A 72089-nucleotide genomic window follows, 5' to 3' on the forward strand; every position below is an offset into this window, starting at 1 on the left:
TACTCATGTAGTAGAATAAATAAGCATATATGACACTACAGAACTCAGAAAAGGAAATTGTTTCCATTAACATAATGGAAAAGATGCTTAAATGCTATTTAAATTTCAAATATTTAAAATTCAAATTAATTTTATAGGCAGAAAGAAGTCTTTAAGAGCTTTTCAATATGAAAGTCATGAAATCTTCATTGTGGTATCATAAGACCATTCTAACAATGTTGTCTGGAATAGCCTGAGTGAGAAGCAGTTATCAACAAATTAACAGGCTAAGAGCAAAGTACACAGTAGACCCAATGAATGAGACGCAAGACAATGCTAAATTACTTGATGCTGGTGTTAATGGGAATAGAAAGCAGAGGTTATAGTTAAATACATGTAAAACCAATGTGGGCTTCCTAGGCCGTGCAGTTGTAAAGAATCATCTGCTGATACAGGAGACTCAGGAGCCACAGGTTCAATCTCTGGGTCGGGAAGATCCCCTGGAGTAGGAAATGGCAACCCACTCTGGTATTCTTGTCTGGAAAATTCCATGGATAGAGGAGCCTGGCAGTTTACAATCCATGGAGTCACAAAGAGTTGGACATGACTGAATAACTGAGCCTGCATGCAAGGCTAATATCTCCAGTATATTGCAGTGAGGGGAAAAATAAATTTGGTTATTATCAAAAATTCATTAAATAAATTCTTTCCAAAAGCATCTGGAAGCAAGGAGGAGGAACTGGATATTTTTTTCATAAATTGTTGTGGATGGGCCTAATGACCATCCTGTTGGAAATGCCCATAAAATTTTTAAAAATTTCCCAGAAGTTATTGGTATTTTTCATGAGAACAATTTTTTAGAATCATGAGCACAGATACTATCACCAACGGAGAGGGATGACACTGTATCTAATGAGAGTGATGGGAAAGTGGTAGCAGAAAAACTGCTGGCACAGGAACTGAAGAACAGAATGTATGTTCCAAAGGAGTTAAATTGGAGAGGCTGGCATTTTTATAGTCTAGAGAAAAGGCTTCCCAAGGGAAAATAGTCAACAGCAGCAAATGCTGCAAGGTTGGAAAAAAATGCAGAGTCTGCAGATACCTTTTTGTTTGGGCATAAGATATGGGATATTTTATAAAATTTTCTTTAGGGTATTTTTCTTCCATATTTTTAGCTTAATTTCTCTTTTCTTTTTTTTTTAAACTAATCTTTATTTCACTCTTAAAAATTGAGACAAGGTGAAGGGTTGGAGGAAATAGGTGAAGGGGATTAAGATGAATAAAATTTGTTTATAAAATAATTAGGTCACAGGGAGGTAAAATATAGTATAAAGGAATAGAGTCAATATCACTGGAATGACTTTGTATGGTGACAGATGGTTTACTAGGCTTGTCGGGTAATCATTTCACAATATATTTTAAATGTTGAATCACTAAGTTGTACATGTGAAACTAACATAATATTGTATGTTAACTAAACTTCAATTTTTAAAATTGAGATGCATTCTATCAAAGATGTTTTGGGATTCAACTTTACCATATTTAACCTGCATGCCAGAAGAATTCTAAGTATTAAGAAAACATTTGTTGGTTTGATTTTATTTTCTTCTTCACGTTCTCTAGCTTCTTTCATTTTCCTCCAAATTAGATCACTAAAATAAGGTGATTTACTGATCACATTCTCTAAATGATAGGATTAATCTTCTTATGAGTCAGCAGCTGCCATGTATGTGTTAATTTTTAACCAATTTTCTGTGATAATGAGAAAAGAGTTGGGTTAGCTTTGAAATTTTTGGTCCATGTAGTTTCAACATTTGTTAAATTTTCCAAAGTTGCATATGTAGTCCATTTTTTTTTTGTTATATAAATACTTAATGTTTTCAAAGTACAGGTATAATAAAACATGATCCTTACATTACTCTTTTCAGAGAATAAGGCAAAAAATAATCACATCAATGTTTATGAAAACAGTATTTCAAAATGAAGGATTATTTACAGTTAAAATCTAAAGATCACTAGCATAATGTATTTTTAGGATTTGCTGATCATCTCTTTTTTAATTTTTTTATGGAAGAATAGTTTATTTATAATGTTGCATTAATTTCAGATGTACAGCAAAGTGAATCAGCTATACACACACATATATCCACTTTTTTAAAGATTTTTTTTTTTTCTTTCTCATAGAGGCCATTACAGAGTATTGAGTTCCTGATGCTATCCAGTAGGCTCTTATTAGTGATCTATTTTCACACCATCTTCATACGCTGCCCTCAAGTCTCAGTTTTTCTTGAGTTGGGTTTAGGACACGGAAAGTAATGGGATTCTTCAGTGATCCTTTTCAATTATTTACAAAATGGAATTTTTTTTAAAAAATCTGTTCTAAAAATGCAGTCTTATAATACATAACATTGTGTTCCTCAATACTTTAAACGTATAAAACATGTGTTTTCCCAGATTCTGGAGAGGACATAAATTTTATCCTCTTTCAATCATTTTTATTGTAGCCCCAAGTTTGTGAGATGATTGAAGTTTATACACTTAATTATGCTGTTTACTTGAACATGAAGACACTTTATCTTGAAAACATTTATACTTTTCTACTTCCAAAAGCAGAACATGTTTATTGCACATTGTTGGTAGTGTCCTGGTATACAAATATTTATACATCAATTAGATTATTGATTTGGCTGCTTTAGCACAGGCTGAAATAACTGAGATTTTAAACAAGATAGGTATTTTATTTCTTTTCCTAATAAAAGGCAGAGATGGTTAACAGTGAATTCATTAAAATTTTGCTTATTTAAGGCCACTTTAAAAATTGAAGAGGCAAGCTTCATATACAGAAAAATATTACACAAAGCCATTATAATCTGTAGCTATGGCCTTATTTATCTACCTGCCTATCATCTATCTATGGCATGCATCATATACATTTAATATAAATATATATTTATATATACATATATGTCCTATGATCCATGGCTCAGATCATGAACTCCTTATTGCAAAATTAAGACTTAAATTGAAGAAAGTAGGGAAAGCCACTGGACAATTCAGTTCACTTCAGTTCAGTTCAGTTCAGTTGCTCAGTCGTGGCCGACTCTTTGCAACCCCATGAACCAGAGCATGCCAGGCCTCCCTGTCCATCACCAACTCCTGGAGTTTACTCAAACTCATGTCTGTTGAGTCAGTGATGCCATCTAACCATCTCATCCTTTTTCATCCCCTTCTCTTCCTGCCTTCATTCTTTCCCAGCATCAGGGTCTTTTCCAAAGAGATGGTACTTTGCATCAAGTGGTCAAAGTATTGGGTTTCAGCTTCACCATCAGTCCTTCCAGTGAATATTCAGGACTGATTTCCTTTAGGATGGACTGGTTGGATCTCCTTGCCAAAGGACTCTCGAGTATTCTCCAACACCACAGTTCAAAAGCATTAATTCTTCAGCTCTCAGATTTCTTTACAGTCCAACTCTCACATCCATACATGACTACTGGAAAAACCATAGCCTTGACTAAACAGACCTTTGTTGACAAAGTAATGTCTCTGCTTTTGAATATGCTATCTAGGTTGGTTATGACTTTCCTTCCAAGGAGTAAGCATCTTTTAATTTCATGGCTGGGTCAACATCTGCAGTGATTTTGGAGTCCCCCAAAATAAAGTCAGCCACTGTTTCCACATCTATTTGCCATGAAGTGATGGGACCAGATGCCATGATCTTAGTTTTCTGAATGTTGAGCTTTAAGCCAACTTTTTCACTCTCCTCTTTCACTTTCATCAAGAGGCTTTTTAGTTCCTCTTCACTTTCTGACATAAGGGTGGTGTCATCTGCATAACTGAGGTTATTGATATTTCTCCCGGCAAGCTTGATTCCATCTTGTGATTCCTCCAGCCCAGCGTTTCTCATGATGTACTCTGCATATAAGTTAAATAAGCAGGGTGACAATATACAGCCTTGACATACTCCTTTTCCTATTTGGGACCAGTCTGTTGTTCCATGTCCAGTTCTAACTGTTGCTTCCTGGCCTGCATACAGGTTTCTCAAGAGACAGGTCAGGTGGTCTGGTATACCCATCTCTTTCAGAATTTTCCACAGTTTATTGTGATCCACACAATCAAAGGCTTTGGCATAGTCAATAAAGCAGAAATAGATGTTTTTCTGGAACTCTTTTGTTTTTTCAATGATCCAGCGAATGTTGACAATTTGATCTCTGATTCCTCTGCCTTTTCTAAAACCAGCTTGAACATCTGAAAGTTCACAGTTGACATATTACTGAAGCCCCACTTGAAGAATTTTTAGTATTACTTTGCTAACGTGTGAGATGAGTATAATTGTGCGGTAGTTTGAGCATTCTTTGGCATTGCCTTTCTTTGGGATTGGAATGAAAACTGACATGTGGCCACTGCTGAGTTTTCCAAATTTGCTGACATATTGAGTGCGACACTTTCATAGCATCATCTTTTAGGATTTGAAATAACTTAACAGGAATTCCATCACCTCCAATAGCTTTGTCTGTAATGATACTTCCTAAGGCGCACTTGACTTAACATTTCAGAATGTCTGGCTCTAGGTGAATGATCACACCATTGTGATTGACCTAAACCAAATCCTTTATGATTTTACAGTGGAAATAGCAAATAGATTCAAGGGAGTAGATCTGATAGACAGAGTGCCTGAAGAACTATGGATGGAGATTCATGACATTGTACAGGAGGCAGGAATCAAGACCATCCACAGGAAAACAAATGCAAAAAGGCAAAATAGTTGTCTGAGGAGGCCTTACAAATAGCTGAGAGAAGAAGAGAAGCTAAAGGCAAAGGAGAAAAGGAAAGTATACCCATTTGAATACAGAATTCCAAAGAATAGCAAGGAGAGATAAGAAAGCCTTCCTAAGTGATCAATGTAAGAAATAAAGGAAAACAATAGAATGGGAAAGACTAGAGATCTCTGCCAGAAAATTAGAGACACCAAGTTAACATTTCATGCCAAGATGGGCACAATAAAGGACACAAATGGTATGGACTTAACAGAAGCAGAAGATAGTAAGAGTGGCGAAAATACACAGAAGAACTGTACAAAAAAGTTCTTCAAGACCCAGATAACCACGATGGTGTGATAACTCACCTAGAGCCACACATCTTGGGATGTGAAGTCAAGCAGGCTTTGGGAAGCATCATTATGAACAAAGTTAGTGGAGGTGAAGGAATTCCAGTTGAACTCTTTCAAATCCTTAAAGATGATGCTGTGAAAGTGCTACACTCAATACACCAGCAGATATGGAAAACTCAGGAGTGTCCACAGCACTGGAAAATGTCAGTTTTCATTCCAATCCCAAAGAAAGGCAATGCCAAAGAATGCTCAAACTACCGCACAATCCCATGCATCTCACACCGTAGCAAAGTAACGATCACAATTCTCCAAGACAGGCTTCAACATTAGGTGAATGGAGAACTTTCAGATGTTCAAACTGGATTTAGAAAAGTCAGAAGAACCAGAGACCAACTGCCAACATCCGTTGGACCATAGAAAAAGCAAGAAAGTTTCAGAAAAATATCTACTTCTGCTTTATTGACTGTGCCAAAGCCTTTGATTATGTGGATCACAATAAACTGTGGGAAATTCTTCAAAAGATGGGAATACCATACCACCTTACCTGCCTCCTGAGAAATCTGAATGCGGGTCAAGAAACAACAGTTAGAACTGGACATGGAACAACAGACTGGTTCCAAATTGGGAAAGGAGTACATCAAGGCCATATATTGTCATCCTGCTTATTTAACTTATATGCAGAGTATATCATGCAAAATGCTCAGCTGGATGAAACACAAGCTGGAATCAGGCTTGCCAGGAGAAACATCTATAACTTCAGATATGCAGGTGACACCACCCTTATGGCAGAAAGTGAAGAGGAACTAAAAAAGCCTCTTGATGAAAGTGAAAGAGGAGAGTGAAAAAGTTGGCTTAAAACTCAACGTTCAAGAAATTAAGATCATGGAATCCAGTCCCATCACTTCAAAGCAAATAGTTGGGGAAGCAATGAAAACAGTGACAGACTTTATTTTGGGGGGCTCCAAAATCACTGCAGATGGTGACTGCCACCATTAAATCAAAAGCCATTGGCTCCTTGAAAGAAAAGCTATGACCAACCTAGACAGCATATTAAAAAGCAGAGACATTACCAACAAATGTCCATCTAGTCAAAGCTATGGTTTTTCCAGTAGTCATGTATGAATGTGAGAGTTGGACTATAAATAAGGCTGAGTGCCAAAGACTGATGCTTTTGAGCTGTGGTGTTGGAGAAGACACTTGAGAGTCCCTTGGGCTCCAAGGAGATCCATCCAGTCAATCCTAAAGGAAACAGGTCCTGAATATTTATTGGAGGGACTGATACTCCAATATTTTGGCCACCTGATGCAAAGAACTGACTCTTTGTAAAAGATCCTGATGCTGGTAAGGATTGAAGTGAGAAGGACAAGGGGATAACAGAGGATGAGATGGTTGGATGGCATCACCAACTCAAGGGACGTGAGTCTGAGCAAGCTCCAGGAATTGGTGATGGACAGGGAGATCTGGCCTGCTACAGTTGGGTCACAAGGAGTCAGACAGGACTGAGAGACTGTTCTGAACTTATGTCTTTACATTACAATCAATTTGTCTTTTATGTAAGGAACACTTATTATCAATAGGAAGACAAATACATTTAAAAAAGTGACAAACTATTTGAAGGACATTTCATAAATGAAATTATTAAAATGGCAACAAACATTAAATTGCTCAGAATCATTAATCAACAATAAGAATAGCTTAAAAGAATGCTGGAAACATTGGCAATATCAAATACAGGTAAAGATGTAGAAAAACTGAAGCTTCTTTGCCACAATTTGTTAAAAAGTAAACATGGGGGTTTTCTGGTGGCTCAGATGGTGAAGAATCTGCTTAGGGCAGGAGACTCAGATTCCATCCCAGGGTTGGGAAGATCCCCTGTTTAAGGGAATGACTATCCATTCCAATAGTCTTGCCTGTAGAATCCATGGACAGAGGAGCCTGGTAGGCTCCAGTCTATGGGGTGGCAAAAAGTCAGAGACTACTAAATGACTAACATGTTTAACACTTTCACACTTACAGTATGACCTTGAAATTTACCCTAGTTATTTATCAAAAAGAAATGGAGCATTTTCCCATACAAAGACTTGCTTACAAGTGTTCATAGAAGCATTATTCATAATAGTTCTTATATGGACAAAATCCAGTATCTTTCAAGTGATGAATGAATTAAAAAAAAAGTGGTAGACTCACAAAATGTAATCTACTCAGCAATGAAAGGGAACACACTATCAGAAAACAATGTGGGCAAATCTCAAAAACACCATGTTACATAATACGTAATTATTTTGTTGTTCAGTTGCTGGGTCATGTTCAACCCTTTATGACCCCATGAACTGCAGCAGGCCAGGATTCCCTGTCTTTCACTATCTCCCGAAGTTTGTTCAAACTCATGTCCATTTAATCATTGATGTCATCCAATCATCTCACCCTCTGTTGCCCTCTTCTCTTCTTGCCCTCAATCTTTCCCAATATCAGGGTCTTTTCCAATGAGTTGGCTCTTATCAGGTGGCCAAACTGTTGGGAACTTCAGCTTTATCATCAGTCCTTCCAGTGGATTTTCAGGATTGATTTCCTTTAGGATAGACTGGTTTGATCTCCTCTCTGTCCAAGGCACTCTCAAAAGTCTCCTCCAGTACCACAGTTTGAAAATATCAAATCTTCGGTTCTTAGCTTTCTTTATGCATATATAATTATAGTCATATAAAATACTGTAAAGGTCAAACTGTAGTGATAATCCAGATCAGTTGTTCCCAGGGGTTGAAAATAAGGGTGAAAAGTGACTGCAGAAGAACCTCAGGGAGCTTTCTGGGGTGAGGAGGGTGTTCTAAATCTTGACTCTGAGGGTGGCTGCACAGCTGTGTGCATTTATCAAAGCTTACCAAACTGAACAAGCAAAAGGGTGAATTTCATTTTATATTTATTTCAATTTGTGAGGAAAAAAAGAAACAAACTGCTGAGCTGTTCTAGGAAGAGAAGCACTCAGCTTCTCCAGGTCTTCATTCAGGTCCGTCTCTTCTACTGTGTTGTTGCAGCCTAGCCTCGTGTGCCTGGTTAGAGCCAGCTGCCCACTGCCATTCCCGCATCTCAGCCAGAAAGACAAGGAAGAATACGAAAATGGAGAGTCAGTGTCCTGGCTTACACTGCCCTGAGCTTGGGCATGTGGTTGTATACAGCTGGAAGAAGACTGAAAAATATAGTCTCTTGATGGGTGACATGTGTCCTTCTAAATCTCAGGAGATTTTATTATGAAAGCATGAAAAAGAAATGTGATATTAATAGATATTTAGTAGTTTCTACTAGCTGGATATTTATACATGTATATTTACATGTACATCTATCTAGCTATTTATCTAAACTTGAAGGTGTATTATACATACTCTACTATAATTTGAAGCAGTTTCATTAAGATTGTATAATTATCATGGAAAACTTGACAAATATATAGAAGTTCACAAATAAGGTCAAACTACATGTAATGACACATTGGTTTCTATTTACTGCAATATATTAATATCGACCTGGAGAACCCCTTGGACTGAGGAGCCTGGCAGGTATGTGTTCCCACAGAGTCAGATACAAACAACTGAGTGACTAACACTTTTCTATTAACATTAATATTTGAGATGCCAAATGGTATTCTTATCTTTTGTTAGCCCAATGAGAATAAATATACTAGTAATGATTTCTCTGTATTGTAAGAAAAAGCTATTAAAATGGATGATCCTCTAAAACTTGAATTTGGGGCTTATTTCTGTAGTTAAGATGATGATTTGCCATAATTGCCATAGTCAGTTGAAGCCCATAAGTTATAAAGCAATGTCAGACTTGATATTCCTGAATATTTTTGCTCCAATACCAGATGGAAAATTACTTATAACGACTACTTTATAACAGACAAGAAATATATATTTGTTTGAAGAATAAAGGGAGAAAATGACAAATATATAGATGCTTCTAAGAAATTTGCATGAGTACATCTTTTTAACCTCACAGTAAGAATCTTATTAATATATGGCACTTGAAAAGTAAGATGAATTAAAAATGTCAGTAGTAATAAAATGCTGTAACCAAAATTAAACCAAAATAAAGATTTCCTGGGTTTCCCAGGTGGTGCTAGTGGTAAAGAATCTGCCTGCCAGTGCAGGAGATCCAAGTAATAAGAGTTTGATCCCTGGGTCTGGAAGATCCCCTGGAGGAGAAACTGGAAACCCACTCTCGTATTAGTACCTGGAAAATCCATGGGCAGAGGAATCTGGTGGGCTACATTCCATGGGGTTGTAAAGAGTTGGACATGACAGCACACACACATAACAGTTTCCTACAGAATTCTCTAGCATCTTCTTGCAGCTGACAAAATATTTTCTAGTTAAAAAATATTTGTAATTTGCCCATGACTAATGTTGATTTACATGCATGCCCTTCAGTGATAGTCTCTCTGCTTAGAACACCTTCCAATGTTTTGCATGTGTCAAATATCTATTAAACATGTACTATTTATAATTGTGTAGTCTTTCTCCACTTTTTGAACTGAACACAGTGTTTCTTCTCTCTCTTCCTCCTTCCTACCTTGTATATTTCTACCAAGCCTCCCGTTACAGCTTGTGAACCTTACATTCAGATTTGTATAGCTAGGGAACAGGTATCATGTCTAAAACACTCTTGGGATGCAAGGAATGTCTTATAAATTAATGAATGAAGAGCATTTCTATTGAAAAACTTTAAAAATGACGGAGCATTTACAAAAGCAAAGTGGACAGTGCTGATAACTTTGGGCAATATCAAATTTTGCAAAGAGCTTCCTGAGAACAAAGTCAATTGGCTACAGGCACTGGATCTGGGTGTTCAATTTCGTTTTTCTTAGAGTAAAGGGCACATTTCTATCTCTCAAACAAATTGGTGCAATTACTGGAACCAGATAGAATTACACTGCTTACTATTGTATGTGTTCAGTTTCCCAGAATAAGGAGTATACCTTCAGGGATTTATTAGCAACTTTCTGTAGTCAAGACTATTTTAATGTTATGAATGCCCTGGACACTGAATCCTCAAGATATAAAAATAGTTTTTTTCCAGAAGTTTTTGCATAGTACTCCTATAATTTGATAGGAATAATACAAAATTTAACACATAAGAGTTCACTGGTCTCTTTTTTTTTTCTCCCATTCTTCAAATCCTCTTAATAGTATACTGACTTTAATTGGCTTTCCAATCCTTATTCTGGCACATTTGGATAGTAAATTATGGGTGGGGAATGCTAACGGGGAATAGATGAATTAGAGAATTGGAGATATAGAAGGAGTTTATATTTTGGGGTGGAACATAACTGGCAGGAGAGAGCATAATAGAAGGAAAAGGAAAGAGAGAGGGGAGAAGTAGAGGATAAATGCAGATAGAATACAGATGAAGTTGTAGAGTTTAAGAGTGGAGCTGTTAATAGACTTTTGGTCATCTGTATATTGTGAGAGAATGCGGGAGAGAGGTAGAAAGTGCAACAATGAAAAAGATGATTTGAAGATATTTCTGAGACCAATTCACAGTCAAGGGTAGTATATTCAACCCATGTACATTGAGTCGGTGATGCTATCCAAACATCTCATCCTCTGTCGTCCCCTTCTCCTCCTGCTCTCAATCTTTTCCAGCATCAGGGTCTTTTCGAATGAGTCAGCTCTTCGCATTAGGTGGCTGAAGTATTGGAGTTTCAGCTTCAATATCAGTCCTTCCAATGAACACCCAGCATTAATCTCCTTTAGGATGGACTGGTTGGATCTCCTTGCAGTCCAAGGGACACTCAAGAGTCTTCTCCAACACCACAGTTCAAAAGCATCAATTCTTCGGTGCCCAGCTTTGTTTATAGTCCAACTCTCACATCCATACATGACCACTGGAAAAACCACAGCTTTGACAAGATGGGCCTTTGTTGACAAAGTGATGTCTCTGCTTTTTAATATGCTGTCTATGGATTAAGAGGTACAACCTTCCAGTTGTAAAATAAATAAGTCATTGTTATGTAATGTACCCATAAGTAATATAGTCAATGATACTTTAACAGCTTTGCATTATAAGAATAACAAATCTTATTGCAGTGATAATTTCATAATGTATGAAAATATCAAATCAATATATTTTATACCTGAAACTAATATATCATGCTAATTGTATATCAGTAGCATTTTTTAATTATAGAAAAATATTGCTGAACACAATATGTTTCTCTTTTAGCAACACTTTCAGATTACATATTTCAACTGTGCAATTGTGTATTTGTCTACAAACAGTGGTTCAAAAATTTGGTCTTATGAGATAATCTTATGAAATACACCTTTACTGATCTTTCTTCTTTCCCTCCTTCATTGCATTTTTCTTTTTCAAATGAGTGAATACACATGAAGTTATCATAACAGGATCTGCAACAAAGTAAGCATTCAATAAAAGGTATACATTATTACTGCCTAAAATGCAAGGAATATTTCATGATCATAATTAAATTAGAAAAAACAACAGTTTTATCTTTATAATCTTTGGTGATGATTCACACCATGAAAAATACCATGCCAAATCTTAAAATAAATATAAACCTGTCACTTCTATTAATAAATTTAACATTTTTAACCTACAAAGTTAATAAAACATGTGAATCAGAAAACTTAGAGATGGAATGTGTGTGTGGTGGGGAGGGTATCAGAACAGCATTTTCTTTAAGTTTATCGAACTATTCAAAAATAGCTCATGGATTGACAAATGGACAATCTCTATATCAGATTAAATACAGATTTTCAATTTGGGGCTTTCTGTGTAGCTAATATTATCCACTAGCAATAGGGCTAGTTTATCTTTTCCATCTGCTTTATTTCCTATCTTTTTTGATTCATCATTGTAGGACTAGCTTAAGTTGAACATTCTTTATAAAGTCCTCCTAATAAAAGTTTCTATGCTGAATAGAATTACGGACATGGGGAGAGGGGAAGAGAGGGTGAGATGTATGGAGAGAGTAACATGGAAACTTACATTACCGTATGTAAATTAGATAGCCAACGGGAATTTGCGGTAGGGCTCAGGAAATTCAAACAGGAGCTCTGTATCAACCTAGAGGGGTGGGATGGGGAGGGAGATGGGAGGGGGGTTCAGAAGGGAGGAGACATATGTATACCTATGGCTGATTCAGGTTGAGGTTTGACAGAAGGTAGCAAAATTACACAAAGCAATTATCCTTCAATAAAAAAATAATTTAAAAAAAAAGTTTCTCTGCTGAAAGCTCACAGTCTGTATAGACTTTCATGCTTTATCTAAACTCATACTGCCTCAATTTTTTTCATAAGTGTCAGCTTTTTTTTTTCTTATCTTGTAAACAAAATTGTGAATTTTTTCAGTAAATAATACTTTATAAACAGCAAATACCCAAGTGCCAGGCATATGACAGGTATTTACTGAAGATTTTTGGTGTCACCTAAAACTTCATTCCTCAACTTCTACCTTTAATTAGCTGAACATGTCTGGTGACTTTCACTTCTCTAATATCAACCAAAGAAAGTTTCATTGCTATTGTCATTGTGTCATATCTTTAAGCTATCATTTCTCACAAGGGCTATCACTAGGCATTTAATTGAAATCTCTATCTCCCCCCAGTCTGTCATCCAGTCCAAAAAAATAGGTAGAATCTTGAATTGTAAATCTCATATTTGTCCTTTACAGAATTAGAAAAGGATGCTACAGCCTAACATATCTGTGTTCAGAATATCAAACAAAAAGGAGGTCTCAAACCTCAATGATTCAAGTAAGATAAATACTCATTTCTCTCTCAAATAATATGATGAGTAGGCTTTCTTCTCACAAGATAATCTAGCCATTTAGGTAGGACCTTTTATCATTCATTAAGATGTCACCTCACACCACCAAGTCTGTGTTTCTGAAATCAGGAAAAGAGAAAAAGAAAGGAGAGCAAGTAGCTTTAAGATATGACCTATAATTTGTACACATAGCATTTATTTACCTTCCATTGACCAGAAATATTTTACATTCGAATGCAGTCTCTAGATGGTGAGCATTCTATTTCAAAAAGGAAAAAATTCCACAACACAACCCCTTTTCATACATGAAACATAGTCTTCAATACACGCACACACACACACACACACACACACACACACACACAAAGAAACACATTCTGGGAAGACCTCTCAATCTCCTATCAAGGGTCTCTACCTAGCTCCAGGTCTGCCCAAGATATCTGGATGAAAAATAGCCCGTCCAACGGGTCCAAATATGGCTCCTTACATTATGTCGGCCTATGTAACACACGGATTCCTTTGCTCCTTCCTGCTCAGTTTATGGCAGTGGAGTCTGAGTAGATTTATTACATTAAATTCTTCATTTAAAAAAAAAAAAAAAACTGAAATAATGAGGATCATGTGACATTCACCATTCCAAGTTAGTTATAAAATTCTGGTTGGCAAAAATTGTGAAGAGTCATTCTTTGGTAGCTAGGAAGACCACCTGTTACCTCAGTTGCTGTCTCTTGCTCATTATTATTTTCTGTGGCCTCCTTTATAGTTGGCATTAGAGAGTGTGCCCTACTAAGGACTGCTCAGCTTTATGCTGGTACTATTTGCTGTCCCCAACTGTTTTTTGAAATTGAAGAGACATGAACTTGTACAGGTTAGGGTTGTAGTTTATTTGGCAAAATATTTCAACTGTAAAAGTGAAAGTCACTCAGTCATGTCCAACTCTTTGGGACCCCCCAGGGACTATAGAGTCCATGGAATTCTCCAGATCAGAATACTGGAGTGGGTAGCCTTTCCCTTCTCCAGGGGATCTTCCCAACCCAGGGATTGAACCCAGGTCTCCAATGTTGCAGATGGATTCTTTAATAGCTGAGCCACAAGGGAAACCCAAGAATACTGGAGTGGGTAGCCTATCCCTTCTTCAACAGATCCTCCGTACCCAGGAATCAAACTGGGGTGTCCTGCTTTGCAGGAGGATTCTTTACCAACTGAGCTATCAGGGAAGCCCATTTCAACTGTATTAGCTTCCAAATATATGATTTCAATTAGTTCCATTTACAAGTGCCTTCAGCCAAATAGTTCATCTATACGTATTTCCTAAGCCTTACATGTCTGTGTTCAAAATATCCTCTTTCCCCTCAGGTTATGTGTGATTGCCTTAATGACATTTGAAATAAGATGTCTTGTGAAACTGGAACAACATGAATCTAATATTTGCTACTGAGCTAATGTCCACTAGGTAGCAAAGAACATTTAAATAAAAACTCTGAGACAAACTTGAGGTCACAAGTATAAATTCTGCTGTCTGAGGTTAAGAAGTAGTTGGCCATGATATCATGGCAAAACTTCAAATAACTGAACTCCAAGTCACTTTAGACTGCAGGATGTGGTCAGAAAAAAATCTTCCATATAACTACATCCCTTTACTTTTCTGCTTCAAGCAGTCTAATTATAGTAAAAGTTCATATTTTTGATGATCTCTTGACAAGGGCTACATGATAGGAACCATAAAAGGGATATTCTAACATTTGTTACCATATTCTAGCATTTTATAACCAGAGTTCCAGATTATGTAGAGATGTCAACAGCTTTCTGAATTGTCAAAGACAACTATTTTTAAAATGTTTCCACAGCTGAAGAGGATCAAAAGCTTTCCAGCGTGTTGGGTCTGTATCCTCACTGTTCAGCTTGTGGTTATTAAGCCAATGTTACATGCTTTACAAATTTTATTGCAGACACACCTTATTGTCATGTACCATTTTTTTTCCCATTGATTAGGATGAAATTTCTACAACTAATAGACCCCCAAATATAGTGGGTTAAATAAAATAAATCTTAATACATTTCTTGATATAATAGTTTTCGGGTTGATGAATGATCTTGAAAGAGTTTGGCTGCTCCTCTGTATATTTTCTGGGGATGCAGATTCTTTCTATCTTTACGGTCTGATTTCTTCTCAGGTATAGTTCTCATGCACATGATTATATCCGGCTCATGTGACCAGAATAACATTTCAGTCCTCAGGAAGGGAGAAAAAGGGTGGAGGAAAGCAGCTTTTTTTTTTTTTTTTTTTCAGTTCTACATGAAAAAAGAAATGTTATTGGAGCATAGTTGGTTTACAACGTTGTGTTATGATCAGGAATACAGCAAAGTTCCTCAGTTATACCTATACATACATTCACTCTTTGTTAGATTATTTTTCCATAACTTAAGGCCACTACTTAGAGTTTACATTATTTTGCTTGTATCCCACTGTCAAGAACTGAATTTCATAGGTATCTCTGTTCGAAGGGAGACAATGAAAGAGTTCTAGCTTTTCAAACATTAGTCCAGTTAAAATTGGAAGAAGGAGTCTATTTTTTTTAACTTCAAAAAGTTCACTTTTATTTACTGTCAAACCATGTTAAATGTTGGGTATTAGTGATGGTCTGATTATTAACAGGCTTACACAAAGGGATGAAAAGAAAATAGAATTTTGCTGAAACAGTTTGCATGTCATTAGATCTTTATCAAAAACTAAATTAATTTCTAAATATAGACAGAAGGAATATGGAAGAGCAATATTTCTGTTTCTGTTTTATTTTATTTTTTTAAAAAGAATTGGTACCTTTAGTTCACTAGAAAGTATTGAGAAGTACTTAATGCTCTTTGTCCCAGTTCATGAACAGAAGAGTGATGCACCATCTTTGCTAGATTTCACCACATTTGTGCAAGGCATGGCATAACTGGCTTCAAAGAAGTTTCCCTGCCCACTCCCAATAGGGATTCTACTAATTAAGGGGAAAAGGGGAAAACAGACATTTGAGAGACATAATAAAACCCTTAGTCCTGGGACTTCCCTGGTAGTCCAATGGCTACCACTTGCCGATGCAGGGGACACAGGGTTCGATCCCTGGTCCGGGAAGACCCAGCACACCGTGGGGCGACTAAGCCTGAGAGCCGCAACTACTGAGCCTGTGCACCCTAGAGCACCGTGCTCCACACTAACATCGTAGTCCTCACTCACCGCAACTGGGGAAAGGGAGTGTGCAGCAATGAGGACCCAGAGCAGCCAAACAAAAATAAAACAGTACTTCCCATTCCATTAGCTGCTGACAAGGTACAAGGATAAAGTACAAGCTATTTTGTATGTTATACAGTTTTCTCCATGCAAATCTTTTTAAATAATAAAGTTGAGATGGTGAAATACATAGTATATAGTATATTTCTTTATATCAAATCACATTATAGCTACTTTGTCTTCTGATATAACAATAAAAACTCAATCATAATATCTTAAGGTTCTCTAAAGTCCACAAACAATCCTTAAATACAAAGTTTTGATTAGTTTTGATTAGTGAAAAGTGAAAGTGAAATCGCTCAGTCGTGTCCAAGTCTTAGCGACCCCATGGACCACAGCCTACCAGGCTCCTCCATCCATGGGATTTTCCAGGCAAGAGTACTGGAGTGGGGTGCAATTGCCTTCTCCAGTAATAACTGCCAATTGAACTGAAATTTCTCCAAGTTTGTGGGAGAATTATGGTGGGAAAATATAGCAAAAACCATTGTCTTAAGTAGGGTGACTTCTATGAAATCTATTATTCTGAGCCATTTATTAAAGCAATTTGCCATTCAGAATCATCTTTTTCCCTTGTCACATATATGAGGAAACCAGCTTTATTTTAGTCAGTAGTGCTGAAGCATTAGAAGACACTTCCAATAATAACAATATTTTTCCCTAGGAACAGAGTCCTGAATTGCAAGGGTGAAGCAGGAGAAAGAAGGTTGAAACTATTCTTTAAAAATGCAGTTGATTCACTGAGCAAAGTCTAAAATTCTTTTGGTTTAAGTGAACTTGTCTCAAGATACTGGACATGTTACATTCAAATTTCAATCAAAGAATCCAGAAATGGATAAAGCATAGTTCTGTTATAGAAAAGCTCTTTTCTGTGAAAGAAGAGATCATTTGCCTTTTTGTTAAGAATATTGTTAAATGACTCTCAAGGAGTTGAAAAAAGTGCTGCTCAAAATTTATCTTTGCTCAAGACAGATAATTGGTGTCTCTGATTTATAGCTTTGTTTGTATTTTAAAATCCTCTTCATTGTACTTTGGTATACTTACTGAGCAAAGTACAATGGAGAGAATTATATATATATTATATATATATATATATACTATATATATATATATATATATATAAACCAAAGTTAATTGTAAACAAAAAAGCCCTTCTTAAGTCATTGAAATTAGTGTGAAATATTATATTTCATGCACAATGTACAGATGAAATTTCAAAATTTTGCTAAGTTTAAAACCTACTCAAAATGTGATTTTGATCTTGAATCAAATTTAAATCTTTCCTGAATTCAGGGGAATTGATACTATACTTGTATCAAAAGTGTCATACTTGATTCAAAGAACATTTTATGGATAAGTTAAATAAAAAAAAATCATAAACTTTATCAATCAACCACTACATCATAGAAAACACCATTCTGGAAAACTTCACTTCTGTCATTTGTTAACATGCTATGTTTTCAAGGTATGGTGTATTTGGACTTAAATTACTTACATGGATTTTTAGGTTTTCTTTAGAAAGTGTCCTAGCCTTCAGTCACTTCTGACTTATTTGAAAAAATGACAAGGATAATCTTCTGTAATTGATTTTTATATTTTGAATTAACATGTACATATTTCAACACAAACTTATGTCTAACAATATATATTCTATATATTCTGTCTTGAATTTACTATTTTCAACATTAAAAAATGTTTATTTTATAATGAAGCATAGTTTATTAACAATGCTGTGTTAGTTTCAGTTGTACATCAAAGTGATTCAGTTATACAGATACATGTATCTACTCTTTTTTGAATTATTTGCTCATTTAGGTTATTACAGAATATTAATCACAATTCCCTGTGGTATACAGTAGGTCTTTCCTGGTTATTTATTTTGAATATAACAGTGTGTACATGTCAATCCCAAACTCCCAATCTATCCATCCCATACACTTCCCTTCAAGTAATTCCATTAATAACTTCATTCTCTAAGTCTGGGAGTCTGTTTTCAGCTAAATGACGTACTCAGTGGTGAAAAGCTAAAAGCATTTCTTCTAAGATCAGGAACAAGACAAAATGTCCACTCTTGCTACTTTTATTCAACACATATTGGGAAGTCCTAGGGATAGCAATCAGAGAAGAAAAAGAAATAAAAACAATCCAATTGGAAAAGAAGTAAAACTGTCACTATTCACAGATGGCACGATACTATACATAGGAAATCCTAAAGGTGTTATCAGAAGACTACCAGGGCTCGCCAGTGAATTCAGTAAAGTTACAGGCTATTCAGTTAATGTAGAGAAACCTGTTGAATTTCTATACATTAACAACAAAACATTAGAAAGATAAATTAAGGGAACAGTCCCACTTACCATCACATCAAAAAGAATAAAAATAACAAGTAATAAACCTACTTAAGGAAACAAAAGATATTTATTTTGAACAATGTGAGACACTGATGAAAGAAATTAAAGATGACACAAACAGATGGAAAGATATAACATGTTCTTGGATTGGAAGACTCAATACTGCCAAAATGACTGTACTACCCAAGGAAATCTACAGATTCAATGCAATCCCTTTCATGCTACCAATCGTATTTTTCATGGAAGTAGAAGAAAAAATCTTAAAACTTGTATCAAGACACAAAAGACCACGAATAGCCAAAGCAACCTTGAGAAAGAAAACTGAGATGGAGGGATTAAGCTCACTGACTTCAGACTATAGGTTCAAATTTATAAAAATTATGTGTATAAAGGCTGGCATTTATTTCCTTATTTATTCACATTTTAAAACCGCTGAAAACTATTCACTTATATTTTTATGTTATCTGTTGACTTATTATTACATTTTTACATTCTCATGCATTTTTTTTGGGGGGGCACCCCTAGAATCCCTCCATCAGTTTACCTCCATGATTTGGTCAAGCACATCTTCTAATATCTTCCTAAGGGTGAATGGAGAAAAACTTTTTATGTTTTACTTGCTAGAAATTATCTTGATTTTGCAATTTTCCTTAGTTTATAGTTTTTCAATTTGAAGATTTTAAGATAAAAATAATTTATCTCAGACTTCTGAAAGCAATCTACTGCTTTCAGAGTCAGGATTGCAAGAGTCAGACAGGACTGAGCACTACTATTATTACATTGAAAGCAATGCTTCATTACATCTTACTGCCCAATAGAATGGTACTAAAGAATTTATTTTCAGGGCAGCAATAGAGAAACAGACATAGCGAACAGACTTATGGACACTGGGAGACAGGAGGAGAGGTGAGATGTATGGAGAGAGTAACATGGAAACTCACATTACCATATGTAAACTAGATAGCCAAGGGGAATCTGCTGTCTGGCTCAGGAAATTCAAACAGGGGCTCAGTATCAACATAGAGGGGTGGGGTGGGGAGGGAGATGGGAGGGGGGGGGGGCATATGTGTACCTGTGGCTGATTCATGTTGAGGTTTGACAGAAAACCACAAAGTTCTGTAAAGCAATTATCCTTCAATTAAATAATAAATAATAAATAAATTAACTCCCAATATTTTTGAGTAATTTAATGCAATTCTTGAATATTTTACCACAACCTTATTTACACCTTGCAAAATTTAGACTACTTGACTCTGATGACATGAAATTTCAAAATTATGTTAAATGATGCACCTACTTTTCATTCATTATTTGGACATGGTAGACTTTTTTCCATCTAGATTTTTATGCCTTTGTGTTTTAATGATATTTCATAAGAAAATTCTTCCCTACTGTGTTATTTGGAACTCTTAATTAGTCAGACATTGCTATTGCTTCTTTCAATTTTCTAACTTTTTCCCCTTACCTCTAAACTCTTTGTTTTAATCCTCTGGGAGGTCAACTTTAACTTCTAATCTATCTAGTGAATTTTTATAACATTTCAACTTTCATAATTTTTATTGCCAATTGTTAGTTCTTGGGTTTCTTTGCTTATTTGTTTGTTTATATGGTGGCATATACTTGTTTCACAATGAAACACCTTATTTCTGATAGATTTTTAAGAAAAAAATTTTTTAAGAAAATCTCTAATGATTTCTTTTACTTCCTCCCTTTCATGTTTAGTTCAGTTCAGTCACTCAGTCATGTGTGACTCTCTGTGACCCCATGGACTGTAGCAGGCCAGGCTTCCCTGTACATCACCAACTCCCAAAGCTTGCTCAAAATCATGTCCATTGAGTCAGTGATGCCATCCAACCATCTCATCTTCTGTTGTCCCCTTCTCCTCCTGCCTTCAGTCTTTCCCAGAATCAGGATCTTTTCCGATGATTCAGTTCTTCCATCAGGTGGCCAAAGTATTGGAGCTTCAGCTTCAACATAAGTCCTTCCAATGAATAGTCAGGACTGATTTCCTATAGGATTGACTGGCTGGATCTCCTTTCAGTCCAAGGGACTCTCAAGAATCTTCTCAAAAAAAAAAAAAAAAAAAAAAAGAATCTTCTTCAACAACACAGTTCAAAAGCATCAATTCTTCAGTGCTCAGCTTTCTTTGTAGTCCAACTCTCACATCCATACATGACTACTGGAAAAACCATAGCTTTGACTATGACTACCCACAACAAATTTCCTAACCTGGGGATCTGGCAAAGGAACTGAGAATCCCCAGGGAATTTGACCTTGGAGACCAGTGGGATTTCATTACAGAACTTACACGGGGCTGGGGAAATAGACTCTTGGGGAGTACAAACGAAACCCTTTCATATTAGATGTTTTTCATTTTTAAAAAGTCATATGTAAAGTTAAATATCAAAAAAAGCTTACTGAAAATTTCCTATGGGTTGACCAGTTTGTCAAGTGGTGAGATAGCTTTACTGTCTATTTTCTGTTGTTGTTGTTGTTGATATTTTTCAGTGGGGTCCTTTCTCCACAATGTAGTTCCTGTCAGTCAATCTTCTAAAGACATTCTGAAAGTGAAAGAGGAGAGTTAAAAATTTGGTTTTAAACTCAACATTCAGAAAACTAAGATCCTGGCATCTGGTCCCATCACTTCATGCCAAATAGATGGAGAAACAGTGGAAACAGTGGCTGACTTTATTTTTCTGGGCTCCAAAATCAGTGCAGATGGTGACTGCAGCCATGAATTTAAAAGACACTTGCTCCGTGGAAGAAAAGCTATGAACAACTTAGACAGCATATTAAAAAGCAGAGACATTACTTTGCCAACAAAGGTACGTCTAGTCAAAGCCATGGTTTTTCAGTAGTTGTGTATGGATGTGAGTCGAACTATAAAGAAAGCTGAGCACTGAATAATTGATGCTTTTGAACTGTGGTGTTGGAGAAGACTCTTGAGAGTCCCTTGGACTGCAAGGAGATCCAACCAGTCTATCCTAAAGGAAAGCAGTCCTGAATATTAATTGGAAGGACTTATGTTGAAGCTGAAACTCCAACACTTTGGCCACTTGATGCAAAGAACTGACTCACTACAAGAGACCCTGATTCTGGGGAAGACTGAAGGCAGGAGGAGAAGGGGACGACAGAGGATGAGATGGTTGGATGGCATCACCGGCTCAATGACATAAATTTGAGTAAACTCTGGGAGTTCGTGATGGACAGGGAGGCCTGGAGTGCTGCAGCCCATGGGGTCACAAAGAGTTGGACACAACTGAGCAACTGAACTGAACTGAACTGAATTGTAACAAGGTTATGGGAATGAGTGGAAAAGACAGGGAGGAGTAAAGAGCCTCACCTGCATTCTGGGTCCTTAGTGAGGGAAGGCCACTGGTGCCATACAGTTTATTATGGTGACCATCATTTATTATCTCTTTCCTCCTCTTTGGGCTTCCCAGGTGGCGCTAGTGGAAAAGAACCTATCTGCCAATACAGGAGATGCAGGAGCCCCTGACTCCATCCCTGGTTGGGAAGATCCCCTGGAGGAGGAAATGGCAACCCACTCAATTATCCTTGCCTGGAGAATCCCATGGACAGAAGAGTCCAGTGGGCTACAGTCCATAGGGTCACAGACACGACCAGGTCCACTTAGCAAACATGCCTCATCTTTATCTGTGCTTTGCTCTGGAACCTCTCATGTCTAAGTTCTCAAACACATTTTCTAGGACTGGCAGTGAAGGGAAATGTATCCGCCTCACAACTATATTAATAGACATCTAAGCAGTTTCTTTCAGCACCTTCCTCCACTTCACCCCTATTTCCTAAGAAGGCTTTGTCTTCCATTTTCTGTAATTTTCATAATTTCTATCATGGAAACTATTTGCTTCTTATTCATGTTATTCTCTGCAATCCTCATTCATCTACCTTTGCTCTTCAGGTAACTCAAGGTTACAAACATCCTTTAATTTCTTCAAATTTAAGCATTAGGATACAGCCAAATTTCCAGTTATATCAGTACTTGTGAATGATTTCTAAGTCTAACAGAAATGTTCCATATAAACAAGGATAGCTGAGTTGTTTGTAAGAAATATAGTCAATAAAGTGGTAATTATTTTCTCTTACATTTTCTTATAGAACTAAAAAAAAAAAAAAAAGAAAGAAAGAAAGAAATGCATTCTCATTCAAGATATTTCCTCTTTTTCCAAAACAAAAATAAACCAAAAGTTACCTTGTGAATTTACTCATCCACTCTCTGACTTTTTTTTTTTTTTTTTTTAACTAATGTGCCAGGCATTGTGTTGTTGACTGGTGATTCAAGGATGACCAAGTTATTTTGCATCTGGAAAGGGGTACAGATAATTAACCAGGCAATCACACACTAGTAGAACAGTGTTTTACAGGAGCTCATAACAACAGCATCTGTCTTGGAATTATGGGGTCAGGCAAGGGTTAGTACCTAGCACAGAAAATTATGTCTAAGTTGACATTTGAATGATGAGTACAAGCTAGCCAGGTTAAATTTGGAGTGAAAAAATGCCACAGCAGAAGTGTAGAAAGACCTGAAGGAGAGAGATGACAGAGTCCTTTCAAATAAATGAAAAAGTACTTATCAAGGATTGTGGGAACAGAGATGAGATGGGGAGAGGAGCCTGAAGAGGTCAGTAGAGGTCAGAATCTCAGTACTTTAAATCAGTGTGAAGATGTTTGAATAGTTATTAAGGTAAGCAGGGCACACCTCTGTAGGTTAAGTGGATGGAAGAAAGTCATAATAAGCCTAAGAGATGTTAGAATATTTTGCAGTCCAACTTATATACATCAGAGGCTTCTTACAGAACTATAATAAAGATGATTGCAAGAATTGCATAGATCAACACCATCATTTTAATAATGCACAATTAGAAAACTGGGCAAAAAAAAGAATATTTTTATTATTTTCCCATTTTTACTCATCTTCATGTTTAAAATGAAACCAATATCTGCCTTTTTGAGTTTCAGCTTCAGCATCAGTCCCTCAAATATTCAGGACTGATTTCCTATAGGAAAGGGACTCTCAAGAGTCCACTCCAACACCACAGTTCAAAAGCATCAATTCTTCAGCGCTCAGGTTACTCTATGGTCCAACTCTCACATCCACACGTTACTACTAGAAAAACCATAGCTTTGACTAGATGGCCCTTTGTTGGTAAAGCAATGTCCCTGCATTTTACTCTGCTGTCTAGATTTGTCGTAGCTTGTCTTCCAAGGAGAGGTCTCTTTTAATTTCACGGCTGCAGTCACCATCTGCAGTGATTTTGGAACCCCCCAAAATTAAGTCTGTCACTTTTTCCATTGTTTCCCCATCTATTTGACATGAAGTGATGGGACTGGATACCATGATCCTAGTTTTCTGAAAGTTGAGTTTTAAGCCAACTTTTTCACTCTCCTCTTTCACTTTCAGCAAGAGACTCTTTAGATCTTCTTTACTTTCTGCCATATGGATGGTGTCATCTGCATATCTGAAGTTGTTGATATTTCTCCCAGCAATTTTGATTCCATCTTGTGCTTCATCCGGTTGGACATTTCACATGATGTACTCTGCATATACGTTCAATAAACAGGGTGACAATATACAGCCTTGACATACTCCTTTACCAATTTGGAACCAGTCTGTTGTTTTATTTCCATCTCTAAGTGTTGCTTCTTGACCTGCATTCAGATTTCTAGGCAGCAGGTAAGGTGGTCTGGTATTCCCATCTCTTTAAGGCTTTGTGACAGTTTGTTGTAATCCACACAGTCAAAGGCTTTGGTGTAGTCAATAAAGCAGAAGTAGACATTTTTCTGGAACTCTCTTGCTTTTTTGATGATCCAACAGATGTTGGCAACTTGATCTGGTTCCTCTGCCCTTTATAAATCCAGTTTGAACATGTGGATGTTCATGGTTCACATACTGTTGAAGCCTTGCTTGGAGAATTTTGAGCATTACTTTGCAAGTGTGTGAGATGAGGGCAATAGTATGATAGTCTGAACAATCTTTGGCATTGCCTTTTTTTGCGACTGGAATTAAAACTGACCTTTTCCAGTTCTGTGGTCAATGTTGTTTTCCAAATTTGCTGGCATATTGAGTGCAGCACTTTAACAGCATCATATTTTAGGATTTAAATAGCTCAACTGGAATCCCATAACCTCCATTAACTTTGTTCATAGTGATGCTTCCTAAGGCCCATTTGACTTCACATTCCAGGATGTCTGATTCTAGGTGAGTGATCACACCATCATGGTTATCTGAGCCATCAAGATCTTTTTTGTATAGTTCCTCTGCATATTCTTGCCACTTCTTCAGTTCAGTCACTCAGTCATGTCTGACTCTTTGTGACTCCATGGACTGCAGCATGCCAGGCTTCCCTATCCATCACCAACTGTCAGAGCTTGCTCAAATTCATGACCAGTGAGTTAGTGATGCCATCCAAATATCTCATCCTCTGTCATCCCCTTCTCCTCCTGACTTCAACCATTCCCAGCATAGTGGCTTTTCCAGTGAGTCAGTTCTTCACGTCACGTAGCCAAAGTATTGAAGTTTCAGCTTCAGCATCAGTCCTTGCAATGAATATCCAAGATGGATTTCCTTTTGGATGGACCAGCATGTTCTCTTGGCAGAACTCTGTTAGCTTTTGATCTGCTTTGTTTTGTAGTCCAAGGCCAAATTTGCTTGTTACTGCAGGTATCTGTTGACTTCCTACTTTTTTTTTTTTACTTCCTATTTTTGCATTCCAGTTCTCTATAGTGAAAAGGACACCTTTTTGGGGTATTAGTTCTAGAGGGTCTTGTAGGTCTTCATAGAACCATTTAACCTCAGCTTGTTCGGTATTACTGGTTGGGGCACAGACTTGGATTACTGTGATATTGAAAGGTTTGCTTTGGAAACAAAGAGATCATTCTGTTGTTGTTGACACTGCATCAGAGTACTGCATTTTGGACTCTTTTGTTGACTATGATGGCTACTCCATTTCTTCTAAAGGATTCTTGACCACAGTAGTAGATACAATAGTCATTTGAGTTAAATTTACCCATTCCAGTCCATCTTAGTTCACTGATTCCTAAAATGTCGATGCTCACTCTTACCATCTCCTGTTTGACCACTTCCAATTTGCCTTGATTCATGGACCTAACATTCCAGGTTCCTATGAAATGTTGCCCTATACAGCATCAGACTTTACTTCCATCACTAGTTACATCCACACCTGGGAGTTTCTGCTTTGGCTCCATCGCCTCACTCTTTCTGGATTTATCTCGCCACTGATCTCCAGTAGCATATTGGGCACCTACTGACCTGGGGAGTTCCTCTTTCAGTATCCTATCTTTTTGCCTTTTCACACTGTTCATGGGGTTCTCAAGGCAAGAATACTGAAGTGGTTTGCCATTCCCTTTTCCAGTAGACCCCATTTTTCCAGAACTCTCCACCATGACCTGTCCATCTTAGGTGGCCCTACACGGCATGGCTCATATTTCATTGAGTTAGACAGTGTTGTGGTCCATGTGATCATTTTGGTTAGTTTTCTGTGATTGTGATTTTCATTCTGTCTGCCCTCTGATGGATATGGATAAGAAGTTTATGGAAGCTTCCTGGTGGGAGAGGCTGACTGAGGGGAAAACTGGGTCTTGTTCTGATGGATGGGGCCATGCTCAGTAAATCTTCTCAGTTAACTTCTTAATATCTTCTTTTTCTGTTAGGGCCATACCATTTCTGTCCTATATTGTGCCCATCTTTGCATGAAATGTTCCCTTAGTATCTCTAATTTTCTTGAAGAGATCTTTAGTGTTTCCCATTCTGTTTTTTTTCCCTCTATTTCTTTGCACTGATAACTGAGGAAGGCTTTCTTATCTCTCCTTGCTATTCTTTGGAACTTTGCATTCAGATGGGTATATAATTCCTTTTTTCCTTTGCCTTTAGCATCTCTTCTTTTCTCAGCAATTTGTAAGTCATGCTCAGACAACCATTTTGTCTTTTTGCATTTCTTTTTATGGGGATGGTCTTAATCACTGTCTCCTATACAGTGTCACAAAACTTTGTCCATGCTACTTCAGGCACTCTATCACATCTAATCCCTTGAATCTATTTGTCACTTCCACTGTATAATCACAAGGGATTTGATTTAGGCCATACCAAATAAATAAATAAAGTATGACCTAAATCATGGATGTCTAGTTAAACCTATGGTTTTTCCAGTAGTTATCCATGGATGTGAGAATTGGACTACAAAGAAAGCTGAGAGCTGAAGAATCAATGCTTTGAACTGTGGTGTTGAAGAAGACTCTAAGAGTCCCTTGTGCTACAAGGAGATCAAACCAGTCAACCTTAAATGAAATAAGTCCTAAATGTTCATTGGAAGGAACAGTGCTGAAGCTGAAACTCCAATACTTTAGCGACCTGATGCAAAGAACTGACTCACTGGAAAAGACCTTGATGCTGGGAAAGATTGAAGGCAGGAGGAGAAGGGAACAACAGAGGATGAGATGGTAGAATGGAATCAGCGACTCAATGGACATGATTTTGAGCAAGTTCCGGGAGTTGGTGATGGAGAGGGAGGCCTGGCGTGCTGCAGTCCATGGGTTCGCAAAGAGTCAGACAGAATTGAGTGAGCTCAGACAGGTTTCCCAGGTGTCTCAGTGATAAAGAATTCACATATCCATGGAAGATATACAGGAGATGTGGGTTCAATCCCTGGGTTGGAAAGAGCCCGTGGAGGAGGGTATGGCACCCCACTCCAGTATTCTTGCCTGGAAAATCCCATGGACAGAGGAGCCTGGCGGGCTACTGTTCATAGGGTCACAAAGAATTGAACATGACTGAATGACTGAGTACACATACATTTGCTCAGACATAAACAACAGGTTTTGAGAGATAAAATTAATGCATATTTATGTTATCAAATTCTCAGTGGATAAAAATTAGACGTATGCTAGTCTATACCTTGTACTAACAGAAGAATTGACAATCCCTCAAATCAGTAACTATCTAATTGTTACACTATCAGCAAGGGGCAGAGCCAGGATTTAGAATCAGATTTGGCCATCATTATTCATTCTTATATCATGTTCCCCTACTCATAGTCTTTAAAAATATACCTTAATAAAGCACAAGTCAGGTGATTAGTGTTTTGTTTTTACTTATGGCTTGCTTTCCTAATTGTGTGTGCTTTACTTTGGTATTATTTGTATATACACTAACCTTCACTAGTTAGTCATATACATTATTCAATAGTCATATACACTATCCCTTCATCAAAAAGTATTTATCGAATGTGCTCAGATGCTCAGTCATGTCTAACTCTTTGTGGCCTCTTGGACTGTAGCTCACCAGGCTCTTCTCTGCATGGAATTCTGGAAGTCATACTGGAATGAGTTGCCACTTCCTCCTCCAGGGGATCTTCCCAACCCAGGGATCAACCTGCGTCTCTTAAGTGTTCTGCATTGGCAGGCAGGTTCTTTACCACTAGCGCCACCTGGGAGGTCCTATTCATTGAATAAATTCACATAATATGTTGCCCCTGCCTTAAGGAATTTTTTCTGTCTTGGAAAGTTAATTAACAATGCAAGAGGAAAGAAAGTGTGATACAAGAGAATATATTATCAATGGCTAATGGCATTGTACACATACAGATGCTTTTGGAATTCAGAAAAGAGCAAGCTAACTGTGCTTAATCAGGAATAAGATAATAATTTTTGAAAAGCATGAAGTTTACGAAAAATAAATATTCTCCAACTCCTTCGAAGATCACTATTTCAGAATTAGCCTACTGGATGATTCCAAAATACTTTTATCTTTCATCATTAATCTCCCTGAAATTTAATTCATATTGCTTGTGTTACAAGTTAGATTCTGACACTGCATGCCGCCATCATTGAAAGGATTCAATAAAACATTGATACTTCAGTTAGCCTCAATGTGATGTTCAGTTCCCTTCCACAAATTCTCCAATGCATTCTGTACAAGTACAGAATCATATGAGTCAATAAAGTACAACTGTCCTCCTACAATCAGACAATGGAATACAATAGAACAGAGAATGCACATCCTAAACAGGCACATGATAAAGCAAATATTGTACATGAAACTCCAACTTTGTCAACAATATTTGCCTTTAGTTCACATAAATTTCATAATGCAACATATATTTCCAATCTTTCCCACTTTCTTTACTAACCTCTAACTTACAAGTTTAATTCAATATAAATAATTAAATTTATCAAGTGAAATTTTCACATACAAAAAACAAAAAAACAAAAAGCTTTGCAACAGCTCAGACTTTCATGAAATTAACCACAACAAGGATAAAAAGATGAGTTACTTTTAATGAGATAATAAAAGAAAGGTAACTGAGATGAACAGTGGGTGAGAATCTGTATCTCTACCCTTCCTCCTTTTTTGGATAGACTTTTTGGTCAGCTTTCCTCATGTGAAACACTAGTAACTCGGAAAAGAGAAGTGCTAAACAGAAAACAAAGGTTAGTTGAGGTATCAGACGAAAGATGAGTAGGTTTTAAAACCTTGAAAGAGAAAAGTTGCAAAAATTGGCCAAGTAAATGAACACTATCTACGCATAGTTTGTCTAAAATTTTGGATAAAAATTACATGGGTTCATCAGGCAATGGTAGATACCAAGAGACTTTGGTGGCATCTGGGTACCAGTGGGAGCACTGAGCCCCATGGGAAAAGAATAAATTCTTGTGAGGATACATAAAAGAGGGGCTGAAAAAAGTTTTGAGGTAAAATTGGAGTGGAGTTGGTATTATGCATTCAGTGGAATTACAACAATAAAAGTTTTACTTTGCATATTTACCCCATGTAAGGTAGAATGCTAGATTGCTACATGCAGTATCTAACTAATGCAATTCTTATAGTACTTCTGTAATTAAGTATTTATGAACATGTTAGAAACAGTGTCCTGTCTCAAAAGAAGGATGTAACTTTCCAAACTGAACCTATAAATAATAGGTTGGCATTTGAATCCAGCTATGTCTTATCCCAAGTCATACACTTGCCCATCAATGCTGTGATGATTAATTATTAATAAAATATTTGCCCAGGCATTTTTCTTAATCAATAGAGATTATTCATGTACTATTAAGACATAAAAATACTTGGTAAATACATACACACACATGTGCATATATACATATGTTTATATATATGTGCACACACACACACTTATTTCCCCTTTGATTCAGTCAATTATTGTTAGTAGATAAAATTTTGGATTTTTCTTCTTGGAAATACTTGCTGGTCCTTTTCTTTAAACATCAGACAGAAGAGTAGAAAAGACAGAATACTGGGAAGTTTTGATCATTCTGCTAAGTTTATATTAATAATTGGATTTCCCAGGCAAGGCTACTGAAGTGGGTTTCCATTTCCTTTTCCAGGGGATCATTCTGACCCAGGGAATGAACCTGGGTTTCTTGTATTGCAGGCAGATTCTTTACCAACTGAATCATCAGGAAGACCCTTAATATTTCAAGGAGATGTTTGTAAGGAGACACAGATTTCACTGATTCAGTCTGTTCTTTTAACGGCAAATGATTTTCATGGGTTATTTCTACTGTGGATTGAACTCACAAGCTTTTTCTCATGTAAGCAGAAATTAAAGGGATTTCTAATGTCAAAATTGTGTTGTTAGCTGTACATTTACATTTTCACTTTGCTTTTGTAGAACATACGCTCACACTTTGGCATACGCTTGACTACCTCAGGCAGAATATCATCTTTTTCTCCTTAATTTGGATTGATGCCTGAGCCTTGGTTGAAGTTGACCATTACTCTGTTAAACATCTTTGGTTATTGATGTACTCAGAACACCTTCAGTCAGCCCAAGAATTACTTATAATTCAGTACAGGTTACCATGTATCCTCACTTAGTATACCTTGCCACTTTGCAAAGCTATATCTTCTTTCTTAAATCTATTTTTATTAACATATAATTAACTTACAATGTATGAACTTCTGCTGTACAGCAAAGCAATTCAGTTATACATATATATACAATTTTCATTTCAGCTATATATATAGAATAACATAATTCAGTTTATATATATATATATATATATATACAGTTATTTTCCATTATGATTAATTATAGGATATTGACTATAGTTCTCTGTGCTATTCATTGTTGCTTATCCATTCTATATATAACAGCTTACAAGCGCTAACCCCAACCTCCCACTTCATCTGTCCCCCAATGCCCAATGCCCTCCCTCTTGTCAACCTCGTTTGTCCTCCGTCAGTAAAGTTAATATTCCTAAAGAACTCCCTCTGATATCACAGTGTTTACTGGATTGTTAGCCATTCACCTGCCATGCTTTAAGAATTACTGACTGGAATTACTGAGCAACTGGTGAAAATTATTTTCAAAACTACTATAACAAACAAGGCAAAATTTTCTTCTAATATGTTCAAGAGCTTAAGACCTTAAATTCGCTTATTTTCTAGCATTTAAAACAAGTAACTGGGAGTTTATTTTTTCACTCTTCTCTATTTCAGTAGATGCCTTCTTAAATTCTATATTAATTTATGGTTTCCTCTATCTATACTGCTTGTCTCACCTGACATTTTCTTTTACTTTCTTTTTGTATCTTTACCCTTAAATTTATGTCTTCTTTCACAGATTCTCTTTTCTCATGTTTCCTGTGACAAATTCATCTTTAACTTGTTACAGAAGCTTCCTCACAATATGATAAATATTCAAGTTAATATGAATTCCCTTCCTGTTTTTATAAAGATATATAGATTATTTAGAGGCCTAACTCCTCTTCTCATTATTTTTCTGGCAAGGACAGATTTCAGTTATTTAAGATCTGCTCACAACTTTTACTTCCTTATCCTATAAAAAAAATCCTCCTTCACTCTTATCTTTTGAACTTTGTGCATATTTATTTTGAAGTTTCCAGCAAAGCAGAAAGATACTTAAATAGCCTGCTTCCCACAAGAATCTTCAAGCCTGTTCAATTTTTCATAGATGTAGTAAACTCAGTTCTTTAAAATCCACTAGAGAGCTCATGGTTTCAAATCAGAGAGAAGGATTTTAGCAGCCCACATCTAATTTAATTGGGGAAATTTGTTGAAGTCCTCCCCAAGTGTATTCTGAAACAATGTTGTTGTTGTTTTTTCCAAAGCTCTCTCATTCAATAAAAGCTTATTAATTTTGAAATCAACTTGATGTCACCACTAAATGTATTTTAGGGTTTTATCACAGATCAATGTAAGCAATTATATTCTACAAGACAGTAAAATGAATAATGAACATTTTATGGCATGTTTTCTTTATTTGCAATGGTGATTATTAAAATAAGAATTTAAAATTTGACGGCATACCCTACAGCACTTATATCCAGATGACTACCATCTATTACTTCTTTCTTAGAGCAAAGATTCAAGGTTTCTTTTTTGTTTCAAATAAACTGATTATTTTCCATCAATTTATTTTCATGTCCTGTTGCGCCTCTGGAAGAGCAGCTTCAGACTACTCAGACACTCGGCGGTGTTCTCTGGGCGTTCAGCGGGCTAGGCAGTGTCTGGGCCGCTCAGGCCTGGGAGTGGCAGGGGGACCTGTGCCCACAGACCAGACCTAGACCTTGGTGGGGTGGGGCGGGGGGCGGGTAGCAGCAAGCTTTGGAGCTGGAACAGCTCACTGGCCCCAATGTTTCTCCTTGAGCACAACTTTTCCATCAATGGCCTGCTCTTCCTCTTCACAATCTTCAGGATATCCAGAGAGGCAGAGATCATGCTAGACCTCTCAGGATGGTCCATGGGAGAAAGTACCACTCATGCGCAGAACGTCCGGGGACAGCATCCACCACCTCCGATGAGCTGAGAGAGCTCCCTTGTTATTGCCTAGAGGGTAATGTCCCTACAGCACTTAAGAGAGGCCTGTGACACAGGACAGTGGTGACAAGTCGCCACAGGGCACCTCTGGGAGATGCTGGTGAGCAGCCCTGGAACCAGTAACCACCAGGAGCCTTGGCTCCTGGAAGGCTGCCTGGATCTGGTTAGTGAGGTTCCAGGAACGAAGCCCCACCTTCCTACCAGGTATGGTCTATTGGCAGGACAAACCTCAGCGCGGATCATCAGCCATTATTCCTGGGCAACAGGACATGACAGAGGTCTGTTTTTAATAGCAACAGTGGCACAACCTGCCGGCAGAAGCTTCTCCCAAGTGCTCTTCAGATTTATGGTGTAGGTACCATCACTTTTCCTTTTTCAGACAGATCATTTCATTGGGAAGTCAACACTGGTGCCATGCAAGTGGGTTCTTGCTGCAAGAAATTTGAGGATATCCTCCCCTTTCATTTGCAGGACATCAGGGGCTCTGGACATGGTGAAAGTTTCCCTTTAAGTGAGGACAGAAACCCAGCACAACACTGTATGAATCCTTCTCTGGGGAGTGCAGAAAAAGCCTACATTTCTTAATTAAATTTTAAAAAGACTATTTCAGTTATTATAATTATAAACTTGAAAATGGAAAGACTATTACATGAGCTCTTATCCAGTTCTTTATACCTGATGAAACCAAGGCGCAGAGACAAGTGACACAGAGAGGAAACAGTTCTGTTTGATGAAACCTGAAAAATCTAGGTTGCTACCTTCACGTTGAACCCAGTGCATTAATCTTTCTACTTATCTTTATGTTCTTTGGCCTGTTTCCAACCAAAATTAAGTGTTTTTGCTACTGCAAAATATTAAGTGATTCATTAGTGATCACTATATAGAGCATTGCAATAATTTCTTAAGAAAGAATGGTATACAAGTAGAATGATTTGGGGCTTCCCTGGTGGTTCAGAAGGTAAAGAATCTGCGTGCAATTCAGGAGACCCAGGTTCAATCCCTGGGTCCGGAAGATCCTGTGGAGAAGGCAATAATAGCAACCCACTACAGTATTCTAGATGAGAGTTCCATGAACTGTGGAGCCTGGTGGGCTAAGAGTTGGACATGACTGACAGACTGACACTTTCACTTTTTCAGGGTGATTTTAAACTGTGGATTTCCAGATATAGATTTCTAATTGATTGACCTAATTATTTTAAATGACAAAAAATATATATTTTCATGAAAATTTATTTCTAAAAAGTAACTTTGTGTAATAGTTACCTTCTTTTCTACATGTTTTCCTATTTTCAATTATTTAATGCATGGTATTTGTTTGTTGGCATATAAATACAGCTAATGAATACCTGATTTTTATCTTATGATGGTAGTTTGAGAGTCTCTGGAAATGTGATGCTAGCATGAGTGAACTAATGGATGGACAATGATAGGTAGTTCAGTTCAGTTCAGATGCTCAGTCGTGTCCAACTCTTTGCAACCCCATGGACTGTAGCACAACAGGCTTCCCTGTCCATCACCAACTTCCAGAGCTTGCTCAAATTCGTGTCCTTCAAGTTTGGGATGCCATCCAACCATCTCATCTTCTGACTCCTCCTTCTTCTCCTGCCCTCAATCTTCCCCAGCATCAAGGTCTTTTCCAGTGATTCGAATCTGTACATCAGGTGGCCAAAGTATTGAAGCTTCGGCTTCAGCATCAGTCCTTCCAATGAATATTCAGGACTGATTTCCTTTAGGATGGCCTGGTTGGATCTCCTTGCTGTCCAAGGGACTCTCAAGAGACTTCTCCAACAGCACAACTCAAAAGATCAATTCTTTCAGCGCTTGACCCTCTTTATGGTCCAACTGTCACATGACTATAACAAAAAACATAGCTTTGATTACACAGACCTTTGTCGGCAAAGTGATGTCTCTGCTTTTTAATGCTCTGTCTAGGTGTGTCATAGCTTTTCTTCCCAGGAGCAAGCTCTTTTAATATAATGGCTGCAGTCATTGTCCATAGTGATTTTGGAGCCAAATAAAATAAAATCTGTCACTATTTCCATTTTTCTTCACCTATTTGCCTTGAAGTGATGGGGAATATTGAGGAATATTTATGATCACACATGTGCATGCAATTTATATGTATATATATTCATTTGCTGTCTTTACTGGGAGAGTTAGAAATGCCTCTTGCCTCATTATGGAATACACAGTCCTGGGCCTTTAAGATGCTTTCTAAATATTATATGAATGAGGAAAGAATGGGAAATTCTGATATTTGTTGGTTTTCGCTTTGCCTTAAATTTATATCTGTTGATATTTAATCACTACCAAAGAAGCCCCATTTTAAAATAAGCCTATTATAATGTATTTTCCTTTTTCACATTAAAAGTGAAAATAGCATCTTTATAAAATAATCACAAAATATTATGTAATCAATTTTGAAAGAAAATATTTTAATAGCAGTGATAGTAATGTGTGTTAGATCTTTATAGTATGTAAAGAAGTATGTTATTCATAGTAAATTAATAAGCTTACTTAAATCTCAAAATAACATTGTTATTTATCTACTATTATCAATTCCATTTTATAGATGAGGAAACTTAGGCTAGAACAGTAATTTCACTAAATTTAGACATTCTGCAAAGGCTGGAATTGAGATTACCATCCAACAATCTGACTCAGGGTCCATGATACAGCCTTCCTCAAGTGTGAATAATTAGACATTATTTTATTCTTTATACTTTTAGGAAAGTTGTGGTTTCTTTGATGAGCAAGTAATATTTTGAAATACATGGGAAAAATCAGCACTGATACAATCAAAAGTCTTTCATGGAATGAATAAAAAAAGGAACTTTGCTCAGTTGTTCATAGAAATCCAGATATTTCGATTCAGACTGAACATGTGTATTGAACAGATGGCACTAGGCAACAGTCCTTGTTTCTTTTTACTAAACTGCCTTGAGTTTGAAGAAACGATACATTTTAAAGAATTATACAGCTAGTGCCAGAAAATGAATTCTAAATTTCAAAAGTGGTTAGGTAATTATGGAATGAACTTTATTTTTTGTGTCTATGTTTTGAAGTGCAAATCTCACGAAGTGTCTCAATTATGAAGAATCTGTGATCTTTCAAGTGTTAATTTCCTAAAGAGCCTAAAATAAACTAGGTGCACTAAAACTCACTGTAAAATAGGAATTTCAGGAATAAGTAGATGTGTTTCTCAGACCATGAGCAATATACAAAAACTACCATTCATGTTTGGGTTCATGGTTCTGTAACTTCCCCTCTATTAAATCTCCTTTCTTTCATGTAATTTCTGAAGATAAAGCTAAGTGCCACTAGTAACAATGCAAAATAGGTGATATGACTGAGATTTAGACTTAACTGATTCACTTCTTCACTCTTAAGTTTATTTCAGGACATGAGGGTATCAAGTTGATCAGAGATGATCAGTGACTACTTACTGAGACTCTGCCGTCAAAAAACAAAGTTTATGAAGTGCTTATAAAAATACAAGAACATAAAAGTAATACATGGTATACGCAGACACTAGACATATGATGCAAAATCCATAATTGAAATATCAAGTATTGGCAATCTGATTGTGTTTTTTATGTTACCAAGTATGCACACACACCTTACCTAATAAAACATCTGAAAATAAAATGATAAATACCTTTTGACTAGATAGCTGTGCTTGAAGTATAATTCGACTAGATAGAGACACTCTGAATGCAAGTCTTGAGGAAATGGAACTGTAATATATGTTGATTATTTTAAATATTTCATTTTTTTAAAGGCTCTACTAAGGATATTAGTATAAACAGATGTAAATATTGAACTATATACTAAAAGGCTTTGGGATAGAGGAACTAAAACGGAGTCTGGAAGGGAGATAGAAAGAAAAATAAAAAAGCAAAGAGAGAAAGAAAAGGAGAGGCTCAGAAGTAATCGTGTGCATGCATGTTTGGAAAGGTAGGACACATTTCCTGAATTTCTTCATACCAGAACATTGTTCATTCCCAAAGCCTCTTCCTGCCCAATTTATATTCTCTCTGAAAAATAAATCTTGTTAGCATGATATGAATGTTAACAAGTGCTCCAGGCATCTTACAGAAAATATCACCAAATTAAAATCTCAGGAAGGAAACCCATTTCCTATCCTCTAATAACTCTACCAACTCTCGTCTACATTCCTAGCTGGTAGTTCACATTTTAGTTTTAATATGTATAAAACTTTGCTTGACTCCAACATCCCTGAAGAGCTGTTAAAGGGAAGCAAGTTTTAAATTACATGCATTTGATGGGAACTCAGGCTCAATGGATTTAGAGGCAGAGTGATAAGAAAAAAAGGTGGGAATATAGAAAAGGCAAGAAAGCAGAAGAGACAATTATGCAATTTTTAATGACCTGGAGACAGGTCTTCATTAAATAACATACTTAATTTCAAATAAAGAAGTGCAAAACATGCATATCTTCTTATGCTTCATTCACATTTGTTTAACAGACATACTTTTATACTACTTCATATTTCCCAACTCCAATTTTTTTTTTCTTGGCTTTTATCCTGGGGAAATGTTGAGGCAACCTAAGTGTAGCAGGTTGTCAGACATATATATATATATATATATATATACACATATATATATAAAAACATATTTATATGAATAAATATATCTATATAAATAATATAAATTTATATAAATATATGAATTGTAGCCATAAGACAGCAAACTGATATTTTATGGGTTCTTGCTTTTGCAAAGGAATCATTCCAAACAGTAGGGGAAAACATTCTAGTTTCATACTTTAAAACAATAAACCAAGTAGTAAGCACAGAGAGAAAATTCTTTAAATAAAAACTGCATGTTATGGCTTAGGGGTATAGTCTAAATCTGGGGGATAAATGTAATTCAGCTTGATGAATCTGGTGGGAGGACGTCATTATAAAAACATTGTAAAACTGTATACAGTCTCGTATTATGTTTTTGGATGTACAATTATTATTGTACTCAATTTACAGCATGAAGGAAAACTGTGAACAAATGTGTAAACACCAGTACTTACCCTAGAACTTGAAGATGGAATTTAATGGAGATAGAGAAGTCTCACTAGGTAAAGAAGGTTAAATGCATTGAACTGTGAATTTAAAGATCTAGTGTGTGTCAGTTTTAAGAGGACCATCTGCCACAGCAATCAGACACCTTCCGAGTCTATAGGACAATTTCCCAAAGAGCAGGGATAATGAATAACTGCCTTTACTAAAGAAATCTGCCTGTTTTGCATATAGGGTTATCAAGACACAGATGTACAGAACAGACTTTTGGACTCTGTGGGAGAAGGTGAGGGTGGGATGTTCTGAGAGAATAGCATTGAAACAAGTATACTATCAAGGGTGAAACAGATCACCAGCCCAGGTGGGATGCATGAGACAAGTGCTCGGGGCTGGTGCACTGGGAAGACCCAGAGGGATCGGGTGGAGAGGGAGGTGGGAGGGGGGATCGGGATGGGGAATACGTGTAAATCCATGGCTGATTCATGTCAATGTATGGCAAAAACCACTACAATACTGTAAAGTAATTAGCCTACAACTAATAAAAATTAAAAAAAAAAAAAAGAAATCTGCCTAATGGCTCAAAGGGACGTTGTTGACTCCTTTACAGAGGTCACTGAACCAGAGCTCTCATGTGATAGGTAACACAGAGATCAAATTCAGCTACCTTATACAGTCTTTGCACCCTATATGCAAAGACTTTGTGCTTGTGTGTGCTAAGTCATTTCAGTCGTGTCTGACTCTTTGCAACCCCATGGACTGTAGCCTGCCAGATTCCTCTGCCCATGGAATTCTCCAGGCAAGGATACTGGAGAGGGTTGCCATGCCCCCCTCCGGGGGATCTTCTTGACCCAGGGATCGAACTCGCATCTCTTATGTCTCCTGCACTGGCAGCTGGCTTCTTTACCACTAGTACCATCTAGGAAGCACCTATATATCTTTATGGGTTTATATTTCAGACTCACAATCTTCTCGCTTAAACAAAGGCATTTACTTCCCCAAGGTGACGATCTTTAAATCCCAGACCCTTACAACCAAGAAAATTTTTTGGATAAATACTTACCCAAAAGTGTACTTAATTTTTCAACTCAGGCCCGAAGGCAATAAGGAGGTAAACTGTAGTGTTAGTTCTCTAATGTTATACAACAAATTACCACAAATAATGATTTAAAACCACACATATTTTACATCATCCTCTCTGTGGGTTAGGAGTGCATGTGTGTGCTCAGTCACTCAGTTGTGTCCGACTCTTTGCCCCCACATGGACTGTAGTCCCCCAGGCTCCTCTACCCATGGAATTTTCCAGACAAGAATACTGGCCTGGGTTGAATACAAAGCTGGATCATTTCCTTGGGGTCTCATAGGCTACTACTATCAAAGTGTCAGCGAGGTTGCAGTCTCATTTAGAAGCTACACAGGGGAAGGCTCTTGCAAATTCATTCAAGTTGTTGGTAGAATTCATCGTCACAAAGCTATATTCCTAAAAAAGTAAAAGTCGCTCAACCATGTCCAACTCTTTCTGATCCCATGGACTGTAGCCCACCAGTCTCCCCTGTTCATGGAATTCTTCAGGCAAGAATACTGGAGTGGGTAGCTGTTCCCTCTTCCAGGGGATCTTCCCAACCCAGGGATCAAACCCAGGTCTCCCTCATTGCAGGCAGATTCTTTACTGTCTAAACTACCAGGGAAACCCAGTCATATTCCTGGGACACTGGCTTTTTGCTTTTCCTAGAGATTGTCAGCCTTTCTCTGCCACAAAGATTCTCTATAATGGCCACTTATTTTATTAAGCTACAAGAAGAATTTCTTGTTTTAGTCTGCTAAAAACAAACAAACAAACAAACTTTATATATTGTCTAACATCTCATAACCTTTAGCAAACACGATTAGTTAGAAGAAAGTTACAGATTCTTCCCACACTGGAGACAGGCTTAACCACAGGCGTAAACATAAAGATGAAAATCATTAGTATTTGGACTGGATTGGTCCTCCAAAACTATTTAAATTCACAGAACAAGTTAAAGGAAAAACTTGAGTAAAAGCACATTTCTTTTGCAAGCCACATCACTATTTCCTTCAATTTCTGCCTGACCTCAGGATTCTTGCTGTTCCTATTGTTCCATTAGCCATTACAATGGATTTTAATGGAAAAATCGCTGATTTTATTTGGAATCAAACATTAACATCCCATCACAACATATCTTAAATGATTCTCTATGTTATGGCTCTAAGTTAAATTCTTGAAAATCGTTTTTTCTACCTCTATCCTAATGTAAATATACAAGATAAAGTATTGGTAGGGGTAAAATACAACAAACAAAATAAATTATTTTTATTTTATAATTATATATAAATAGATTATATATTTGTATTGCATTTCTTAATCTGCTGCAATAAACATCTCATTTTAGGGGCTTTGAAAATTACTGAAATTAAATCAGGAGAGTTTTAACCATGTCTTCATGACATTTTCTCATATTGCTATAGTATTGCAAATGAGATGCTACATTATAATATTGGAATTTGAAATCTACTGCCATCTGGCCTAGAAAACTATGGTGAATCCTTTAAACAGTTTGAATCTTATATTTTTATTAATTGAATGGATAAAAATATAATTTTTATAAAGTTAGTTAAAGGACTAAAGAAGTTCCACTATTGAAATATTTGTTTGTTTTGATGGAAATAACTGAACTATATTTGTACTAAATTTTCCTTCAACTTTGATTTTTCACAATTCTATAGGAATAAAAGTTAATACCTAAGATCATTCCTGGGATTGATAGAGGTCTGTTGAAAGTCTTTGGCCATGTCTAGTGGTCTAAGTCTGTTCATACAGAGTCTGGACCATGAAGAAATAGAGACTGGGTTTTTGGAAGTATATTTGATAGTTTGTTTTATTTTATTTTTGCAGTTGGAACACACATGGTTCTCAGATGTTATTAATGTATTTTCCTCTTTTTAAATTTTTTTTTAATTTAATTTAATTTTTTTTTTTCTGTGAAGAAAACTATTCAGCCAGTTATCTCTGGAAGGATTATGATTTGTTGTGTCCAGAAATACACAAAATTACTGTGGTATATAACAGAAATTCCTTAATTTTTATTTGTAATGTTCAGGACATTTCTAGGGCTATATTATTCAAATTCAATGTCTTTTCCCTTAAATGCATATCAAGCCTTTCTCTATATGCATGACATTGTTTTTTTGTTTTGTTTTTTTGCCCATTTTCAACTGCTGTGAGCCTCTGTAGACCATTTCAAATAGCACCAATCTCAAAATCTTTGACTGATTTATCTTCCTTCTAATTTAATCCTTTATAGCCCAATCATACCTTAAGTATTTGGAAAGGTTCGTGAAAGTAAAGTCTCAAGAGGCAGTGGTTTAAAGTAATGAAAATTTTCTTTGAATATGATACCTCATCCCTATTAAATCCCTTAAAAACCATTTGCTGTTTTCTGTCAACTGTGTTTTGCCTGAAAGGAAGAAAGTAATTACTATGAACAGGATTAGATTAGTTTGGGAAATATTTTCATGGCTCCCTATAAGCATTTTAGTCGACTTTGAAACTATAGCTAAAATAAATTGGCTTTATTTCCCTTCCTGATTTTGTAGCTTTCTTGCTCCCAGAGAGTTATAACATAGTGACTGGTGTTGCTTACAAGCATATTGGATTTCATTGGGTGCCAGATCATAACATTCTTTTTTAACCATGTTACTTTCATAGATGATTTGCCTTACTGTAAAATCATTAAGGATATTCATTAAGCATGCCACTTTTTTGTAGGGGATCAATATTTCTAAAATAAAAGGCAGGGTTGTTTGCATTTAATTTCAGTCATGTTTTCTTTTAGGCTTTCAATATTTTGGTTTTAATATGCCAGGGTAGCTCCTCATGTAATGAGATGACACCTTGTATAATGAGCTACTGTTTATTGTTATTCCTGGCAACAGACCATACAAGGGCAAGGCCTGTTAAATACACACGCATCTATAAGCTGCTCCTTCAACCTGGAGGAAATGCCTATTTGAGCAGAGGAAGGACAATATTTTGCCTTCTGTTTAGTCTCCGGGCAGATTATTATGGCTCCAGCCTTTGTCTAGAGGCCTGGATCTGCTATGCTTGACGACTCATTCCCCTGCAAGTTCACTGATATTTTGCAATCCTCACAAACTCAGAAGCACAAAGCAGGAGGCATTTGCTTCGTACTATGTTAAGTCAACTAAAAAAAAAAAAAATGTAGGACCATATTTAAGGCGGCTTAACTCAATCCACCATGAACTCAACTTACACTGGGCTGGAGCAGCATAGGGCTTTAGCCAAGCAACACATGCTTAGTGAACTAACCAATTCTTTGTTCTCACTTGAGTTACTTTTTCCAAGCATTATAAATACTTTGCCTTTAATCTGGAGCTTGAGTATTTTTTTTAATGTTTACTTTTTTTAACACAATTTCAATTGATAAGACCCCCAAAATGTTGAAAATACTCAAATTATTTTAAGTTATTTAGTAGTTGACCATCTACTAATTATCTAAGCTGAATGAGATGCAGTCTTGGTAAATTGAAATGAACAGGGCAGGGGGAATAAGAGAACATATGAAGACACAACTCAAAATGAATTTAGACAGAAAATAAAATTGCATATGCAAAATAGAAATGGCTTCAACTGAGAAGGAAGGAAATCCATGGGAAAACCACTATATGGCATGAAATTTTTAAAATGTTATACTGTGTTTTGACTATTTGATAAAATGGTAAAGAATAAAATCTGATTACTGTCATTTCTGACCTGGTGAAAATAGAAACAAGAAAGAAAACATTTTTGGGTACAATAAATTTGACATCACATATATATGATATATCTTATTTAACAACAACAAATATATATATACATATATATGTATATATATAGACACAATATGACACATTATGAGAGCACAACTCTTGAGTATTCAGTATGGATCCATGAGCCTTTAGCCTTCCTACCACTACGGCTCTCTCTCAGTGAAGATTTGGAATAGTTTATAAGATTCATCACAGATATGTAATTCTATGACCATAATGTTTTTCAGTTCAGTTCAGTTACTCAGTCGTGTCTGACTCTGTGACCCCATGGACTGCAGCATGCCTGGCTTCCCTGTCCATATCTGTAAATATATACCCAAACACAAATAATCCAGTCTGAATCTTAATCTGATGCCATCAAGGCTGCTTCCTGCATAGTAGAATGATTCATGTCAATGTATGACAAAAACCACTACAATATTGTAAAGTAATTAGCCTCCAACTAATAAAAATAAATGAAAAAAAAATGAAACTTTGAAATGAATACAACTTTATTTTAGTTCTTTACCTAAGCATATACAACTGATACAATTTTTTTTTTTTTTTTGTATTTTCCTCCAGACACTTCCAACAAAAGCAAAGTAGCTTAGCGGCTAATTTTGAACTATTGACTTTCAATCTACACACTATATTGTTGTTGCTGACAAATGATTCAATGTAAAATTTAAGATCTCTTTATACATTCTTTTCGGAGAAGGCAATGGCACCCCACTCCAGTTCTCTTGCCGGGGAAATCCCATGGATAGAGGAGCCTGGTAGGCTGCAGTCCACAGGTTCGCGAAGAGTCGGACACGACTGAGCGACTTCACTTTTACTTTTCACTTTCATGCACTGGAGAAGGCAATGGCAACCCACTCCAGTGTTCTTGCCTGGAGAATCCAGGGACGGGGGTCCTGGCGGGCTGCCCTCTACGTCTACGGGGTCGCACAGAGTCGGACACTACTGAAGCGACTTAGCAGCAGCAGCAGCATACATTCTTTTAGGTGGCTCAGTGGTAAAGAACCGGCCTCCCAATGCGGGAGACACAGGAGATATGCGTTTGATCCCTGAGTCCAGAAGATCCTCTGGAGGAGGAAATAGCAACCCACTCCAGTATTCTTGCCTGGAAAATCTCATAGACAGAGGAGCCTGGTGGGTGCAATCCATGGGGGTCTCAGAGAGTCGCACACACACACATGCATACTTATGAGAACTTCCTATTAGCTTTACTCTGTATCTTTCTAGGCTTAAAAAAAAAAAAGTCAGAAATATTGCATTACATAATATCCATTTTCTAGAAGAAGTGTAACATTTTGTAAATTTATAACATTATACATTTAATTATAATTTATATGCAAAGGTAAAACTAGGGTTGAAAAGTGAAAGTGAAGGCGCCCAGTCGTGTCCGACTCTTTGCGACCCCGTGGACTGTAGCCCATCAGGCTCCGATTCCATCCATTGAATTTTCTAAGACAAGAGTACTGGAGTGGGTTGCCATTTCCTTCTCCAGGAGTTCTTCCCAACCCAGGGATCGAACCCAGGTCTCCCGCATTTCGGGCAGTCGCTTTACCAGCTGAGCCACCAGGGAATTAGGCCCTAATTTAGTTAATGTTGCACAGTGTTACTGGTGGGCACTGAATATGTAGTGGGCAATAAAAGCATGTGGAATCTGGCAAAAAATACAGGTGTCTCATTGCCAGTAGTTGAAAATGAGCTATATAAGTTTTTTTCCTCCCATCTTTTAAAAAATAACAAGTCACAGTATGAAATCATTTTAATAGTGTTTATGAATAATATATAAAATTTATAATTCTATTTTAAAAGTTTTTTTTTAGATTTTGAAAGATGTTCATAAGATTATTTCTCATACTGAAAAAATGTAGGTAAGAGCTTACTATGTCTGTAAGAATATATTTCTCAGAGAATAACAAGGGATTTTATAGATTGAATGAGTAAAGTGTAGGTAGATAGTATCTTAATGTGAATAGTAGGGGAAACCAGAAGAGAGTTCTCTATTATTTTTGCAACTTTTCTATAAATCTAAACTTAACTCCAAAATGAAAACACTTCTTTTTAAGTAAGTAAACAAACAAACAAATAAAATTAAGATATAGAGAAGGGAAATTTACCAACACTAGAGATTAAAAAGAAATTGACAGTACTGTAATAGCCTTGCATAACAGTAGTCAACAAAAAGAAGTCCTTTATTTTAGCAAATTAAACTACCATGACTAAATAAACTGTTGTATACAAAAGATCTTCCTACAGCTTCCCTAAAATAACTGTCATTAATGCTCTATTGATACATTAACTGTAAAGTGGAATCCATAGTTACAGCAGATACTATGGGACTTGCAGAAATAGAGAAGAAACTAGAAATCACCATAATCCTATCATTCAGATAATATGTTTTCCTGTTTCTCTTTGTCTTTTTTGATATGCCTCTGTCTACATATAAAAAAAATGGGGAATTTAAACTGTATATTGTTTTATACCTTACTTTTTTGTGTTTATTTTCTAATTATAGAATTTGTACATAAATGTATTTCAGAAGTTTTATGCATTTTTCATTTCATTTTGTATAGATTTTTATAATATATACAACATACAGCACATTTTGACATAAATTTGATCACACAACTGTGTTTCTCAGAGTCGTAATTTTTCTTTATTACTACAGTGGTTTATATCAATGTCTCTCTCATACATGAACTCTAAATTCTATAAGGGCACATGCCAAGTGTTTTGCAGTCTTTGTAAACGCAGCTTTTAGGATCAATTCTGGCATGGCTATAAAATCAATACCTCTCCATAAGCCTATACATTAATTTTAATTCTTCTCCAGATATGTCACCAGATTTTCTATAATTATTCTTTGCTTGTTTTTGTGTGTAATAATAAAAATTCATTTTTCTAATTCTTTTAAAATATAGATTAGTGTTATCATTTTAAAAAGGTTGAAACTTGAGCTGCATAAGTTATATCTTAATCTTATCTGTGCACTCAGTGTTGTTAAAAGTAAAATTACCAACAGAATAAATTTTAGAAGTTGTGAAAACTGAAGCAAAGTATTGCTTTTTTATTTAACGTCCTCAAAGAGTATTCAGGAGATACTTCTCCTGAGGGTGAAATCTGAGTTATCTCTATGACAGTATTCTTCTCATTGTCCTCCTGTTGTCAGTTTTCCTGTAGAAAGGCATTTGAAACTGATCAGATTTTCCTGCTGCATATTTTCCTTCATAATACTTTCCTTGTAGCTTCTCATTTATCACCTATATTTCCCACTAGATTGTAATGAGAAGAGAGAGAAAATGTCACACTTTCTTACCTAAAATCTGCTTGACACGTAGTTATTTGTCGAGTTGAAGTGAGCAGACCAGTGCCAGCCCTGGGTAGTATGCTGGATCTTCTAGATCAGTGCTTCCTGGCCAAGAAAATGTTATCATATAAAATTCAAAATCAGGAGGTGTAGTTAGACAGTATCACCAATGTATATCATAAATCTTCACCTGAACCTTCCATGACAGTGCCTATAAACACAGAATAGGTGCTTGGTAAGCATTTATTGAATGATGTATGATTTATTGAATGATCAAAAAATATAAATAATAAATACTGTGCAGGTGGATGAGACAAGATGTCAATTATGAAACGCTGTCCTTGTAATGAGTCCATTTTGTTACTTGCTGAGTTATCACTCAACTCAGATTACTTGAACAGGCTTTCTTTGCATGGGGAATATACATAATACTTGTCACTGGATTATTCTGGGGCTTTAAAAAGATTATATCCATGAAAGCACCTAGTAATATGTTTGGTACATAATGAATATGAAGTACATATCCTGAAGTCTGGCCACCATAAGCAATTCCACTACTAGTGTGGATTTGAATATTCAACATGTTGGTTGTTTTTTTCTTTGTTTGTTTTTGCTTTTATTTGTCTTGGAGAGGGAGAAAGTTGGACATTTTTTATTCTAGACTGTTTAATACATAACTTAAATGATTCCCATGAATTTTATAAAATAATATTATCCTCATTAAAATATTTAGGACATGAATTAAATTGCATCCTGTGAGGTTATTTTTATCTGATAAAACCTTTTTTAAAAATTTGCTTTGCAAAGTTCTCCAATTACATAAGTTTATAATGGGACATATTATTTCTAAGATGTTTTCTGATGCCTTTTTACTAGTAACTAAATTTTCTGCTCACTTTTCCTGCTTCAATCATCAATAATTCCTGAAGCCTACTCACTGACTTACTTAGAACAGTGTGACTAACTAAAATATTGAAGATCAAGGAAGAAGGCAGTATGCAGAGGTAGTGTTTAAAGGGATTATTTTATAGTAAAAATGTTTATTGTTTTAGTATGTCAACCGAAATCAGATTGATTATATTCTTTGCAGCCAAAGATGGAGAAGCTCTATACAGTCAGCAAAAACAAGATCAGGAGCTGACTATGGCTCAGATCATGAACTCCTTATTGCCAAATTCAGACAAAAATGGAAGAAAGTAGAGAAAACCACTAGACCATTCAGGTATGACCTAAATCACATCCCTTATGACTATACAGTGGAAGTGAGAAATAGATTTAAGGGACTAGATCTAATAGACAGAGAGCCTGATGAACTATGGATGGAAGTTCATGACATTGTACAGAAGACAGGGATCAAGAACATCCCCATGGAAAAGAATGCAAAAAGGCAAACTGGCTGTCTGAGGAGGCCTTACAAATAGCTGTGAAAAGAAGAGAAGTGAAAAGAAAAGGAGAAAAGGAATGTTATTCCCATCTGACTGCAGAGTACCACAGAATAGCAAGGAGAGATAAGAAAGCCTTCCTCAGCGATCAATGCAAAGAAATAGAGGAAAACAACAGAATGGGAAAGACTAGAGATCTCTTCAGGAAAATTAGAGATACCAAAGGAACATTTCACGCAAAGATGGATTCGATAAAGGACAGAAATGGTATGGACCTAACAGAAGCAGAAGATATTAAGAAGAGGTGGCAAGAATACACAGAAGAACTGTACAAAAAAGGGCTTCATGACCCAGATAATCATGGTGGTGTGATCACTCACCTAGAGCCAGATATCCTGGAATGTGAAGTGAGGTGGGCCTTAGAAATCACCACTACGAACAAAGCTGGTGGAGGTGATGGAATTCCCATTGAGCTATTTCAAATCCTGAAAGATGATGCTGTGAAAGTGCTGCACTCAATATGCCAGCAAATTTGGAAAACTCAGCAGTGGCCACGGGACTGGAAAAGGTCCGTTTTCATTCCAATCACTAAGAACGGCAATTCCAAAGAATGCTCAAACTACCACACAATTGCACTCATCTCACACACTAGTAAAGTAATGCTCAAAATTCTCCAAGCCAGGCTTCAGCAATATGTGAACCATGAAATTCATGATGCTCAAGCTGGTTTTAGAAAAGACAGAGGAACCAGAAATCAAATTGCCAATATCCACTGGATCATCAAAAAAGCAAAAGAATTCCAGAAAACATCTATTTCTGCTTTATTGACTAAGCCAAAGCCTTCAACTGTGTGGATCACAATAAACTGTTAAAAATTCTGAAAGGAATGGGAATACCAGACCACATGACCTGCCTCTTGAGAAACCTATATGCAGGTCAGGAAGCAACAGTTAGAACTGGCATGGAACAACAGACTGGTTCCAAATAGGAAAAGGAGTACACCAAGGCTGTATTTTGTCACCCTGCTTATTTAACTTATATGCAGAGTGCATCATGAGAAATGCTGGTCTGGAAGAAGCACAAGCTGGAATCAAGATTGCCGGGAGAAATATCAATAACCTCAGATATGCAGATGACACCACCCTTATGGCAGAAAGTGAAGAGGAACTAAGAGGTATCTTGATGAAAGTGAAAGAGGAGAGTGAAAAAGTTGACTTAAAGCTTAGCATTCAGAAAGCTAAGATCATGGCATCTGGTCCCATCACTTCATGGGAAATAGATGGGAAGACAGTGGAAAGAGTGTCAGACTTTATTTTTGGGGGCTCCAAAATCACTGCAGATGGTTACTGCAGTGAAATTAAAAGATGAAATTAAAAGATGCTTACTCCATGGAAGGAAAGTTATGACCAAACTTGATAGCATATTAAAAAGCAGAGACATTACTTTGCCAACTAAGGTCCGTCTGGTCAAGGCTATGGTTTTTCCAGTGGTCATGTATGGATGTGAGAGTTGGACTGTGAAGAAAGCTGAGCACCAAAAAATTGATGCTTTTGAACTGTGGTGTTGGAGAAGACTCTTGAGAGTCCCTTGGACTGCAAGGAGATCCAACCTGTCCATCCTTAAGGAGATCAGTCCTGGGTGTTCATTTGAAGGACTGATGCTGAAGCTGAAACTCCAATACCCTGGCCACCACATGCGAAGAGTTGACTCATTGGAAAAGACCCTGATGCTGGGAGGGATTGGGGGCAGGAGGAGAAGGGGATGACAGAGGATGAGATGGCTGGATGGCATTACTGACTTGATGGACATGAGTCTGAGTAAACTCCGGGAGTTTGTGATGGACAGGGAGGCCTGGCGTGCTGCGATTCATGGGGTCACAGAGTTGGACACGACTGAGCAACTGAACTGAACTGAAATTTATTTCATGTTGTTATCAAAGAAAGTTTGAATTATTGATATTTACTATTAAACATGACATTTTTGTAGTAATTGGACATTATCTGCCTTCCTTTGTTGGGGCTTCCCAGGTGGCACTAGGGGTAAAGAAGGTACCTGCCTATGCAGTAGATGTAAGAGACACGGGTTTGATCCCTGTATCTGAAGATCCCCTGGAGGAGGGCATGGCAACCGGCTCCAGTATTCTTGCCTGGGAGAACTCCATGGACAGAAGAGCCTGGTGGGCTACAGTCCATGGAGTGGCAAAGAGTTGGACACAACTGAAGCAAGTTAGCACACAGGCACACCTTCCTTTATAGCATCAAGCTTTTTGAAGAGGTATATGGTTACTTCTGTACTCTCATTCACTGTGTGTTGCTGCACATTACATATTCTGACTCTCTTCTTAAACTTCAGATTGCTTCCTTTTCTTCTTCATTTGGAGTTCAAATCACAAGCCTCAAGACCCCTGATCTCTCCAGACCTCAATGTGCTCAGGCAGCAAAGGTATTTTAGGATACTTACCAGAGTCAGGAGTTTATGATTCCATTTCTTTAAAGACCTTCTTTCTTATATCACCTTCTAAACATATGTATTTCTCAAAGCTTATTCCTTGCCTTTTCTCTACTCTCCTACACACAAATAGGTGATCTTATCAATCTCTCCTTCAAAATTCACCTCTATAGAAACTGCTGAATCAATACCCCCGCAGTACTATTTTGCAGTACTCTATCTTCACTGAAACACTTCAACCTATTATGTCTCTGAAACTCTTCAGGAAACAGAGTAGAAGAAGGCCCGTGAGACATCTCTCAGGGTTCTGAACAGGCCGAGTATATCTTCTCTGTTTATTTATGTTATTTCATCCACCAAATGAAACAAACCTCCATGAGTAGAAACAAAATCTAGCCTTCAGCATCAGAATAAACCCACCTTTCACCAGAAGCTTTGGTACGTTCACTATTCAGTCAGAATGTTGCCGGGCCCTTTGTAAGGTACTTGGAATAGAATGCAAATAAAAATACAGAAGGCTCCCATTCTTACAGAACACATGTTCTGGTTCACACCCTCAAACCCAGTTGGAAGAAACTCCCTCTCTCCTTTGTTCTTGAAGTTGGAGTAGGTGTCTCTCCTCTGAGATGCATCATCTCAGTATTCCTTGCAGGGCATTTTGCATACTAGGCATCCCCATGGCTTTTAGTAAATGAAAGACACGTCTAATTTTAGATAGTGTGTGAAACAGAAAGCAATTTAACCTGTCTGATAGTGTAACTTCACCAAGGAAATCAGAAAAATGGAAGGTCACCTGTGTAGATTTGGATGCTCATGACAGGATGGTAAAGAGTGCGGAAGGAGGAGGATGGCCCGCCATGGGGCAAGGGGTAACTTGTGTGTGCCTTTGGAAGCAGAGAAAGAGGAGAGCCAGATCTAGGATCTCCATTACTCACAGCACACACTCAAAATAATATCAATAAAAGATTTGAATCAGGTTTGTTAGGATTTGACATTGGAAAGAGATCCCAATAGCCCAGAACAGTCCCGGGGTGAAAAAAGACAACTGTAGTTAGCTACCAAACAGCAAGGAACCCTGAGAGAAATGTGTCAGGAGTGAGTCTTCAGGCCCATGCCTGACATTTGATTAAAGGATTTTGGTTCTTATAAAAGAGATTTTTGAAAACCAAATAGAACACCAAGCCTTACAACCAGGACCTTGACTATGTGACCAAGACAAGGACTCGGGCATTGTGAACTGAGGCAAGAATTCACTTACCAAACTCCAGTTCAAGGGTATAGTGGTTTTTAGAATAAGACCTTTGTCTGGCTATGGGGACGCTGGGTGGTGTGTGAGTGCTCTAATTTGCAAGTATAAGTTTAAGTTTATGAAAGCTGGACTGTAGCTTCCCTGGTGGCTCAAAAGGTAAAGAATCCACCTGTGATGAAAGACCTGGGTTCAATCCCTGGGCTGGGAAGGTCCCCTGGAGGAGGGCATGGAAACCCACTCCAGTATTCTTGCCTGGAGAATCCCATGGACAGAGGAGTTTACTCAGATTCATGTGCATCGAGTCGGTGATGGCATCCAACCATCTCATCCTCTGTCTTCCCCTTCTCCTCCTGCTCCCAATCCCTACCAGCATCACGGTCTTTTCCAATGAGTCAACTCTACTCATGAGCTGACCAAAGTATTGGAGTTTCAGCTTCAGCATCAGTCCTTCCAATGGACACCCAGGACTCATCTCCTTTAGGATGTACTGGTTGGACCTCCTTGCAGTCCAAGGGACTCTCAAGAGTCTTCTCCAACACCACAGTTCAAAAGCATCAATTCTTCAGCACTCAGCTTTCTTCACAGTCCAACTCTCACATCCATACATGTCTACTGGAAAAACCATAGCCTTGATTAGATGGACCTTTGTTGGCAAAGCAATGTGTCTGCTTTTTAATATGCTATCTAGGTTTGTCATAACTTTCCTTCCAAATAGTAAGTGTCTTTTAATTTCATGGCTGCAGTCACCATCTGCAGTGATTTCAGAGCCCCCCAAAATAAAGTCTGACACTGTTTCTACTGCTTCCCCATCTATTTCCCATGAGGTGATGGGAGCAGATGCCATGATCTTAGTTTTCTGAATGTTAAGCTTTAAGCCAACTTTTTTACTCTCCTCTTTCACTTTCATCAAGAAGCTTTTCACTTTCTGCCATAAGGGTGGTGTTATTTGCATATCTGAGGTTATTGATATTTCTCCCAGCAATCTTGATTCCAGCTTGTGCTTCTTCCAGACCAGAATTTCTCATGATGTACTCTGCATATAAGTTAAATAAGCAGGGTGACAAAATACAGCCTTGGTGTACTCCTTTTCCTATTTGGAACCAGTCTGCTGTTCCATGCCAGTTCTAACTGTTGCTTCCTGACCTACATATAGGTTTCTCAAGAGGCAGGTCACGTGGCCTGGTATGCCCATCCCTTTCAGAATTTTTAACAGTTTATTGTGATCCACACAGTTGAAGGCTTTGGCATAGTCAATAAAGCAGAAATAGATGTTTTCTGGAATTCTTTTGCTTTTTTGATGATCCAGTAGATATTGGCAATTTGATCTCTGGTTCCTCTGCCTTTTCTAAAACCCGCTTGAATATCATGAAGTTCATGGTTCACATATTGCTGAAGCCTGGCTTGGAGAATTTTGACCATTACTTTACTAGTGTGTGAGATGTGTGCAATTGTGCAGTATTTTGAGCATTCTTCAGGATTACCTCTCTTTGGGACTGAAATGAAAACGGACTTTTTCCAGTCCTGCGGCCACTACTGAATTTTCCAAATTTGCTGGCATATTGAGTGCAGCACTTTCACAGCATCATCTTTCAGGATTTGAAATAGCTCAACGGGAATTCCATCACCTCCACTACCTTTGTTCGTAGTGATGCTTTAAGGCCCACCTGACTTCACATTCCAGGATGTCTGGCTCTAGGTGAGTGATCACACCATCGTGATTATCTGGATCATGAAGCTCTTTTTTGTACAGTTCTTCTGTGTATTCTTGCCACCTCTTCTTAATATCTTCTGCTTCTGTTGGGTCCATACCATTTCTGTCCTTTATTGAACCCATCTTTGTATGAAATGTTCCCTTGGTATGTCTAATTTGTTTGAAGAGATCTCCAGTCTTTCCCATTCTGTTGTTTTCCTCTATTTCTTTGCATTGATCGCTGAGGAAGGCTTTCTTATCTCTCTTTGCTATTCTGTAGAACTCTTCATTCAAATGGGAATATTTTTCCTTTTCTCCTTTGCTTTTCACTTCTCTTCTTTTCACAGCTGTTTGTAAGGCCTTCTCAGGCAACCATTTTGCCTTTTTGCATTCTTTTCCATGGGGATGGTTTTGATTCTTGTCTCCTGTACAATGTCACAAACCTCCGTCCATAATTCATCAGGCTCTCTGTCTATCAGATCTAGTCCCTTAAATCTATTTCTCACTTCCACCGTATAGTCATAAGGGATTTGATTTAGGTCATACCTGAATGGTCTAGTGGTTTTCCCTAGTTTCTTCCGTTTAAGTTTGAATTTGGCAATAAGGAGTTCATGATCTGAGCTACAGTCAGCTGCCATTCTTTTTTTTTTTTTTTTGCTGACTGTATAGAGCTTCTCCATTTTTGACTGCAAATAATATAATCAATCTGATTTCAGTGTTGACCATTTGGTGATGTCCATGTGTAGGGTCTTCTCTTGTGTTGTTGGAAGAGGGTGTTTGCTATGACCAGTGCGTTCTCTTGGCAAAACTCTATTAGCCTTTGCCCTGCTTCATTCAGTACTCCAAGGCCAAATTTGCCTGTTACTCCAGTTGTTTCTTGACTTCCTACTTTCGCATTCCAGTCCCCTATAATGAAAAGGACATCTTTTGGGGGTATTAGTTATAAAAGGTCTTATAGGTCTTCATAGAACCATTCAACTTCAGCTTCTTCAGCATTACTGGTTGGGGCATAGGCTTTGATTACCATGATATTGAATGGTTTGCCTTGGAAATGAACAGAGATCATTCTGTCATTTTTGAATTTGCATCCAAGTACTGCATTTCAGACTCTTTTGTTGACCATGATGGCTACTCCATTTCTTCTCAGGGATTCCTGCCCACAGTAGTATATATAATGGTCATCTGAGTTAAATTAACCCATTCCAGTCCATTTTAGTTTGCTGATTCCTAGAATGTAGACGTTCATTCTTGCCATCTCCTCTTTGACCACTTCCAATTTGCCTTGATTCATGGACCTAACATTCCAGGTTTCTATGCAATATTGCTTTTTATAGCATTGGACCTTGCTTCTATCACCAGTCCCATCCACAGCTGGGTATTGTTTTTGCTTTGGTTCCATCCCTTCATTCTTTCTGAAGTTATTTCTCCACTGACCTCCAGTAGCATATTGGGCACCTACCGACCTGGGGAGTTCATCTTCCAGTGTGCTATCATTTTGCCTTTTCATACTGTTCATGGGGTTCTCAAGGCAAGAATACTGAAGTGGTTTGCCATTCCCTTCTCCAGTGGACCACATTCTGTCAGACCTCTCCACCATGACCCGCCGTCTTGGGTGGCCCCACACGGCATGGCTTAGTTTCATTGAGTTAGACAAGGCTGTGGTCCTGTGATCAGACTGGCTAGTTTTCTGTGATTATGGTTTTAGTGTGTCTGCCCTCTGATGCCCTCTCACAACACCTACCGTCTTACTTGGGTTTCTCTCACCTCAGATGTGGGGTCTCTCTTCATGGCTGGTCTAGCAAAGCGCAGCTGCTGCTCCTTACCTTGGACGACGGGTATCTCCTCACTGCCGCCCCTCCTGACCTTGAACGTGGAGTAGCTCATCTCGGCCCTCCTGCCCCCGCGCAGCCGCTCCTTGGAGGTGGGGTAGCTCCTCTCGGCCTCCGCCCCTGACCTCAGACATGGGCCAACTCCACTCTGCAGCCGCCCCAACCTCAGACGTGGCATAGCTCGTCTCGGCCGTCGCCCCTTACCTCTTAAAATGGAGATGCCATCAAATCTATCAAAGGGAATGAGGGATTTTGAAAATATACTAATAGGAACAGTTTTCATAGTAACATAGGCTGACTCATCAATGAAATGGTGATGTAGAATTTTAATTTATCTTCTAAGTTGAACAATTTCCTGGATTTGTCCAGAATTTGAGGTCTTCTACTCTCCTGGCACCAACAGATGGTGAGGAAGGAATGTGTGTGGGGGAGCTAAGTCTATTTTATTAAACTCCACCATGGACCCCAGTAACAGTATTTTTTTCTTTGTAATGGTCCTTCAGTGAAATGGTTTAATGAGGATTTACTAACTTATTGTCATCAAATAACTTGATTTTGTTATCTATTATGAAATGTATACCCTTTTGAGCAATATCTTGAGATAAAAAAGCATAAACCATTAACTAAAAAGTGGCAAACAGTGAAGACCTTGCAAAAAGTATAGTGATTTTCTAATTTGGTGAAATTCTATAGTTAATTTAATAGCAAACACTATAATATATAAAGAAATTTTGCATAGCTATGAACAAAATTTTGGAGGTCACACTATATCTTTGAGTAACAGAAATAGAAATTTTAAAAGTGAACTTGCTTTATTTTAATTAATTTGTGAATACCAAAGAAAGAACAAGGATAATTTTTTCTGATAAATGTTAGGCTCTATTCAACAAAGAAAAAAATATTCATTCTACCACAATGCTGGGAGCTATATGAAGAAAAACATTTCACAAATATAAATTATGCTTATTTTAAAATATTATGCAACTTTATAAAATGTAAGCTCTGTTGTTATGTCTACTTCTGGTTCTAGGAAAATAGGCAATATATTATCTAACACACATTTCCAATTTCTTTAGTGATTTTAAACTTCCAAGGCAAAATATTACTTAGACCTGAAGACATCCAAGGAAGTGCTTATTTTTAAAATTATAAATGCAGATAATTATCCTTTTCCTCAGTACTCCAAATAAAAAAGAAGTTAAACAAGAAAAACAAAAATCTCCCTTTGCTGTTGGACATTTAATTAGATTGAACAGCAGGCCTTAGCACTGATAAGACTCACAGTCATTTCCAACTCTGGGTAGAAGAATTGCTGGAGGTCTGTTAATTGCAGGAACTACTATTGTTTCTCTGTTTTTATCTTCATTTAAGTTTACTCTCATGTTGTCCAAAACAAGCAAAAGTTTAGCTACATGGATCAGAATATAACTAGGCTTTCACAGTTAGCAGCTAAGTATTTGTTCTGTGTCAGTTGTCAGAGAAGCCCAAGGAAGTGAAAGTATTAAATTTTGAATATGCATTAACAGGAAAAAGTGATTATGATGAAGTATGCATAGCACTGGCTTTTGACTCTGAAAGAGCAGGTTTGGAGGCCAAGATCTGCATTTATGAATAGTGTGGCCTCTGATAAGCTTCTTAATTTCTTTAAACCTGTTTCCTTATGGGAAAACTAATCACATCTTTAGGGATATTCTAAGGATTAAAAGATATAACATATGTAAATTACTTCCTACAATGTTTGGCTTAGAGCAGGCACTCAAAATGGCTAGATCTCTTTTCTATGATGAACTGAGATAGTTGGGGGTTATACCCTAGTTGGTAACAGTGGGTCTCATTTTGCTTTCTTAACTTGGTGGTTCATACGATGAGTTACTGATGGGAAAATCTGGTCAACTCTAAAAACACCACCTGTTAGCGACATTTACAGAGACAGAGATGTTTATCTACTATTTGTCTGCTTATCCTGTGCTTTGCTTTCTCTCTTGTAGATAGATAAACTCTCAGAGTAATTATCCGAAGACAAACCTTCCTCTTGGGCATCAGATCTCAAGCCCTCTTGCCTAATGAAAAACATCCTCTATGTCTGTCTTCTCTCTTACGGCATCAGTTTTTCTCCAAATGACACTGGGTCATTCCTTTTCGTTTTCACCTTAAAGTCTTCTCTTGACCACCTTGGTGGAAGAATCAGTCTGCTCACAGAGTGGACAATATTAAGAGATGATTATATGGTGTTATATATGTTGTTTTTTGGTCACTATATGCGTCCAACTCTTTGAGACCCCATGACCTGTAGCCTGCCAGGATTCTCTGTCCATGGGATTTCCCAGACAAGAATACTGGAGTGGATTGCCACTTCCTTCTCCAGGGGATCATTCTGACCCAGGATCAAAATTGTGACTCTTGCTTTGGCTGCTGGATTCTTTACCACCAAGTCACCTGGTGTTGTATATATATAATGTTATATAATGTGCATGAATGTGTGGTTAAAATTGCAAATATATTACTTCTCCCTTCACAAACCTTACATTTACATGGAAGTTAATTTCTAGAACTCCAGGTATAGACTTTTACTGACACATGAGAATTCAGATACATTTGTTCATTTTGAGGATTAATTAATAAGTGGAATTATTTGAGCTAGCTTCAGATAGAATTCATGTCTTTCACCCCAGTACATGGCATTACAAAAAAAAAGGAAAAAATAATAGATTCATGCATCTAAATTAATGCAATGAATTATCTAAGGAAAGGAGAAAAGTAGATGAAGGGATGCTTCAGTAAGGCTTAGAAAATGATTTGTGCCTAGAATGACAGGATTGAAGTAACTCAAGGTCTGTTTTCCATGTTTATAATCATTGTGTTCTCCTTCCAGTGTTATATTAAGAACAGCCACAAAAATAAACATCTTATTTACTTAAGAAAGCAGCTATTTGAATAGAACAATTGTCTTATATATTAGATTAAAATATATGGTAAAGCAAGAGGAAATTTTCTTGTTTCTTTACAAGTCTATGGGTGATCTTTTTTTCTCTCTTTTAGCTAAGCAAAGTGTTTCAAACTTTACAAAGAGCATTGAATCTTGCTAGGCCATCTTTGAAAATCAGACTTGTCAGTGACGTGAGTGGTTGAGTATGAGTCTTCTGAAATCGCTTTACAAGATCTGCATGCAAAAAGCATCTCTTGGGAGCATCCTGATGATATCAAACTGCACACTTAAGCTCCTTCAGCTCTCAAAGAGTTCATTTACTCTTAGGCTTGTTAATTGATGCATTTTTGCAAGATTGTCAGATCATCTCAACAATTTCAAAATAAAAATCTCTTTTTACTTATAAGAGTCTTAAGAATGAATTCAATATCTTATCTACAAGATGACTATTTTATTCTTACCCGTATTTATTATCTGGCCTTTCTACATTTTGTCACTCTAAAACATTTTGCTAGCATGATCTCATTTATCATTTAGTGCCTCTCTTATCATTTTTGCTACTGGCAGGACATTCTCTGAATTGTGTACCTTTTCAAAGTAACACATGCTCCATGAGGCAAAGTGCCAAGTATCACTCCCCAGGTTACCTTCTCTTTTTCGAAATATTGATTTTCTTCTCTGAGGTTGATCCAAGAGTCTCATGATGTTGGTGGCTGTCTACTGATCTGCCCAATGAGGGGGAGGACCCCCAGGTTGTCAGTCTTGGCAAGCTGTCATAGCTTTAAAAACTGGCACATGCTCTGTCAGGAAAGAGATCAAAGTGTAACCTAGCTGTTTCATACTTCACTGCTAATACCAGGGCCTTCTATGAGAAGTACTCTTTCTTTGGAGGTGACTACTGCTGCTTCTGCTATAATATCACCTGTGTGTCATTTTAAAACCGTGTGATATAGATAATTGCAAAAAATAATAGATTTTATAGGGAAAAAAAAATCTGTGCAACTTTGTAACTAGATTAACAGCTTTAAACAGTGACAAAATAAACCAGAGACACTAGTACAGTTAAAAACACATTAAATTACTAATGACCTCTCCTTTAAAGCAATAATGGTAGACTGATGGGAAGCATGCAAGGGAAGTATTGTAATAATTGAGATGTTTAGATACGGATCATATATACAAAGGTAGTGGAGAACTCCAACAAACACTTCTAGAGTAGAGTATGTGGAATAAAAAAATAAAGAATAGTAGATGAATGACATCTTAGGTAGCAAATATAGCTCCACTATTTAGGACACTAAAAAGTAGTGTCTAATATGGGTTCAGGTGCACTTTAATGGGACAAAATATGAATGCATTAGGGAAAAACACAAGGAAGCAACACAGTTTCATTCTTTAAGGATTGAAATGGACAGTTTTCTCTGATGAACCAGAAGAAAGTAAGTAGCCCTACCTTCTTATCCACAATCATCCCTGAAAAGAGTTGTATTTTCAGGCATTATCACTACTGTGGTAAGGAGACCATAATATGTATAAATATCAATTCCCAAAGGCTTCCCTGGTGGCTCAGTGGTAAAGAAACCACTTGACAATGCAGGAGATGTGGATTTGAGCCTTGGATCAGGAAGATCCCCTGGAGAAGGAAGTGGCAAACCACAATCTGCGCAGCCCACCCCGATTCTCGTCTGGGAAATCCCATGGTCAGAGGAGCAAGGCGGGCTATCGTCCGTGGGGTCACAGAAGAGTTGGACATGACTTAGTGACTAAACAACAGCAGTCAATTTTCAAAAAGAGAAAAAGAAACAAAATTTGTGAAAATTAAAATTTTAGTTATTTTGTATCCCTACATGTTCACATATTTAAGTATTTTACATTATCTTACATTTAGCTTATTATTTTCAGTTTAAAGGTAGCTGAATATGGTCAGCAAAAGTAAAATGACCAGAATTATAATAATTTCATAACAAAATTAAATATGTATGAGATTTGAAATAATGGATCATTATACTGCTGATGATTTCATTTAGTTTTTTTTCTTTTTGTTTTTAATTTGCAACATTCTCTTATAACGAACAACAAAGATTTTGAAAGTCAGATTTGAATAATTGATAATTCTAATTAAGAAATTTTGTGGGCCAGTACCATGATTATATGCTGATTTGAGTTGTTTCTAAAGGTGACAACCACTTTACATAGTGCATATTATTGGTAGTTATACTTTACAAATAAGAAAACTGAGGCTAAGGAATATTACATAAATTCCTATGTTATAACTACTTTAGTAAGTGCTAGCTTTGTGATTAAAATGCAGGTCGTTTTATTCACACCTTGTGCTTTTAGCAATACAACATATTAAAACATGGCACTAAACACTGAATCTCAGTGTAAATAAAATGATCTAGGAAAGGTCCATAGGGAGAAGCTGACTACAGAAAATGGTTCCAGAGGAAGCAGAACATGCAATATCCTAGGCAAAGAATAAACAGGGAGAAAAAGTTGTATGGAAAGGGAAAGGAAATATATCCTCTTTCCTGCGGAACAAATAGCAAGACCTTTGGTATCTTATAACCTTGGGATTCAGAATCAGCCTGGTACAGTCACAGTTACAGTGCTTGCAGTATGAACAAGGAGGTTCCAAGAATATCATCAAATTTAACAATTTAACAATAGCATCTTAAGATCTATGACCTACCTAAACTTAACAAAATCAAGTTAGAACCTTATCTCATATTTCACAGTCACCAGTTAAGCCTTACACCTATTCTGAAAAGAAAGTCAAATACAGACACACTGGGGCCTGGAATGTTTATCAGACACATATGTGTGCATGCAGTGTGTGATAAGTTGCTTCAGTCACGTCCAACTCTGTGCGACCCCATGGACCATAACTCCTCAGGCTCCTCTGTATATGTGATTCTCCAGGCAAGAATACTGGAGTGGGTTGCCTTTCCCTTCTCCAGGGCATTCTCCCGACCCAGGGATCAAACCCAAGTCACTTAGGTCTCCCACATTGACAGGTGTGTTCTTTACTACCAGTACCACCTGGGAAGCCCCATCAGATACATATATCAATTACTAATTAACACTGCTTTATATTATTCACAATATTTTTAGCAAAAAGCCATTTATTACTACCATCTTCTTAGAAGAGTTAGGAAAAAGGAAAATATTTCAATATTGTGGTATTTCATGGATATATTTAGCTAGAAAATTTCACATAAAGATGTCTTTGCTAAATGTACTTACTATAAACAGGCAACATTTTTTCCTTTTCCACTTCAACTATTGGCCTAATCTCACTAAAGAAGCTTCTTCATGAACAGTCACCAAGATAAACTGCAAGAGATAATAATGTATTTGGACTGATGACACAGTGAACTGCACAAAATGTACATACCACCTTTTGTAAATTATACTAGTAATTTCATGCTATGGATTCCATAAAAAATTAACTTGTGTTTTCAAATTCATTTAAATGGATCTCAATTTCAGGAATATTAAAAGAAAACAGAAAGAAGAAAAGATAAAAAGAGACAATCTTCAAAAGAGAAATACATTAATTGCCAAAATGTCATTATTTAAAACAAGTCTACTCCAGTATTTTATTAACATGAAAATTTATATAAATCTATAAAATTTAATCAGCATATATTTAAATCATCATTAATTCCATCATAAAAGATTAACATTCTGTTGATCAACCTTTTAAGCACATTGTATCGGTAACCAGTAGATGATAGCCAGCTAGCTATTAAGGTAAACTATTGATAATAGTCTCTTGTCTATTGCCTCAAATTCTCCCTCTTATAGTCTCTTCTGTGTCATAGAAAGTTGGAAGCTTTAAAATTGCTTTTCTCAGTTCAGTTCAGTTGCTTAGTGGTGTCTGACTCTTTGCGACCCCATGAACTGCACACGCCAGGCTTCCCTGTCCAGCACCAACTCCCGGAGTTTACTCAAACCCATGTCCACTGAGCCGCTGATGCCATCCAATCATCTCATCCTCTGTCGTCCCCTTCTCTTCCCACCTTCAATCTTTCCGAGCATCAGAGTCTTTTCCAGTGAGTCAGCTCTTCACATCAGGTGGTCAAAGGATTGGAGCTTCAGCTTTAGCATCAGTCCTTATTTTTCAGTATGGAAGAAAAAAAGCCGTGGGGGGGGGGGGGGGGGATGCTTTTCTCAGATTCCCTTGCTATTTAGGTTCTAGTTAGTATCAGCTAACAGAAGGCTGGCACATAAGAAGACAGGAAGAGAAAAGCCATTCTTCTTGTTCTAGCAGTGGTAGAGGCCGCAGCAGGGGCCAGTGACTGGCTGGATCGTGGCTCCAGCAGAGTCTGTTTTCTCAGTAGGGGCAGAGGGATAAGAGACCTGAAGAAGCAGCAGCTTTGCCTGTAGCAATCTGGGCTAGAGTTGGGTTGGGAAGGTCCCCTGGAATAGGAAATGGCAATCCACTCCAGGATTCCTGCCTGGAGAACTCCATGGACAGAGGAGCCTGCTCCACAGGGTCGCAAGAAGTCGGACATGATTGAGCAACTAACACTGTTACTACTTACAGCGGACTCGGGCAGTCCAAGGAGAGCCTCAACTTTTTGCTTTCTAACAGCTTTTTACTTTCATTGCTCTCCTAGCCTTTCCAAGAATTTTGTAATTTTTTTTTTTTGTGTGTGTGTGTAAATCTCTCTGAAATAAAGAAGGAAAGGAGGGAAGAAAAAAGAAGAAAACATATTATTTCATCATTGGAAGCCTTCTTCACTTTCTTCTGTTTTTCTTTGTAGACTCCTGGGACTTTATGACATTATCTAGAATTTGGTTGATGAGAAACAGAAAATGCCAAAGCTAAGTTAGATTGATTTATGTTATAAAACACTGAGTGCAAAGCATACAAGAAAAGAATAAATTAAAGGGCCACTCAGACAGATGATCAAAAGAAAGAGGTGAGAATGTCGAAAGAAAAAAGGGCAAGACAGGAATTTGGGAGAGAACATATGGAAGAAATATTGGGTTAAACTCTATCATATTTAATGCTTTGGGACTTGAATTCTACTTTGATATCAGATTCATAAATCTACTTTCTTTTTGCCTCAATTTGACTTTTTTTTTAATCCCTTTTTAAAATATGTATTGCTTGTCACTGTAATACTTTTTTCTCTTCACTGGGGTGTAGCATATAGTTAGTTGGCTTTCAACTTTGAGTCCAACTGAAATCTTGTTTTCTTTTGGTAGGTAAGTTTGTTGACTTTCACTAGTTGATAACACAAGACTTATTTGTTCTCACTGCTTTGTTAAGAGTCTATTATAATTATTATGCATATCATTTTATATTTGCTGAATTTGTTTAGGTTTCTTTGCTTTAGAAAAGATGTTTTGGTATTTGTAAAAGTTGTCATTTTTATTCAAGTGGTTACCTTTATGCCTTGTTAGTTTTTTAATCTACCTTCACACTTTCATAACTTTGTTTTACTAACTGCTTTGGCAGTTTTTAAACAAATCCTTTAACACTCATCTGTTGCTTAATCAATGGGTTAATTTTTCTTTTCTCCTTTTCTCTTCTTATATTTTTATTTCATCTCTTGATTTTTAGTCTATATCTCCTTGATTTTCTATTATCCAAATATGTATCTTTAATGTAATGCAACTTTAATCATAGTTTAAGCTTATATAATAATAAGATACTTCAAGCAATGTAAGAACTTTTGATTGCTAAAACATTTTTATACCCCCCACCACCAATTTGCTATATCCAACAATATATTTCTGCAATTTTTTCTTAGATGGATATATTGTACTTTAAGGTTTGTTTTATATTTAATCAGAACTTTTTTTCTTTTTTGATATCCTATTCGCTTTTAAAGCTACAAGAAATACTTTTTTTTTTTTTTTTTTTTCAAATTACAGCATATCTGACATCTCTTTGTGTCAAAGGAAATCTTCTTGGCTCTGGAAGACCACCCAGTTTTCTGCTCTCAGGAATTCTGCCTTGTTTCTCAGACTGCATCCTTTCTAGAGCAGCTGCAGTGCACTGGATGAAGGGTTGGAGAGCCTTGGAAAGATTTCCTCCACGTGCCTCCAGTTGACTTGGTGAAAATCAAGTGTACCACATTAAAAACCTCTCCAAGTTCTGTTTCCTAGTCTCCAGCTCAAATGCAGTGACAAGTATACAGTAGTTTGTTTGTAAACATACTCACAAATTGACTAAGAGAACTGCTAGAAAAGAGACTGGTTATATATCAATGGGTAAGATTTAAGTAAACAGACTAGTTGAAGTGAAAAAAAAAAAAAATTGTCCATGCTCACTAAAAACAATGCATTCTTTGATAATGAATTTCAAGTCTTGTTCTCTATAGCAAAGTATCAATTGAGTATATGAGAAAATAATCTAAAAATGTTGATATATGTATAACTCTTTCAATTTGCTATACATCATAAATCAATTATACCCAATAGTTTTTTTTTTTTTTTAAAGAAAAATAAAATGAATACATTTTAATAAAAATGAGGTATTATTTTATGGTAGGTCAAGAAAAATGCATTTTCAGGAAAAAAAAAAAAGATGCAACAATGAAGAATGAGGCAATGCAACAGTCAAGGGATGACTTAAAGTGATATTCCTATAAAGACATGCCCATTCCTCACACTGAAATACTAGATGTCATAAGCATCCCTTACCATAAATACAAACAGTATACTTAGTTCCTTAAGCTATGGCATTTTCAACTAATATAATAAATGCTATGGAAAATAAAGACAATTGTTTTTCACTGTTGCTTATGGATGATTTTATCTGATCAAAATTTTGGGAATCAGGCCTATTCCAAGCTGTCAACCTCTTGACAAAAAGATGTTTTATAAACATGTGATATTTCCTAGTTTAAAAATAATTAATAGAATGATCTGAAACAAAAAGTTGTAAAGTAGTATTCTTAGACGTTCGTCCTTAAGTCTATTTAACTGCAGTTATTACCTCATACCAAAGAGAGTCATAAACAGAAAACCTCTGTTATGGTGGAGACGAATACAAAGTTTCATGAAGAGATTTTGAATTTGGAATTTCTTTGATGGGAATTTCAGCATGTTACAGAAGAAAGATCATCATCTACAGAGGGTGTGTTCAGTGCGAAATGAGAGGTGGTAATAAAGTTTAGAGACAGCAAAATCTTACTCTTCTCTCCCCGAGTTCTAATTTACCATTAACTGTAAAATGGCATTTCTCTGTCCAGGCTTAGTTCATTGACCACTCTGCTCCGGCCACTCCACCCTGATGAAGCCGCCATCACTCTCCTGGATTCCTGCAGAATGACGCCTGCTCCCAGCATCCCTTGCGCCACCTCCACCAGCGGCTCCGCTCCAATCACGCCGGCGTGTGTGTGACACGTCAGGCGAGCTCCTGCCTCGGCGCTTTTGCCTTTTCTGTCTTCTTTACTTGGCACAATTTTTTCCCCAGATATTTGCACACTTTATTCTTTTTTGTTGTTGTTGTTTTGTTTTGATCTTTAATCAAATACCAGTTTCCCAAAAAACCAGAGTTGGCCACTAACCTAAATTGAAAGCCCCATTTTACTTTGTCGTCCCCCTCGCTTTTAGAGTCAGTAAATTATGTTACACTAACTTTGCCAATGGTTTCTTTAACAATGCTTTACTGGGGTAATTAAAGTAATTTCACAAGCCAATACCATACAGGATAATGTCTCTTAATAAGACAATAAAGAAATAGCATGTTCCAAATAAGTGATGGATTAATTACACTGTTGCTCCAAGCAAGGGGAGATGACAGAAATAAAATCCAAATTCAGATGAGAAGTGCCTTTTCTAGGAGGTTGGCCCTCTAGAGAGGTGACTTAACCAACGAGCAGCTGATGCCAGCTGCCTGCTGAATGGAGGTGAAACGTCTCCCTGTGGCTGGAGCACGTTGCTAGGGAAGCAGGGACCAGTGTTGGCAAGCAAGGTGACCATCTCTCTCGGGGCCACGTCACTGAAGGTTAAGAGCTGATTTTACCAGGCAGGAGATAATGTTCCAAGGTCTTTGAAGAGCCAGATCAGCAAAACGTGGCTGTGCCCAGTTGGAACTTTCAGAGCATCCCTAGGAACTCTGGATGTGCATAATCTAAATGTCCTCTCACCAGAGCTGCATTCTTCATATTTTTGTTTTTAATCAATAAGCCCCCAGTAGGCACTTCTCTGTAGCTGATCTCTGAGTGCTTATCAACCACAACAGCTGAGATCACATCTTGACACAACTTGCTTCATTCTTAAAAACAACTTTACTTCTACTACCTTTTTTTTACCCTGGTCATAAACAAGTGGATTAAAATAGTTTCACTAGAGTCATAAACAAGTGGCTTTGAAAAGCATATCAAACTAATATACAACATCACTTATCATCTAACGTGATAAAGTCAAATCAATCATATCTATCTTGTTGATTTCCAGTCTCCTCACAAAACCAGTTCATGTAAGCTTAGGGAGGGGTGACGGGGTCTTCTCTGTTCTCCATAGTGTCCACTGTGCCAAGTGAATGATCTAGCACTGAATACCCTGAGAAATAAGCATCTGAACAATAGTGACCCAAAAACTAGAGATGGAGGATCAGTGAAAATACCCTGCACTTGGTGGGTACAGATCTAAAAGGTTCTAAGATTTGGCAAACGATTAGAACCCTTTATCTGCAGAAGCTTCCCTTGGTGGCTCAGAAGGTAAAAAATCTACCTGCAATGCAGGAGACCTGGGTTGGATCCCTGGGTTGGGAAGATCCCCTGGAGGAGGGCATGGCAACCCACTCCAGTATTCTTGCCTGGAGAATCCCCATGGTCAGAGGAGCCTGGTGGGCTACAGTCCATGGGGTTGCTAAGAGTCAGACAGGATAAAGTGACTAAGCACACACATTTGCAGAAGCACCTGAAATCTCAAGTTCTTTGTTATGTGTACTTTCTGGCAAGAAGGTAGCAATATATACAAAGGAATTCTTTCAATCTGAGATGGTCACCAAACAAGAAAACCCCAGAAAAATAAAATAGGAGAGTGTTGAATAGAATTCTTCATTGGTTTTAGAAAATCCTCAGCATTACAGAAGGCTGAAAGGCATTTACAAGAGAAAAATAAAAATAAGAATTCACAGCTACTTAAAAGTTCAACAAAGCAGCCAACATTTGAAACAGCAGCAGTGTTTTGCTTGCTGGTGAAAGTGAGCTCATTAGCAAAGTGATGGCTTAGAGCTGACTCTGGGGGAGGAAACGGGCTGAACTTTACACAATCAGTCCTGCAGAGCTGATTGTGAAATATCCTTGGTCTCACTTTGTTGGAAGCTGCTCAGCTTGCTTTCTGGCCTAAGGTAACATAGGAGTCAGTACAAAGGCAGAAGGACAGGGGCCAACATTTTGAAATAAACAAAATGAAAGGCTACCATAAAAGTTGGCATAGTATAAAGCAAGAACCCAAATTCCTGTGTGAATCCTTTGAACACAGAATGTGCCAAAGCCATTGTTGACGCACAGTAGAAGTCTCAACACATGATCCTAAGTACATATATTGTATATGTAAACACACACATACCCGCACAGTGCGTATCAGTACAACCATTTGATGCTGCTGATTCTAGGAGAAATTTCCTTTAAAAAAATGCCACTAAAACTTTTTGTAACTGGGTAAGAATATAAAAGACATCTAATTTTAATCACTTTAGGTTGATTAGAAATTGGACAAGATATGGTCTAAGCTACTCTCAGTTTCAGAGACAATTCTTTAATGAATAAACAAAACAAAAATATGACTGCAGCTAACTAATGTTTTACATATTCATAGTTCAAAGGAAAATTACTAACAATAACAGAAACCACATGTGCATTTTTAAATAAAATGAACATAAGTCATCATACTATCCCTGAGATTTCTGTATTTTTTAGTAATTATTTACTATTACAAATTTCCCAAGGTTATCAATTTTGGGACTTCAGAAAAATGTTGTAATCATGTAATATTTATGGAAAATAATAACATTAAATTTAAATTTAGTATTGTATCAATCAGGTACTGTATCAAATAATATGAAGAGAAGTGAGGAACAATGGCAATGCCAACTGAAAAAAAATGCACAGTCTAAAAGCTGAGAATTATCTTTTACTTGGCAGACTTTCTGAGGACTTCAAATACAGGAGATAAAGTCTCAGATAGCTTTAAGGTATTGCTCCAAAGAGGTAAGGGAAAAGCCAGGTTATACTGGGAGATTTTGCAACAAATACCAGCTAGTCAGAACATTAAAATATGTTAGTTAAAAAAACTAGATATCTCAAGTTAATTAGTTTAGAACTTTTGTATGTATGAGAAGATGCAAGAGTCTGAGATCAATGAATTTCTTCCTTTTGTTATTGAACTCAGATTTGGCTATTTGAAGCTCAAAAGCCAATAATTCAAGAACCAATCAGTAGAAAGGAGAGGTGATTTAATCGAAAAGCTGGCAATCTGAGGAGATGGTGGACTCATGTCCAGATACCAGCTTAGAAGTTCTGCAGAATCATGAGTTTTTAAAGGGAAAAATGAGAGTGAAAAATCTCAGTGAATCATTGAGGCAGGATGTCAGGTTCTGCGTCCTTCTATAACAGGGAAGAACAAACTGTGACTGTGTTTCTTTATCTTAACCTTTGCTTTCTGTTGCATTTACTCATATAACCACTAAAAGGATTCTGTCTATGGTTATAAGCATACATAATGGCCTGCTTCAGGAAACCCTTCCCTTCTGCCTGGGTGGTAAAGTGCCTTTGTACTGCTTTTAGGGAGTCACCCTAACCCTGCCCACCTGTGAACGGCTGCAGGCAAGAGGAGACCAACACATGCCCTCCCGAGGCTAACCAAGTTTACAAGATGTATGGCCTTTTTACTTTTCCTCACCTCCTCCCCAGCTGAGTTAAATTCTCCTGTTCCAGTCCATTTTACTTCGCTGATTCCTAAAATGTCAGTGTTAACTCTTGCCATCTCCTGTTTGACCAATTCCAACTTGCCTTGATTCATGGACCTAACATTCCAGGTTCCTATGCAATATTGCTCTTTACAGCATCAGACCTTGCTTCCATCACCAGTCACAACCACAACTGGGTGTTGTTTTTGCTTTGGCTCTGCTCTTCATTCTTTCTGGAGTTATTTCTCCACTGATCTCCAGTAGCATATTGGACACCTACCAACCGGGGGAGTTCCTCTTTCTGTATCCTATCATTTTGCCTTTTCATACTGTTCATGGGGTTCTCAAGGCAAGAATGCTGAAGTGGTTTGCCATTCCCTTCTCCAGTGGACCACATTTTGTCAGAACTCTCCACCATGACCCATCCATCTAGAGTTGCCCTACATGGCATGGCTCATAGTTTCACTGAGTTAAACAAGGCTGTGGTCCATGTGATCAATTTGATTAGTTTTCTGGGTTTGTGATTTTCATTCTGTCTGCCCTCTGATGGAGAAGGATAAGAGGCTTATGGAAGCTTCCTGATGGGAGAGACTGACTGTTGGGGAAACTGGGTCTTGTTCTGATGGGTGGGGCCATGCTCAGTAAATATTTAATCCAATTTTCTGTTGATGGGTGGGGCTGTGTTCCCTTCCTGTTGTTTAACATGAGGCCAAACTATGGTGGAGGTAATGAAGACAACAGTGACCTCCTTCAAAGGTCACATGCACACACTGCCACACTCAGTGCCCCTGACCCTGCAGCAGGCCACCGCCGACCCATGCCTCCGCCAGAGACTCCTGGACACTCAGAGGCAAGTCTGGATCAATCTCTTGTGGGGTCACTGCTCCTTTCTCCTGGGTCCTGGTGCACACAAGGTTCTGTTTGTGCCCTCCAAGAGTCTGTTACCCCAGGACTGTGTAAGTTCTGGCAGCTCTATGTGGGGTTAATGGCGATCTCCTCCAAGAGGGCTTATACTATACCCAAGTCTCCTGTAACCAGAGCCTCTGCTCCTGCGGCAGGCCACTGCTGACCCATCCCTATGCAGGAGACACTGAAACACTCAAAGGCAAGCCTAGCTAAGTGTGAGGTCTCCTGGAGCACATAAGGTTTTGTTTGAGCCCTCTGAGAATCACTGATGCATATGGGGTTTAACTCTAAATCCAATTTTGCCCCTCCTACCATCTTGCTGGGGCTTCTCCTTTTCCATTGGACATAAAGTATCCTTTTTTGGCAGGATCCAACATTCTCCTGTTGATGGTTGTTCAGGAGTAAGTTGTAATTTTGAAGTTCTCACAGGAGAAGATGAGCACATGTTCTTCTACTCCACCATCTTGGGGAAATCACCATTATATCTACTACTGTGGGCAAGAATCCTTTAGAAGAAATGGAATAGCCATCATAGTCAACAAAAGAGCCTGAAATGCAGTATTTGGATGCAGTCTCAAAAAGGACAGAATGATCTCTGTTCATTTCCAAGGCAAACCATTCAATATCATAGTAAGGCAAGTTTATGCCCCAAGCAGTAATGCTGAAGAAGCTGAAGTCTAAAGGTTCTATGAAGACCTACAAGACCTTCTAGAACTAATACCCAAAAAAGATGTCCTTTTCATTATAGGGGACTGGAATGCGAAAGTAGGAAGTCAAGAGACACCTGGAGTAAATGGTAAATTTGGACTATGAGTACGGAATGAAGCAGGGCAAAGGCTAACAGAGTTCTGCTAAGAGAATGCACTGGTCATAGCAAACACCCTCTTCAACAATGCAAGAGAAGACTCTACACATGGACATCATCAGATGGTCAATAACAAAATCAGATTGATTATATTCTTTGCATCCAAAGAGGGTGAAGGTCTATACAGTAAGCAAAAGCAAGACCAAGAGCTGACTCTTGCTCAGATCATGACCTCTTTATTGCAAACTTCAGACCTAAATTGAATAAAGTAGGGAAAACCACTAGACCATTCAGTTATGACCTACATTAAATCCCTAGTGATCATACAGTGGAAGTGACAAACATATTCAAGGGATTAGATCTGATAAACAGAGTGCATGAAGAACTATGGACAGAGGTTCATGGCATTGTACAGGAGGCAGGGCTCAAGACCATCCCCAAGAAAACGAAATGCAAAAAGGCAATGGAGGCCTTACTAATAGCATAGAAAAGAAGAGACGCTAAAGGCAAAGGAGAAAAGGAAAGATATACCCATTTAAAGGCAGAGTTTAAAAGAATAGCAAGGAAAGATAAGAAAGTCATCCCCAGTGATCAATGCAAAGAAATAGAGGAAAACAAAAGAATGGGAAAGACTAGAGATCTTTTCAAGAAAATTAGCTATATGCAAGGGAATATTTCATGGAAAGATGAGCACAGTGAAGGACATAAATAGTAGGGACCTAGCAGAAGCAGAAGATATTAAGAAGAGGTGGCAAGAATACACAGAAGAACTATACAAAAAAGATATTCACGACCCAGATAACCATGATGGTGTGATCACTCACCAAACATCCTGGAATGAGAAGTCAAGTGGGCCTTAGGAAGCATCACCACAAACAAAGCTACTGGAGAGATCTATTCCAGTTGAGCTATTTCAAATTCTAAAAGATGATGCTGTGAAAGTGCTGCACTCAATAAGCCAGCAAATTTGGAAAACTCAGCAGTGACTACAGAACTGGAAAAGATCAGTTTTCATCCCAATGCCAAAGAAAGACAATGCCAAAGAATGTTCACACTACCACACAATTGTTCTCATCTCACACACTAGCAAAGCAATGCTTAAAATTTTCCAAGTCAGGCATCAACAGTATGTGAACTGTGAGCATCTAGATGTTCAAGATGGATTTAGAAATATCAGAGGAAGCAGAGATCAATTTGCCAACATCCATTAGATCATCAAAAAAGCAAGATAGTTCCAGAAAACCATCCACTTCTGCTTTATTGACTATGCCAGATCCTTTGACTGTGTGTTTCACAACAAACTGTAGAAAATTGTTCAAGAGATGAGAATACCAGACCATCTTACCTGCCTGGTAGGAAGTCTGTATGTAGGTCAAGAAGCAACAGATAGAAACGGACATGGAAAAACAGACTGGTTCCAAATTGGGAAAAAAGTACTTTAGGGCTGTATATTGTCACCCTGCTTATTTAACTTATATGCAGAGTACATTATGTGAGATGCAGGGCCTGATGAAGCACACGCTATAATCAAGATTGCCAGGAGAAATATCAATAACTTCAGATACACAGATGACACCACTCTTATGGCAGAAAGCAAAAAAACTAAAGAGCCTCTTGATGAAAGTTAAAGAGGAGAATGAGAAGTTTGCATTAAAACTCAACATTCAGAAAACTAAGATCATGACATCCAGTCCTATCACTTCATGTCATATAGATGGGGAAGCAATGGAAATAGTGACAGACTTTACTTTCTTGGGCTCCAAAATCATGGCAGATGGCGACTGCAGCCATTTAATTAAAAGACACTTGCTCCTTGGAATAAAAACCATGAGCAACCTAGACAGCATATTAAAAACCAGAGACTTTACTTTGTCAACAAAGGTCTAGCTAGTCAAAGCTATGGTTTTTCCATTAGTCATGTATGGACATGAGATTTGGACTATAAAGAAAGCTGAGAGGGGAAGAAATGATGCTTTTGAACTGTGGTGTTGGAGAAGACTCTTGAGTGTCCCTTGGAATACAAGGAAGTCCAACCAGTTCATCCTAAAGGAAATCAGTAAGGAATATTATTTGGAAGGACTGATGCTGAAGCTGAAACTCCAATATTTTGGCAACCTGATGTGAAGAATTGACTCATTGGAAAAGACCCTGATGCTGGGAAAGATTGAAGGCAGGAGGATAAGGGGACAACAGAGTATCAGATGGTTGGATGGCATCACTGACTCTATGGACATGAGATTGAGTAAGCTCCAGGAGTTGGCGATGGACAGGGAAGCCTGACATGCTTCAGTCCTTGGGGTTGCAATGAGTTGAACACAACTGAGCGACTGAACTGAACTCATCCCCATCTGTGTTCTATTAAAGAAACCGGCATTACACCCCATAAGAGGGTTCTGTCATGCACTAGTCCACCATCTTCTCAGACTCCCAGCTTTCTGAATAGAGCCACTATTCCTTGCCTC

General features: G+C 37.4%; 1 protein-coding gene across 1 annotated transcript; it reads right to left on the reverse strand.

Moving 5' to 3' along the window:
- Positions 1-12964: 12964 nt before the first annotated feature.
- Positions 12965-32821, reverse strand: LOC133049694 (small ribosomal subunit protein uS2-like). Its single transcript, XM_061133831.1, is given in 6 exon segments — positions 12965-12986; positions 13071-13126; positions 15998-16092; positions 32267-32338; positions 32384-32540; positions 32594-32821. Coding segments are annotated over 6 exon segments (630 nt in total).
- Between the last annotated feature and the right edge of the window lie 39268 nt (positions 32822-72089).

The sequence above is a fragment of the Dama dama genome, chromosome 30 (assembly GCF_033118175.1).
Source record: "Dama dama isolate Ldn47 chromosome 30, ASM3311817v1, whole genome shotgun sequence".
In the NCBI taxonomy this organism is placed as follows: Eukaryota; Metazoa; Chordata; class Mammalia; order Artiodactyla; family Cervidae; genus Dama; species Dama dama.